The following is a 71,215-nucleotide window of genomic DNA, read 5'->3' as shown; positions in this document are numbered from 1 at the left end:
ATCCTGAAGCACTATGGGTCTTTGGAATGCTGTATCCTTGAGCACTGTGACTCTTTGGAATGCTGTATCCTGGAGCACTATGGGTCTTTGAAATGCTGTATCATGAAGTTCTGTGGGTCCTTGGAATGCTGTATCTTGGAGCACAATGGTTCATCAGAATGCTGTATCCTGGATCGCTGTGGATCTTTGGAATGCTGTATCCTGGTGCACTGTGGCTCTTTGGAAGGCTTTATCCTGGAGCGTTTGGGTCTTTGGATTGCTGTATCCTGGAATGCTGTGGCTCTTTGGAATGCTGTATCCTGGAGCGCTGTAGGTCTTTGGAATGTTGTATTTTGAAGCGCTGTGGCTCTTTGGAATGCTGTGTCCTGGAGCGCTATTTGTCTTTGGAATGTTCTATCCTGGAACACTGACGCTGTTTGCAATGCTGTATCCTGGAGCGCTATGGGCCTTTGGAATGCTGTATCCTGGAGCGCTGTCGGGCTTTGGAATATTGTATCCTAGAGCGCTGTGGCTGTTAGCAATCCTTTATCCTGGGGCACTATGGGTCTTTGGAATGCTGTATCCTGGAACGCTGTGGCTGTTTGGAATGCTGTATCCTGGACTGCTATGGGCCTTTGGAATGCTTTATCCTGGAGCACTGTAGGTCTTTGGAATGTTGCATCCTGGAGCGCTGTGGCTCTTAGGAATGCTATATTCTGGAGTGCTATGGGTCTTTGGAATGCTGTATGCTGGAGCGTTGTGACTCTTTGGAATGCTGTTTCCTGGAGCAGTATGGGTCGTTGGAATGCAGTGTCCTGATGCGCTGTGGGTCATTGGAATGCTGTATCCCTGAGCACAATGGGTCATTGGAACGCTATATCTTGGAATGCTCTGGCTCCTTGGAATGCTGTATCCTGGCCTGCTATGGGTCATTGGAATGCTGTATCCTGAAGCGCTGTGGGTCATTGGGATGCTGTATCCTGCAGCACAATGGGTCGTTGGAATGCTGTATCGTGGAGCTCTCTGGCTCTTTGGAATGCTGTATCCTGGACCACATTGGGTCTTTGGAATGCTGTATCCTTGAACGCTGTGTCTCTTTGGAATGCTGTATCCTGGAGTGCTATGGGTCTTTGGAATGCTGTATCCTGGAGTGCTGTGGCTATTTGGAATACTGAATCCAGGAGCACTATGGGTCATTGGAATGCTGTATCCTGGAGCGCTGTGGCTCTTTGGAATGCAGTATTCTGGAGTGCTATCCGTCTTTGGAATGCTGTCTCCTGGAGTGCTGTGGCTCTTTGGAATGCTATATCCTGGAGCACTAATGGTCATTGGAATGCTGTATCCTGAAGCGCTGTGGGTCATTGGAATGCTGTGTCCGGGTGCACAATGTGTCATTGGAATGCTGTATCCTGGAGCGCAGTGGCTCTTTGGAATGTTGTATTCTGGAGAGCTGTGGCTCTTTGGAATGCTGTATCCTGGATCGTTGCAGCTCTATGGAATGATGTATATTGGAGCGCTATGTGTCTTTGGAATGTTGTATCATGGAGAACTGTGGCTCTTTGGAATGCTTTATCCTGGACTGCTGTGGGTCTTTGGAATGCTGTATCCTGGAACGCTGTGGCTCTTCGGAATGCTGTATCCTGGAGCGCTATGGTTCTTTGGAATGGTCTATACTGGTGTACTATGGGCCTTTGAAATGCTGTATCCTGGAGCGCTATGCGTCTTTGGGAATGCTGTATCCTAGAGCGCTATGGGACTTTGGAATGCTGTACCCTGGAGTGCTATGGGTCTTTGGAATGCTGTATCATTGAGTGCTAAGGGTCTTTGGAATGCTATATCTTCGAGCTCTGAGGCTCATGGAATGCTGTGTCCTGGAGCACTATGGGTCTTTAGAATGCTGTATCCTGGAACGCTGTGGCTCTTTGGAATGCTATATCCTGGAACACTATAGTTCTTTGGAATGCTGTATCCTGGAGCGCTCTGTGTCTTTGGAATGCTGTATCCTGAGGCGCTGTGGCTATTTGGAATGGTGTATCCTGATGCGCTATGGGGCTTTGGAATGCTGTGTCCTGAAGCACTATGGTTCTTTGGAATTCTGTATCCTGGAGCACTGTGACTCTTTGGAATGCTGTATCCTGGAGCACTATAGGTCTTTGAAATGCTGTATCCTGAAGAGCAGTGGGTCATTGGAATTTTGTATACTGGAGCACAATGGTTAATCAGAATGCTATATCCTGGAGCACTGTGGCTCTTTGGAATGCTGTATCCTGGTCTGCTGTGGCTCTTTGGAAAGCTGTATCCTGGAGCGCTTTGGGTCTTTGGAATGCTGTATCCTGGAACGCTGTGGCTCTTTGGAATGCTGTATCCGGCAGTGCTATGGGTCCTTGTAATGCTGTATCCTGGAGCACTGTAGGTCTTTGGAATGTTGTATCTTGAAGCCTTGTTGCTCTTTGGAATGCTGTATCCTGGATCGCTATGGGCCTTTGGAATGCTGTATCCTGGTGCGCTGTTGGTCTTTGGAATATTGTATCCTAGAGCGGTGTGGCTTTTAGGAATGCTGCATCCTGGGGCGCTATGGGTCTTTGGAATGCTGTACCCTGGAGTGCTATGGGTCTTTGGAATGCTGTATCATGGAGTGCTGGAGGTCTTTGGAATGCTATATCTTGGAGCTCTGTGGCTCATGGAATGCTGTGTCCTGGAGCACTATGGGTCTTTAGAATGCTGTATCCTGGAACGCTGTGGCTCTTTGGAATGCTGTATCCTGGAACACTATAGATCGTTGGAATGCTGTATCCTGGAGCGCTATGGGTCTTTGGAATGCTGTATCCTGGGGCGCTGTGGCTATTTGGAATGGTGTATCCTGGAGCGCTATGGGGCTTTGGAATGCTGTGTTCTGAAGCACCATGGGTCATTGGAATGCTGTATCCTGGAGCACTGTGACTCTTTGGAAAGCTGTATCCTGGAGCGCTTTGGGTCTTTGGAATGCTGTATCCTGGAATGCTGTGGCCCTTTGGAATGCTGTATCCTGCAGTGCTATGGGTCCTTGGAGTGCTGCATCCTGGAGCGCTGTAGGTCTTTGGAATGTTGTATCTTGAAGCGCTGTGGCTCTTTGGAATGCTGTATCCTTGATCGCTATGGGTCATTAGAATGCTGTATCCGAGAGCACGATGGGTCGTTGGAATGCTGTATCCTGGAGCGCCGAGGCTCTTTGGAATGCTGTATCCTGGAGTGCTGTGTCTCTTTGGAATGCTGTAGCCCCGAGCGCTATGGGTCTTTGGAATGCTGTGTCCTGGAGCAGTATGGGTCTTTGGAATGCTGTGTCCTGGAACGCTATGGTTCTTTGGAATGCTGAATCCTGGAGCGCTATTGGTCTTTGGAATGCTGTATCCTGGTGAGCAGTGGCTCTATGGAATGCTGTATCCTGGAGCACTATGGGTCTTTGAAATGCTGTATCCTAAAGCGATGTGGGTCATTGGAATGCTGTATCCTGGCGCACAATGGTTCATCAGAATGCTGTATCCTGGAGCACTGTGGCTCTTTGGAAAGCTGTATCCTGGAGCGCTATGGGTCTTTGGAATGCTGTATCCTGGAGGACTATGGTTCTTTGGAATGCTGTATCATGGAGCGCTGTGTGTCATTGGAATTCTGTATCCTAGAGTGCAATGTGTCATTGGAATGCTGCATACTGGAGCACTGTGGGTCTGTGGAATGCTGAATCCTGGAGCACTATGGGTCTTTGGAATGCTGCTTTCTGGAACACTGTGGCTCTTTGGAATGCTGTATTTGGGAGTGCTATGGGTCCTTGGAATGCTGTATCCAGGAGCGCTGTAGTTCTTTGGAATGTTGTATCCTGGAGCGTTGTCGCACTTTGGAATGCTGTTTAATGGAGTACTGTGGCTCGTTGGAAAGCTGTATCCTGGAGTGCTATAGGTCTTTGGAATACTGTATCCTGGAATGTTGTTGCTCTTTGGAAATCTGTATCCTGGAGTACTATAGGTCTTTGGAATGCTGTATCCTGGAGCGCTGTGGCTCTTTGGAATGCTGTATCCTGGACTGCTATGGTTCTTTGGAATGCTGCATCCTGGAGCGCTGTGGCTCTTTGGAATGCTGTATCTTGGAGCACTATGGGTCCTTTGCAATGCTGTATCCTGGATTGCTATGTGTCTTTGGAATGCTGCATCCTGGAGCGCTGTGGATCTTTGGAATGCTGTATCCGTGAGTGCTATGGGTCTTTGGAATGCTGTGTCCTGGAGCACTATGCGTCTTTGGAATGCTGTATCCTAGAACTCTGTGGCTCTTGGAATGCTGTATCCTGGAGCACTATGGGTCGTTGGAATGCTGTATCCTGGAGCACTGTGGCTCTTTTGAATGTGGTATCCTGGAGCGATGTGGGTCATTGGAATGCTGTATCCTGGAGCCCCATGGGTCATTGGAATCCTGTATCCGGAAGCGCTGTGGGTCATTGGAATGCTGTATCCTGCAGCACAATGGGTCGTTGGAATGCTGTATCCTGGAGCACTGTGGCTCTTTGGAATGCCATATCCTGGATCGCTGCTGCTCTGTAACCTGGAGCGCTATGGGTCATTGATTTACTGTATCCTGGAGCATTGTGGCGCTTTGGAATGCTGTATCCTGGAGCGCTATGGGACTTTGGAATGGTGTATCCTGGAGGGCTATGGATCTTTGGAATGCTGAATCCTGGAGTTTTGTGGCTCTTTGGAATGCTGTATCCTGGAGCACTGTGGCTCTTTGGAATGCTCTATCTTGGAGCGCTATGGGTCTTTTGGAATGCTGTATCCTGGAACGCTATAGGTCTTGGAATGCTGTACCCTGGAGTGCTATGGGTCTTTGGAATGCTGTATACTGGAGTGCTGTGAGTCTTTGGAATGCTATATACTGGAGTGCTGTGGGTCTTTGCAATGCTGTGTCCTGGAGCACTATGGGTCTTTGGAATGCTGTATCCTGGAGCGCTGTGGGTATTTGGAATGCTGAATCCTAGAGTGCTATGGTTCTTTGGAATGCTATATCCTGGAGGGCTATCGGTCTTGGGAATGTTGTATCCTGGAGCTCTATGGTTCTTTGGAATGCTGTATTCTGGAGCGCTATGGGTCTTTGGAGTGCTGTATCCTGGACCGCTTTGGGTCTTCAGAATGCTGTACCCTGGAGCGCTATGGGTCTTTGGAAAGCTGTATCCTGGAGTGCTATGGGTCTTTCGAATGCAGTATCCAGGAGCGCTGTGGTGCTTTGGATTGCTGCGTCCTGGTGCACTATTGGTCTTTGGAATGCTGTATCCTGGAACACTGTGGCTCTATGGAATGCTGTCCCCTGGAGCACTATGGGTCTTTGGAATGCTGTATCCAGGAACGCAATGGTTCTTTGGAATGCTGTATCCTGGAGCGCTATGGTTCTTTGGAATGCTGTATCCTGGAGCGCAGTGGCTCTTTGGAATGCTGTATCCTGGAGCACTGTGGGTCTTTGGAATGCTGTGTCATGGAGCGCTGTGTGTCATTGGAATGCTGTATCCTGGAGCACAATGTTTCATTGGAATGCTGTATACTGGAGCGCTGTGGGCCTGTGGAATGCTGAATCCTGAAGTGCTATGGGTCTTTGGAAAGCTGACTCCAGGAGCGCTATGGGTCTTTGGAATGCTGTATCCTGGACCGCTTTGGGACTTCAGAATGCTGTATCCTGGAGCGCTAAGGGTCTTTGGAATGCTGTATCCTGGAGTGCTATGGGTCTTTGGAATGCAGTATCCAGGAGCGCTGTGGTGCTTTGGATTGCTGCGTCCTGGCGCACTATGGGTCTTTGGAATGCTGTATCCTGGAACGCTGTGTCTCTTTGGAATGCTGTCGCCTGGAGTGCTATGGGTCTTTGGAATGCTGTATCCTGGAACGCTATTGTTCTTTGGAATGCTGTATCCTGGAGCACTGTGGCTCTTTGGAATGCGGTATCCTGGAGCGATGTGGGTCTTTGGAATGCTGTATACTGGAGTGCTGTGAGTCTTTGGAATGCTGTATCCTGGAGTGCAGTGGCTCTTTGGAATGCTGTATCCTGGAGCACTATGGGTCTTTGGAATGCTGTATCATGGAGCGCTGTGTGTCATTGGAATGCTGTATCCTGGAGCACAATGTTTAATTGGAATGCTGTATACTAGAGCGCTGTGGGTCTGTGGAATGCTGAATCCTGGAGTGCTATGTTTCTTTGGAAAGCAGTCTCCTGGAGCGCTATGGGTCTTTGGAATGCTGTATCCTGGAGCGCTATGGGTCTTTGGAATGCTGTATCCTGGAGCGCTATGTGTCTTTGGAGTGCAGTATCCTGGAGTGCTACTGGTTTTTGGAGTACTGTATCCTGGACCGCTTTGGGACTTCGGAATGCTGTATTTTGGAGCTCTAAGGGTCTTTGGAATGCGGTATCCTGGAGCAATGTGGGTCATTGGAATGCTGTATCCTGGAGGGCCATGGGTCTTTGGAATTCTGTATCCTGGAGCACTGTGGCGCTTTGGAATGCTCTATCCTGGAGCGCTATGGGTCATTGGAATCCTGTATCCTGAAGCGCTGTGGGTCATTGGAATGCTGTATCCTGCAGGACAATGGGTCGTTGGAATGCTGTATCCTGGATCACTGTTGCTCTTTGGAATATTGTAACCTGGAGCGCTCTGGGTCATTGATTTACTGTGTCCTGGAGCATTGTGGCGCTTTGGAATGCTGTATCCTGGAGCGCTATGGGACTTTGGAATTGTTTATCCTGGAGGGCTATGGGTCTTTGGAATGCTGAATCCTGGAGATTTGTGGCTCTTTGGAATGCTGTAACCTGGAGCACTGTGGCTCTTTGGAATGCTCTACCTTGGAGCACTATGGGTCTTTTGGAATGCTGTATCCTAGAGCGCTATAGGTCTTGGAATGCTGTACCCTGGAGTGCTATGGGTCTTTGGAATGCTGGTTACTGGAGTGCTGTGAGTCTTTGCAGTGCTGTGTCCTGGAGCACTATGGGTCTTTGGAATTCTGTTTCCTCGAAGCTATGGGTCTTTGGAATGCTGTATCCTGGAGCACTGTGGCTCTTTGGAATGCTGTATCCTGGAGTGCTCTGGGTCTTTGCAATGCTGTGTCCTGGAGCACTATGGGTCTTTGGAATTCTGTTTTCTGGAAGCTATGGGTCTTTGGAATGCTGTATCCTGGAGCACTGTGGCTCTTTGGAATGCTGTATCCTGGAGCGCTATGGGGCTTTGGAATGCTGTATCCTGGATCGCTATTGTTCTTTGGAATGCTGTATCCTGGACCACTGTGGCTTTTTGGAATGCGGTATCCTGGAGCGATGTGGGTCTTTGGAATGCTGTATACTGGAGTGCTGTGAGTCTTTGGAATGCTGTATCCTGGAGTGCAGTGGCTCTTTGGAATGCTGTATCCTGGAGCACGATGGGTCTTTGGAATGCTGTATCATGGAGCACTGTGTGTCATTGGAATGCTGTATCCTGGAGCACAATGTTTAATTGGAATGCTGAATACTAGAGCGCTGTGGGTCTGTGGAATGCTGAATCCTGGAGTGCTATGTGTCTTTGGAAAGCTGTCTCCTGGAGCGCTATGGGTCTTTGGAATGCTGTATCCTGGAGCGCTATGGGTCTTTGGAATGCTGTATCCTGGAGCGCTATGTGTCTTTGGAGTGCAGTATCCTGGAGTGCTACGGGTTTTTGGAGTACTGTATCCTGGACCGCTTTGGGACTTCGGAATGCTGTATTTTGGAGCTCTAAGGGTCTTTGGAATGCTGTATCCTGGAGCGCTATGGGTCTTTGGAATGCAGTATCCAGGAGCGCTGTGGTGCTTTGGATTGCTGAATCCTGGGGAACTATGGGTCTTTGGAATGCTGTATCCTGGAATGCTGTGGCTCTTTGGAATGCTGTCCCCTGGAGTGCTATGGGTCTTTGGAATGCTGTATCCTGGAACGCTATTGTTCTTTGGAATGCTGTAAACTGGAGCACTGTGGCTCTTTGGAATGCGGTATCCTGGAGCGATGTGGGTCATTGGAATGCTGTATCCTGGAGCGCCATGGGTCTTTGGAATTCTGTATCCTGGAGCACTGTGGCGCTTTGGAATGCTCTATCCTGGAGCACTATGGGTCATTGGAATCCTGTATCCTGATGTGCTGTGGGTCATTGGAATGCTGTATCCTGCAGCACAATGGGTCGTTGGAATGCTGTATCCTGGAGCGCTATGGGTCTATGGAATGCTGTATCCTGGAGCGCTATGGGTCTTTGGAATGCTGTATCCTGGAGCGCTATGTGTCTTTGGAGTGCAGTATCCTGGAGTGCTACGGGTTTTTGGAATGCTGTATCCTGGAATGCTGTGGCTCTTTGGAATGCTGTCCCCTGGAGTGCTATGGGTCTTTGGAATGCTGTATCCTGGAACGCTATGGTTCTTTGGAATGCTGTATCCTGGAGCACTGTGGCTCTTTGGAATGCGGTATCCTGGAGCGATGTGGTTCATTGGAATGCTGTATCCTGGAGCGCCATGGGTCTTTGGAATTCTGTATCCTGGAGCACTGTGGCGCTTTGGAATTCTCTATACTGGAGCGCTATGGGTCATTGGAATCCTGTATCCTGAAGCGCTGTGGGTCATTGGAATGCTGTATCCTGCAGCACAATGGGTCGTTGGAATGCTGTATCCTGGAGCCCTGTGGCTCTTTGGAATGCCGTATCCTGGAGCGCTATGGGACTTTGGGATTGTGTATCCTGGAGGGCTATGGGTCTTTGGAATGCTGTATCCTGGAGCACTGTGGCTCTTTGGAATGCTGTATCCTGGAGCGCTATGGGGCTTTGGAATGCTGTATCCTGGAGCACTATGGCTCTTTGAAATGCTGTACCCTGGAGCACTGTGGCTCTTTGGAACGCTGAATCCTGGAGTGCAGTGGGTCTTTGGAATGCTGTATCCTGGAGGGCTATCGGTGTTGGGAATGTTGTATCTTGGAGCTCTTTTGGTCTTTTGAAAGCTGTTTCCTGGAGCGCTATGGGTCTTTGGAATGCTGTATCCTGGAGCGCTATGGGTCTTTGGAATGCTGTATACTGGACCGCTATGGGTCTTGGAGTGCAGTATCCTGATGTGCTACGTGTCTTTGGAGTGCTGTATCCTGGAGCGCCAAGGGTCTTTGGAATACTGTATCCTGGAACGCTATGGTTCTTTGGAATGCTGTATCCTGGAGCGCTATGGTTCTTTGGAATGCTGTATCCTGGAGTGCAGTGGCTCTTTGGAATGCTCTATCCTGGAGCACTATGGGTCTTTGGAATGCTGTGTCATGGAGCGCTGTGTGTCATTGGAATGCTGTACCTTGGAGCACAATGTGTCATTGGAATGCTTTATACTGGAGCGTTGTGGGTCTGTGGAATGCTGAATCCTTGAGCGCTATGGGTCTTTGGAATGCTGTATCCTGGAGAGCTATGGGTCTTGGGAATGCTGTATTATGGAGCGCTATAGGTCTTGGAATGCTCTACCCTGGAGTGCTATGGGTCTTTGGAATGCTGTATCCTGGAGGGCTATCGGTGTTGGGAATGTTGTATCCAGGAGCTCTATGGGTCTTTGGAAAGCTGTCTCCTGGAGCGCTTTGGTTCTTTGGAGTGCAGTATCCTGGAGTGCTACGGGTCTTTGGTGTGCTGTATCCTGGACCGCTTTGGGTCTTCGGAATGCTGTATCCTGGAGCGCTAAGTGACTTTGGAATGCTGTATCCTGGAGTGCTATGGGTCTTTGGAATGCGGTATCCAGGAGCGCTGTGGTGCTTTGGATTGCTGCGTCCTGGCGCACTATGGGTCTTTGGAATGCTGTATCCTGGAGCGCTGTGGCTCTTTGGAATGCTGTATCCTGGACCGCTTTGGGTCTTTGGAATGCTGTATCCTGGAGTGCTATGGGTCTTTGGAATGCTGTGTCCTGGAATGCTGTGGCTCTTTGGAATGCTGTCCCCTGGAGCTCTATGGGTCTTTGGAATGCTGTATCCTGGAGCGCTAAGGGTCTTTGGCCTGCTGTATCCTGGAGTGCTATGGGTCTTTGGAATGCTGTGTCCTGGAATGCTGTGGCTCTTTGGAATGCTGTCCCCTGGAGCTCTATGGGTCTTTGGAATGCTGTATCCTGGAGCGCAGTGGCTCTTTGGAATGCTGTATCCTGGAGCAGTATGGGTCTTTGGAATGCTGTATCATGGAGCGTTGTGTGTCTTTGGAATGCTGTATCCTGGTTCACAATGTGTCATTGGAATGCTGTATACTGGAGTGCTGTGGGTCATTGGAATGCTGTATCCTGTAGCGCTGTGGGTCTTTGGAGTGCTTTATCCTGGAGCGCTATGGGCCTTTAGAATGCTGTAGCCTGGAACAATATGGGTCTTTGGAATGCTGCATCCTTGAACGCTTTGGGTCTTCGGAATGCTGTATACTGGTGTGCTGTGGGTCTTCGGAATGCTGTATTCTGGAACGCTGTGGCTCTTTGGAATGCTGTATCCTGGAGTGCTATTGGTCCTTGGAATGCTGTATCTGGGAGCACTATGGTTCTTTGGAATGCTGTATCCTGGAGCGCAGTGGCTCTTTGGAATGCTCTATCCTGGAGCACTATGGGTCTTTCGAATGCTGTGTCATGGAGCGCTGTGTGACATTGGAATGCTGTATCTTGGAGCACAATGTGTCATTGTAATGCTTTATAATGGAGCGCTGTGGGTCTGTGGAATACTGAATCCTGGAGCGCTATAGGTCTTGGAATGCTCTACCCTGGAGTGCTTTGGGTCTTTGGAATGCTGTATCCTGGAGTGCTTTGAGTCTTTGGAATGCTGTATCCTGGAGTGCTGTGGGTCTTTGGAATGCTGTGTCCTGGAGCACTATGGGTCTTTGGAATTCTGATTCCTGGAAGCAATGGTCTTTGGAATGCTATCCTGGAGCACTGTGGCTCTTTGGAATGCTGAATCCTGGGGCGCAATGGGTCTTTGGAATGCTGTATCCTGGAGCTCTATGGCTCTTTGTAATGCTGTATCCTGGAGCGCTGTGGGACTTTGGAACGCTGAATCCTGGAGTGCTATGGGTTTTTGGAATGCTGTATCCTGGAGGGCTATCGGTCTTGGGAATACTGTATCCTGGAGCGCTATGGGTCTTTGGAAAGCTGTCTCCTGGAGCGCTATGGGTCTTTGGAATGCTGTATCCTGGAGCGCTATGGGTCTTTGGAGTGCAGTATCCTGGAGTGCTACGGGTCTTCGGAATGCTGTATCCTGGACTGCTTTGGGTCTTTTGAATGCTGTATCCTGGAGCGCTATGGTTCTTTGGAATGCTGTATCCATGGTGCGCTATGGGTCTTTGGAATGATGTATCCTGGAGCGCTATGGGCCTTTGGAATGCTCTATCCTTTAGAGCAATGGGTCTTGGGAATGCTGTATCCTGGAGAGCAATGGGTCTTTGGAATGCTGTATCCTGGAGCGCTATGGGTTGTTGGAATGCTGTATCCTGGTGCACTATGGGTATTTGGAATGCTGTATCCTGGAGCGCTATAGCTCTTTGGAATGCTGTATGCTGAAACGCTGTGGTTCATTGGAAAGCTGTATCTTGGAGCGCTGTGGGTCTTTGGAGTGCTTAATCCTGGAGCGCTATGGGCCTTTGGAATGCTGCAGCCTGGAGCACTATGGGTCTTTGGAATGCTGCATCCTGGAGCTCTATGGGTCTTCGGAATGCTGCATCCTTGTGTGCTATGGGTCTTCGTAATGCTGTATCCTGGAGCGCTAAGGGTCTATGGAAAGCTGTATCCTGGAGCACCATGGGTCTTTGGAATGCTGTATCGTGCAGCGCCGTGTTTCTTTAGAATGCTGCATAATTGAGCACTATGGGTCTTTGGAATGCTGTATCCTGGAACGCTGTCGCTCTTTGGAATGCTGTATCCTGGAGTGCTATGGGTCCTTGGAATGCTGTATGCTGGAGCACTGTAGGTCTTTGGAAAGTTGTATCCTGGAGCCCTGTGGCACTTTGCGTTGCTTTATAATGGAGTACGGTGGCTCCTTGGAATGCTGTATCCTGGAGTACTATGGGTCTTTGGAATGCTTTATCCTGGAGCGCTGTGGCTCTTTGGAATGCTGTATCCTGGAGTGCTATGGTTCTCTGGAATGCTGTGTCCTGGAGTACTATGGGTCTTTGGAATGCTGTATCCTGGAGCGCTGTGGCTCTTTGGAATGCTGTATCCTGGACCGCTTTGGGTCTTTGGAATGCTGTATCCTGGAGCGCTAAGGGTCTTTGGCCTGCTGTATCCTGGAGTGCTATGGGTCTTTGGAATGCTGTATCCTAGAATGCTGTGGCTCTTTGGAATGCTGTCCCCTGGAGTGCTATGGGTCTTTGGAATGCTGTACCCTGGAGCGCAGTGGCTCTTTGGAATGCTGTATCCTGGAGCAGTATGGGTCTTTGGAATGCTGTATCCTGGAGTGCTGTGGGTCATTGGAATGCTGTATCCTGGAGCGCTGTGGGTCTTTGGAGTGCTTTATCCTGGAGCGCTATGGGCCATTGAAATGCTGTAGCCTGGAGCAATATGGGTCTTTGGAATGCTGCATCCTTGAACGCTATGGGTCTTCGGAATGCTGTATACTGGTGTGCTGTGGGTCTTCGGAATGCTGTATTCTGGAACGCTGTGGCTCTTTGGAATGCTGTATCCTGGAGTGCTATTGGTCCTTGGAATGCTGTATCCGGGAGCACTATGGTTCTTTGAAATGCTGTATCCTGGAGCCCAGTGGCTCTTTGGAATGCTGTATCCTGGAGCACTATTGGTCTTTGAAATGCTGTATCCCGGAGCGCTATGGGTCTTTGGAGTGCTGTATCCTGGAGTGCTACGGGTCTTCGGAATGCTGTATCCTGGACTGCTTTGGGTCTTTGGAATGCTGTATCCTGGAGCGCTATGGGTCTTTGGAATGCTGTATCCATGGTGCGCTATGGGTCTTTGGAATGCTGTATCGTGGAGCGCTATGGGCCTTTGGAATGCTGTATCCTTTAGAGCTATGGGTCTTTGGAATGCTGTATCCTGGAGCACTATGGGTCTTTGAAATGCTGTATCCTGGAGCGCTATGGGTCTTTGGAGTGCAGTATCCTGGAGTGCTACGGGTCTTCGGAATGCTGTATCCTGGACTGCTTTGGGTCTTTGGAATGCTGTATCCTGGAGCGCTATGGGTCTTTGGAATGCTGTATCCATGGTGCGCTATGGGTCTTTGGAATGCTGTATCGTGGAGTGCTATGGGCCTTTGGAATGCTGTATCCTTTAGAGCTATGGGTCTTGGGAATGCTGTATCCTGGAGAGCAATGGGTCTTTGGAATGCTGTATCCTGGTGCGCTATGGGTATTTGGAATGCTGTATCCTTGAGTGCTATAGCTCTTTGGAATGCTGTATGCTGTAGCGCTATGGTTCATTGGAATGCTGTATCCTGGAGCACCATGGGTCTTTGGAATGCTGTATCGTGGAGCGCCGTGTTTTTTTAGAATGCTGCAGCCTGGAGCACTATGGGTCTTGCAAAGCTGTATTCTGGAACACTGTGGCTCTTTGGAATGCTGTATCCTGGAGTGCTATTGGTCCTTGAAATGCTGTTTCCGGGAGCACTATGGTTCTTTGGAATGCTGTATCCTGGAGCAGTATGGGTCTTTCGAATGCTGCGTCATGGAGCGCTGTGTGACATTGGAATGCTGTTTCTTGGAGCACAATGTGTCATTGGAATGCTTTATACTGGAGCGCTGTGGGTCTGTGGAATGCTTAATCCTGGAGCGCTATAGGTCTTGGAATGCTCTACCCTGGAGTGCTATGGGTCTTTGGAATGCTGTATCCTGGAGTGCTGTGAGTCTTTGGAATGCTGTATCGTGGAGTGCTGTGGGTCTTTGGAATGCTGTTTCCTGGAGCACTATGGGTCTTTGGAATTCTGATTCCTGGAAGCAATGGTCTTTGGAATGCTGTATCCTGGGGCGCAATGGGTCTTTGGAATGCTGTATCCTGGAGCTCTATGGCTCTTTGTAATGCTGTATCCTGGAGCGCTGTGGGACTTTGGAACGCTGAATCCTGGAGTGCTATGGGTCTTTGGAATGCTGTATCCTGGAGCGATATGGGTCTTTGGAATGCTGTATCCCGGAGCGCTATGGGTCTTTGGAGTGCAGTATCCTGGAGTGCTATGGGTCTTCGGAATGCTGTATCCTGGACTGCTTTGGGTCTTTGGAATGCTGTATCCTGGAGCGCTATCGGTCTTTGGAATGCTGTATCCATGGTGCGCTATGGGTCTTTGGAATGCTGTATCGTGGAGTGCTATGGGCCTTTGGAATGCTGTATCCTTTAGAGCTATGGGTCTTGGGAATGCTGTATCCTGGAGAGCAATGGGTCTTTGGAATGCTGTATCCTGGAGCGCTATGGGTCGTTGGAATGCTGTATCCTGGTGCGCTATGGGTATTTGGAATGCTGTATCCTGGAGTGCTATAGCTCTTTGGAATGCTGTATGCTGTAGCGCTATGGTTCATTGGAATGCTGTATCCTGGAGCGCCATGGGTCTTTTTAATGCTGTATCGTGGAGCGCCGTGTTTTTTTAGAATGCTGCATCCTGGAGCACTATGCGTCTTGCAAAGCTGTATTCTGGAACGCTGTGGCTCTTTGGAATGCTGTATCCTGGAGTGCTATTGGTCCTTGAAATGCTGTATCCGGGAGCACGAATGTTCTTTGGAATGCTGTATCCTGGAGCAGTATGGGTCTTTCGAATGTTGCGTCATGGAGCGCTGTGTGATATTGGAATGCTGTTTCTTGGAGCACAATGTGTCATTGGAATGCTTTATACTGGAGCGCTGTGGGTCTGTGGAATGCTTAATCCTGGAGCGCTATAGGTCTTGGAATGCTCTACCCTGGAGTGCTATGGGTCTTTGGAATGCTGTATCCTGGAGTGCTGTGAGTCTTTGGAATGCTGTATCGTGGAGTGCTGTGGGTCTTTGGAATGCTGTTTCCTGGAGCACTATGGGTCTTTGGAATTCTGATTCCTGGAAGCAATGGTCTTTGGAATGCTGTATCCTGGAGCACTGTGGCTCTTTGGAATGCTGTATCCTGGGGCGCAATGGGTCTTTGGAATGCTGTATCCTGGAGCTCTATGGCTCTTTGTAATGCTGTATCCTGGAGCGCTGTGGGACTTTGGAATGCTGAATCCTGGAGTGCTATGGGTCTTTGGAATGCTGTATCCTGGAGGGCTATCGGTCTTGGGAATACTGCATCCTGGAGCACTATGGGTCTTTGAAAAGCTGTCTCCTGGAGCGCTATGGGTCTTTGGAATGCTGTATCCTGGAGCGCTATGGGTCTTTGGAGTGCAGTATCCTGGAGTGCTAGGGGTCTACGGAATGCTGTATCCTGGACTGCTTTGGGTCTTTGGAATGCTGTATCCTGGAGCGCTATGGGTCTTTGGAATGCTATATCCATGGTGCGCTATGGGTCTTTGTTTTGCTGTATCCTGGAGCGCTATGGCCTTTGGAATGCTGTATCCTTGAGAGCTATGGTTCATTGGAATGCTGTATCCTGGAGCACTGTGGGTCTTTGGAGTGCTTTATCCTGGAGCGCTATGGGCCTTTGGCATGCTGTAGCCTGGAGCACTTGGGGTCTTTGGAATGCTGCATCCTGGAGCGCTATGGGTCTTCGGAATCCTGCATCCTGGTGTGCTATGCTCTTCGGAATGCTGTGGTGCTTTGGGTTGCTTTATAATGGAGTACGGTGGCTCGTTGGAATGCTGTATCCTGGAATGCTATGGGTCTTTGGAATGCTGTATCCTGGAACATAGTTGCTCTTTGGAATGCTGTATCCTGGAGTACTATGGGTCTTTGGAATGCTTTATCCTGGAGCGCTGTGGCTCTTTGGAATGCTGTATCCTGGAGTGCTATGGTTCTCTGGAATGCTGTATCCTGGAGTGCTATGGGTCTTTGGAATGCTGTATCCTGGTGTGCTATGGGTCTTTGGAATGCTGTATCCTGGAGCGCTGTGGCTCTTTGGAATGCTGTATCCTGTACCGCTTTGGGTCTTTGGAATGCTGTATCCTGGAGCGCTAAGGGTCTTTGGCGTGCTTTATCCTGGAGTGCTATGGTTCTTTGGAATGCTGTATCCTGGAGCGCAGTGGCTCTTTGGAATGCTGTAACCTGGAGCACTATGGGTCTTTGGAATGCTGTATCATGGAGCGCTGTGTGCCTTTGGAATGCTGTATCCTGGTCCACAATGTGTCATTGGAATGCTGTATACTGGAGCGCTGTGGGTCATTGGAATGCTGTATCCTGGAGCGCTGTGGGTCTTTGGAGTGCTTTATCCTGGAGCGCTATGGGCCTTTGGAATGCTGTATCCTGGAGCACTATGGGTCTTTGGAATGCTGCATCCTTCAACGCTATGGGTCTTCGGAATGCTGTATCCTGGTGTGATATGGGTCTTCGGAATGCTGTATTCTGGAACGCTGTGGCTCTTTGGAATGCTGTATCCTGGAGTGCTATGGGTCCTTGGAATGCTGTATCCTGGAGCACTATGGGTCTTTCGAATGCTGTGTCCTGGAGCGCTGTGTGTCATTGGAATGCTGTATCTTGGAGCACAATGTGTCATTGGCATGCTTTATACTGGAGCACTGTGGGTCTGTGGAATGCTGTATCCTGGAGAGCTATGGGTCTTGGGAATGCTGTATCCTGCAGCGCTATAGGTCCTGGAATGCTCTACCCTGGAGTGCTATGGGTCTTTGGAAAGCTGTATCCTGGAGGGCTATCGGTCTTGGGAATGTTGTATCCTGGAGCTCTATGGGTCTTTGGAAAGCTGTGTCATGGAGCGCTGTGTGTCATTGGAATGCTTTATACTGGAGCGCTGTGGGTCTGTGGAATGCTGAATCCTGGAGCGCTGTGGGTCTTTGGAATGCTGTATCCTGGAGCGCTAAGTGTCTTTGGAATGCTGTATCCTGGAGTGCTATGGGTCTTTGGAATGCAGTATCCAGGAGAGCTGTAGTGCTTTGGATTGCTGCGTTCTTGCGCACTATGGGTCTTTGGAATGCTAATCCTGGAATGCTGTGGTTCTTTGGAATGCTGTCCCCTGGAGCGCTATGGGTCTTTGGAATGCTGTATCCTGGAACGCTATGGTTCTTTGGAATGCTGTATCCTGGAGCGCTATGGTTCTTTGGAATGCTGTATCTTGGAGCGCAGTGGCTCTTTGGAATGCTGTATCCTGGAGCACTATGGGTCTTTGGAATGCTGTGTCATGGAGTGCTGTGTGTCTTTGGAATGCTGTATCCTGGAGCACAATGTGTCATTGGAATGCTGTATACTGGAGCGCTGTGGGTCTGTGGAATGCTGAATCCTGGAGCGCTATGGGTCTTTGGAATGCTGTATCCTGGAGCACTGTGGCTCTTTGGAATGCTGTATCCTGGGGTGCAATGGGTCTTTGGAATGCTTTATCCTGGAGCACTGTGGCTCCTTGTAATGCTGTTTCCTGGAGCGCTGTGGGACTTTGGAATGCTGAATCCTGGAGTGCTATGGGTCTTTGGAATGCTGTATCCGGGAGGGCTATCGGTCTTGGAAATACTGTATCCTGGAGCACTATGGGTCTTTGGAAAGCTGTCTCCTGGAGCGCTATGGGTCTTTGGAATGCTGTATCCTGGAGCGCTATGGGTCTTTGGAATGCTGTATCCGGGAGTGCTATGGGTATTCGGAATGCTGTATCCTGGACTGCTTTGGGTCTTTGGAATGCTGTATCCTGGAACGCTATGGTTCTTTGGAATGCTGTATCCTGGAGCGCTATGGTTCTTTGGAATGCTGTATCCTGGAGCGCAGTGGCTCTTTGGAATGCTGTATCCTGGAGCACTATGGGTCTTTGGAATGCTGTGTCATGGAGTGCTGTGTGTCTTTGGAATGCTGTATCCTGGAGCACAATGTGTCATTGGAATACTGTATACTGGAGCGCTGTGGGTCTGTGGAATGCTGAATCCTGGAGTGCTACGGGTCTTGGGAATGCTGTATCCTGGAGCGGTTTAGGTCTTGGAAAGCTCTACCCTGGAGTGCTTTGGGTCTTTGGAATGCTGTATCCTGGAGTGCTGTGAGTCTTTGGAATGCTGTATCCTGGAGAGCTGTGGGTCTTTGGAATGCTGTGTCCTGGAGCAGTATGGGTCTTTGGAATTCTGATTCCTGGAAGATATGGGTCTTTGGAATGCTGTATCCTGGAGCACTGTGGCTCTTTGGAATGCTGTATCCTGGGGTGCAATGGGTCTTTGGAATGCTTTATCCTGGAGCACTGTGGCTTCTTGTAATGCTGTTTCCTGGAGCGCTGTGGGACTTTGGAATGCTGAATCCTGGAGTGCTATGGATCTTTGGAATGCTGTATCCTGGAGGGCTATCGGTCTTGGAAATACTGTATCCTGGAGCACTATGGGTCTTTGGAAAGCTGTCTCCTGGAGCGCTATGGGTCTTTGGAATGCTGTATCCTGGAGCGCTATGGGTCTTTGGAATGCTGTATCCTGGAGTGCTATGGGTCTTTGGAGTGCAGTATCCGGGAGTGCTATGGGTATTCGGAATGCTGTATCCTGGACTGCTTTGGGTCTTTGGAATGCTGTATCCTGGACCGCTTTGGGTCTTTGGAATGCTGTATCAATGGTGCGCTATGGGTCTTTGGAATGCTGTATCCTGGAGCGCTATCGCCTTTGGAATGCTGTATCCTTGAGAGCTATGGGTCTTGGGAATGCTATATCCTGAAGAGCAATGGGTCTTTGGAATGCTGTATCCTGGAGCGCTATGGGTCTTTGGAATGCTGTATCCTGGTGCGCTATGGGTATTTGGAATGCTGTATCCTGGAGCACTATAGGTCTTTGGAATGCTGTATGCTGAAGGGCTATGGTTCATTGGAATGCTGTATCCTGGAGCGCTGTGGGTCTTTGGAGTACTTTATCCTGGAGCGCTGTGGGCCTTTGGAATGCTGTAGCCTGGAGCACTATGGGTCTTTGGAATGCTGCATCCTGGAGCGCCATGGGTCTTCGGAATGCTACATCCTGGTGTGCTACGCGTCTTCGGAATGCTGTATCCTGGAGCGCGAATGTTCTTTGGAATGCTGTATCCTGGAGCAGTATGGGTCTTTCGAATGCTGCGTCATGGAGCGCTGTGTGATATTGGAATGCTGTTTCTTGGAGCACAATGTGTCATTGGAATGCTTTATACTGGAGCGCTGTGGGTCTGTGGAATGCTTAATCCTGGAGCGCTATAGGTCTTGGAATGCTCTACCCTGGAGTGCTATAGGTCTTTGGAATGCTGTATCCTGGAGTGCTGTGAGTCTTTGGAATGCTGTATCGTGGAGTGCTGTGGGTCTTTGGAATGCTGTTTCCTGGAGCACTATCGGTCTTTGGAATTCTGATTCCTGGAAGCAATGGTCTTTGGAATGCTGTATCCTGGAGCACTGTGGCTCTTTGGAATGCTGTATCCTGGGGCGCAATGGGTCTTTGGAATGCTGTATCCTGGAGCTCTATGGCTCTTTGTAATGCTGTATCCTGGAGCGCTGTGGGACTTTGGAACGCTGAATCCTGGAGTGCTATGGGTCTTTGGAATGCTGTATCCTGGAGGGCTATCGGTCTTGGGAATACTGCATCCTGGAGCACTATGGGTCTTTGAAAAGCTGTCTCCTGGAGCGCTATGGGTCTTTGGAATGCTGTATCCTGGAGCGCTATGGGTCTTTGGAGTGCAGTATCCTGGAGTGCTAGGGGTCTACGGAATGCTGTATCCTGGACTGCTTTGGGTCTTTGGAATGCTGTATCCTGGAGCGCTATGGGTCTTTGGAATGCTATATCCATGGTGCGCTATGGGTCTTTGTTTTGCTGTATCCTGGAGCGCTATGGCCTTTGGAATGCTGTATCCTTGAGAGCTATGGTTCATTGGAATGCTGTATCCTGGAGCACTGTGGGTCTTTGGAGTGCTTTATCCTGGAGCGCTATGGGCCTTTGGCATGCTGTAGCCTGGAGCACTTGGGGTCTTTGGAATGCTGCATCCTGGAGCGCTATGGGTCTTCGGAATCCTGCATCCTGGTGTGCTATGGCTCTTCGGAATGCTGTGGTGCTTTGGGTTGCTTTATAATGGAGTACGGTGGCTCGTTGGAATGCTGTATCCTGGAATGCTATGGGTCTTTGGAATGCTGTATCCTGGAACGTAGTTGCTCTTTGGAATGCTGTATCCTGGAGTACTATGGGTCTTTGGAATGCTTTATCCTGGAGCGCTGTGGCTCTTTGGAATGCTGTATCCTGGAGTGCTATGGTTCTCTGGAATGCTGTATCCTGGAGTGCTATGGGTCTTTGGAATGCTGTATCCTGGTGTGCTATGGGTCTTTGGAATGCTGTATCCTGTACCGCTTTGGGTCTTTGGAATGCTGTATCCTGGAGCGCTAAGGGTCTTTGGCGTGCTTTATCCTGGAGTGCTATGGTTCTTTGGAATGCTGTATCCTGGAGCGCAGTGGCTCTTTGGAATGCTGTAACCTGGAGCACTATGGGTCTTTGGAATGCTGTATCATGGAGCGCTGTGTGCCTTTGGAATGCTGTATCCTGGTCCACAATGTGTCATTGGAATGCTGTATACTGGAGCGCTGTGGGTCATTGGAATGCTGTATCCTGGAGCGCGGTGGGTCTTTGGAGTGCTTTATCCTGGAGCGCTATGGGCCTTTGGAATGCTGTATCCTGGAGCACTATGGGTCTTTGGAATGCTGCATCCTTCAACGCTATGGGTCTTCGGAATGCTGTATCCTGGTGTGATATGGGTCTTCGGAATGCTGTATTCTGGAACGCTGTGGCTCTTTGGAATGCTGTATCCTGGAGTGCTATGGGTCCTTGGAATGCTGTATCCTGGAGCACTATGGGTCTTTCGAATGCTGTGTCATGGAGCGCTGTGTGTCATTGGAATGCTGTATCTTGGAGCACAATGTGTCATTGGCATGCTTTATACTGGAGCACTGTGGGTCTGTGGAATGCTGTATCCTGGAGAGCTATGGGTCTTGGGAATGCTGTATCCTGCAGCGCTATAGGTCTTGGAATGCTCTACCCTGGAGTGCTATGGGTCTTTGGAATGCTGTATCCTGGACGGCTATCGGTCTTGGGAATGTTGTATCCTGGAGCTCTATGGGTCTTTGGAAAGCTGTGTCATGGAGCGCTGTGTGTCATTGGAATGCTTTATACTGGAGCGCTGTGGGTCTGTGGAATGCTGAATCCTGGAGCGCTGTGGGTCTTTGGAATGCTGTATCCTGGAGCGTTAAGTGTCTTTGGAATGCTGTATCCTGGAGTGCTATGGGTCTTTGGAATGCAGTATCCAGGAGAGCTGTAGTGCTTTGGATTGCTGCGTTCTTGCGCACTATGGGTCTTTGGAATGCTAATCCTGGAATGCTGTGGCTCTTTGGAATGCTGTCCCCTGGAGCGCTATGGGTCTTTGGAATGCTGTATCATGGAGCGCTGTGTGCCTTTGGAATGCTGTATCCTGGTCCACAATGTGTCATTGGAATGCTGTATACTGGAGCGCTGTGGGTCATTGGAATGCTGTATCCTGGAGCGCTGTGGGTCTTTGGAGTGCTTTATCCTGGAGCGCTATGGGCCTTTGGAATGCTGTATCCTGGAGCACTATGGGTCTTTGGAATGCTGCATCCTTCAAAGCTATGGGTCTTCGGAATGCTGTATCCTGGTGTGATATGGGTCTTCGGAATGCTGTATTCTGGAACGCTGTGGCTCTTTGGAATGCTGTATCCTGGAGTGCTATGGGTCCTTGGAATGCTGTATCCTGGAGCACTATGAGTCTTTCGAATGCTGTGTCATGGAGCGCTGTGTGTCATTGGAATGCTGTATCTTGGAGCACAATGTGTCATTGGCATGCTTTATACTGGAGCACTGTGGGTCTGTGGAATGCTGTATCCTGGAGAGCTATGGGTCTTGGGAATGCTGTATCCTGCAGCGCTATAGGTCTTGGAATGCTCTACCCTGGAGTGCTATGGGTCTTTGGAATGCTGTATCCTGGAGGGCTATCGGTCTTGGGAATGTTGTATCCTGGAGCTCTATGGGTCTTTGGAAAGCTGTGTCATGGAGCGCTGTGTGTCATTGGAATGCTTTATACTGGAGCGCTGTGGGTCTGTGGAATGCTGAATCCTGGAGCGCTGTGGGTCTTTGGAATGCTGTATCCTGGAGCGCTAAGTGTCTTTGGAATGCTGTATCCTGGAGTGCTATGGGTCTTTGGAATGCAGTATCCAGGAGAGCTGTAGTGCTTTGGATTGCTGCGTTCTTGCGCACTATGGGTCTTTGGAATGCTAATCCTGGAATTCTGTGGCTCTTTGGAATGCTGTCCCCTGGAGCGCTATGGGTCTTTGGAATGCTGTATCCTGGAACGCTATGGTTCTTTGGAATGCTGTATCCTGGAGCGCTATGGTTCTTTGGAATGCTGTATCTTGGAGCGCAGTGGCTCTTTGGAATGCTGTATCCTGGAGCACTATGGGTCTTTGGAATGCTGTGTCATGGAGTGCTGTGTGTCTTTGGAATGCTGTATCCTGGAGCACAATGTGTCATTGGAATGCTGTATACTGGAGCGCTGTGGGTCTGTGGAATGCTGAATCCTGGAGCGCTATGGGTCTTTGGAATGCTGTATCCTGGAGCACTGTGGCTCTTTGGAATGCTGTATCCTGGGGTGCAATGGGTCTTTGGAATGCTTTATCCTGGAGCACTGTGGCTCCTTGTAATGCTGTTTCCTGGAGCGCTGTGGGACTTTGGAATGCTGAATCCTGGAGTGCTACGGGTCTTGGGAATGCTGTATCCTGGAGCGGTTTAGGTCTTGGAAAGCTCTACCCTGGAGTGCTATGGGTCTTTGGAATGCTGTATCCTGGAGTGCTGTGAGTCTTTGCAATGCTGTATCCTGGAGAGCTGTGGGTCTTTGGAATGCTGTGTCCTGGAGCAGTATGGGACTTTGGAATTCTGATTCCTGGAAGATATGGGTCTTTGGAATGCTGTATCCTGGAGCACTGTGGCTCTTTGGAATGCTGTATCCTGGGGTGCAATGGGTCTTTCGAATGCTTTATCCTGGAGCACTGTGGCTTCTTGTAATGCTGTTTCCTGGAGCGCTGTGGGACTTTGGAATGCTGAATCCTGGAGTGCTATGGGTCTTTGGAATGCTGTATCCTGGAGCACTGTGGCTCTTTGGAATGCTGTATCCTGGGGTGCAATGGGTCTTTGGAATGCTTTATCCTGGAGCTCTGTGGCTTCTTGTAATGCTGTTTCCTGGAGCGCTGTGGGACTTTGGAATGCTGAATCCTGGAGTGCTATGGGTCTTTGGAATGCTGTATCCTGGAGGGCTATCGGTCTTGGAAATACTGTATCCTGGAGCACTATGGGTCTTTGGAAAGCTGTCTCCTGGAGCGCTATGGGTCTTTGGAATGCTGTATCCTGGAGCGCTATGGGTCTTTGGAATGCTGTATCCTGGAGTGCTATGGGTCTTTGGAGTGCAGTATCCGGGAGTGCTATGGGTATTCGGAATGCTGTATCCTGGACTGCTTTGGGTCTTTGGAATGCTGTATCCTGGACCGCTTTGGGTCTTTGGAATGCTGTATCAATGGTGCGCTATGGGTCTTTGGAATGCTGTATCCTGGAGCGCTATCGCCTTTGGAATGCTGTATCCTTGAGAGCTATGGGTCTTGGGAATGCTATATCCTGAAGAGCAATGGGTCTTTGGAATGCTGTATCCTGGTGCGCTATGGGTATTTGGAATGCTGTATCCTGGAGCGCTATAGGTCTTTGGAATGCTGTATCCTGGAGTGCTATGGGTCTTTGGAGTGCAGTATCCGGGAGTGCTATGGGTATTCGGAATGCTGTATCCTGGACTGCTTTGGGTCTTTGGAATGCTGTATCCTGGACCGCTTTGGGTCTTTGGAATGCTGTATCAATGGTGCGCTATGGGTCTTTGGAATGCTGTATCCTGGAGCGCTATCGCCTTTGGAATGCTGTATCCTTGAGAGCTATGGGTCTTGGGAATGCTATATCCTGAAGAGCAATGGGTCTTTGGAATGCTGTATCCTGGAGCGCTATGGGTCTTTGGAATGCTGTATCCTGGTGCGCTATGGGTATTTGGAATGCTGTATCCTGGAGCGCTATAGGTCTTTGGAATGCTGTATGCTGAAGGGCTATGGGTCTTTGGAGTGCAGTATCCGGGAGTGCTATGGGTATTCGGAATGCTGTATCCTGGACTGCTTTGGGTCTTTGGAATGCTGTATCCTGGACCGCTTTGGGTCTTTGGAATGCTGTATCAATGGTGCGCTATGGGTCTTTGGAATGCTGTATCCTGGAGCGCTATCGCCTTTGGAATGCTGTATCCTTGAGAGCTATGGGTCTTGGGAATGCTATATCCTGAAGAGCAATGGGTCTTTGGAATGCTGTATCCTGGTGCGCTATGGGTATTTGGAATGCTGTATCCTGGAGCGCTATAGGTCTTTGGAATGCTGTATCCTGGAGTGCTATGGGTCTTTGGAGTGCAGTATCCGGGAGTGCTATGGGTATTCGGAATGCTGTATCCTGGACTGCTTTGGGTCTTTGGAATGCTGTATCCTGGACCGCTTTGGGTCTTTAGAATGCTGTATCAATGGTGCGCTATGGGTCTTTGGAATGCTGTATCCTGGAGCGCTATCGCCTTTGGAATGCTGTATCCTTGAGAGCTATGGGTCTTGGGAATGCTATATCCTGAAGAGCAATGGGTCTTTGGAATGCTGTATCCTGGAGCGCTATGGGTCTTTGGAATGCTGTATCCTGGTGCGCTATGGGTATTTGGAATGCTGTATCCTGGAGCGCTATAGGTCTTTGGAATGCTGTATGCTGAAGGGCTATGGTTCATTGGAATGCTGTATCCTGGAGCGCTGTGGGTCTTTGGAGTACTTTATCCTGGAGCGCTGTGGGTCTTTGGAATGCTGCATCCTGGAGCGCCATGGGTCTTCGGAATGCTACATCCTGGTGTGCTACGCGTCTTCGGAATGCTGTATCCTGGAGCGCGAATGTTCTTTGGAATGCTGTATCCTGGAGCAGTATGGGTCTTTCGAATGCTGCGTCATGGAGCGCTGTGTGATATTGGAATGCTGTTTCTTGGAGCACAATGTGTCATTGGAATGCTTTATACTGGAGCGCTGTGGGTCTGTGGAATGCTTAATCCTGGAGCGCTATAGGTCTTGGAATGCTCTACCCTGGAGTGCTATGGGTCTTTGGAATGCTGTATCCTGGAGTGCTGTGAGTCTTTGGAATGCTGTATCGTGGAGTGCTGTGGGTCTTTGGAATGCTGTTTCCTGGAGCACTATGGGTCTTTGGAATTCTGATTCCTGGAAGCAATGGTCTTTGGAATGCTGTATCCTGGAGCACTGTGGCTCTTTGGAATGCTGTATCCTGGGGCGCAATGGGTCTTTGGAATGCTGTATCCTGGAGCTCTATGGCTCTTTGTAATGCTGTATCCTGGAGCGCTGTGGGACTTTGGAACGCTGAATCCTGGAGTGCTATGGGTCTTTGGAATGCTGTATCCTGGAGGGCTATCGGTCTTGGGAATACTGCATCCTGGAGCACTATGGGTCTTTGAAAAGCTGTCTCCTGGAGCGCTATGGGTCTTTGGAATGCTGTATCCTGGAGCGCTATGGGTCTTTGCAGTGCAGTATCCTGGAGTGCTAGGGGTCTACGGAATGCTGTATCCTGGACTGCTTTGGGTCTTTGGAATGCTGTATCCTGGAGCGCTATGGGTCTTTGGAATGCTATATCCATGGTGCGCTATGGGTCTTTGTTTTGCTGTATCCTGGAGCGCTATGGCCTTTGGAATGCTGTATCCTTGAGAGCTATGGTTCATTGGAATGCTGTATCCTGGAGCACTGTGGGTCTTTGGAGTGCTTTATCCTGGAGCGCTATGGGCCTTTGGCATGCTGTAGCCTGGAGCACTTGGGGTCTTTGGAATGCTGCATCCTGGAGCGCTATGGGTCTTCGGAATCCTGCATCCTGGTGTGCTATGGCTCTTCGGAATGCTGTGGTGCTTTGGGTTGCTTTATAATGGAGTACGGTGGCTCGTTGGAATGCTGTATCCTGGAATGCTATGGGTCTTTGGAATGCTGTATCCTGGAACGTAGTTGCTCTTTGGAATGCTGTATCCTGGAGTACTATGGGTCTTTGGAATGCATTATCCTGGAGCGCTGTGGCTCTTTGGAATGCTGTATCCTGGAGTGCTATGGTTCTCTGGAATGTTGTATCCTGGAGTGCTATGGGTCTTTGCAATGCTGTATCCTGGTGTGCTATGGGTCTTTGGAATGCTGTATCCTGGAGCGCTGTGGCTCTTTGGAATGCTGTATCCTGTACCGCTTTGGGTCTTTGGAATGCTGTATCCTGGAGCGCTAAGGGTCTTCGGCGTGCTTTATCCTGGAGTGCTATGGTTCTTTGGAATGCTGTATCCTGGAGCGCAGTGGCTCTTTGGAATGCTGTAACCTGGAGCACTATGGGTCTTTGGAATGCTGTATCATGGAGCGCTGTGTGCCTTTGGAATGCTGTATCCTGGTCCACAATGTGTCATTGGAATGCTGTATACTGGAGCGCTGTGGGTCATTGGAATGCTGTATCCTGGAGCGCTGTGGGTCTTTGGAGTGCTTTATCCTGGAGCGCTATGGGCCTTTGGAATGCTGTATCCTGGAGCACTACGGGTCTTTGGAATGCTGCATCCTTCAACGCTATGGGTCTTCGGAATGCTGTATCCTGGTGTGATATGGGTCTTCGGAATGCTGTATTCTGGAACGCTGTGGCTCTTTGGAATGCTGTATCCTGGAGTGCTATGGGTCCTTGGAATGCTGTATCCTGGAGCACTATGGGTCTTTCGAATGCTGTGTCATGGAGCGCTGTGTGTCATTGGAATGCTGTATCTTGGAGCACAATGTGTCATTGGCATGCTTTATACTGGAGCACTGTGGGTCTGTGGAATGCTGTATCCTGGAGAGCTATGGGTCTTGGGAATGCTGTATCCTGCAGCGCTATAGGTCTTGGAATGCTCTACCCTGGAGTGCTATGGGTCTTTGGAATGCTGTATCCTGGAGGGCTATCGGTCTTGGGAATGTTGTATCCTGGAGCTCTATGGGTCTTTGGAAAGCTGTGTCATGGAGCACTGTGTGTCATTGGAATGCTTTATACTGGAGCGCTGTGGGTCTGTGGAATGCTGAATCCTGGAGCGCTGTGGGTCTTTGGAATGCTGTATCCTGGAGCGCTAAGTGTCTTTGGAATGCTGTATCCTGGAGTGCTATGGGTCTTTGGAACGCAGTATCCAGGAGAGCTGTAGTGCTTTGGATTGCTGCGTTCTTGCGCACTATGGGTCTTTGGAATGCTAATCCTGGAATGCTGTGGCTCTTTGGAATGCTGTCCCCTGGAGCGCTATGGGTCTTTGGAATGCTGTATCCTGGAACGCTATGGTTCTTTGGAATGCTGTATCCTGGAGCTCTATGGTTACTTGGAATGCTGTATCTTGGAGCGCAGTGGCTCTTTGGAATGCTGTATCCTGGAGCACTATGGGTCTTTGGAATGCTGTGTCATGGAGTGCTGTGTGTCTTTGGAATGCTGTATCCTGGAGCACAATGTGTCATTGGAATGCTGTATACTGGAGCGCTGTGGGTCTGTGGAATGCTGAATCCTGGAGCACTATGGGTCTTTGGAATGCTGTATCCTGGAGCACTGTGGCTCTTTGGAATGCTGTATCCTGGGGTGCAATGGGTCTTTGGAATGCTTTATCCTGGAGCACTGTGGCTCCTTGTAATGCTGTTTCCTGGAGCGCTGTGGGACTTTGGAATGCTGAATCCTGGAGTGCTATGGGTCTTTGGAATGCTGTATCCGGGAGGGCTATCGGTCTTGGAAATACTGTATCCTGGAGCACTATGGGTCTTTGGAAAGCTGTCTCCTGGAGCGCTATGGGTCTTTGGAATGCTGTATCCTGGAGCGCTATGGGTCTTTGGAATGCTGTATCCGGGAGTGCTATGGGTATTCGGAATGCTGTATCCTGGACTGCTTTGGGTCTTTGGAATGCTGTATCCTGGAACGCTATGGTTCTTTGGAATGCTGTATCCTGGAGCGCTATGGTTCTTTGGAATGCTGTATCCTGGAGCGCAGTGGCTCTTTGGAATGCTGTATCCTGGAGCACTATGGGTCTTTGGAATGCTGTGTCATGGAGTGCTGTGTGTCTTTGGAATGCTGTATCCTGGAGCACAATGTGTCATTGGAATACACTATACTGGAGCGCTGTGGGTCTGTGGAATGCTGAATCCTGGAGTGCTACGGGTCTTGGGAATGCTGTATCCTGGAGCGGTTTAGGTCTTGGAAAGCTCTACCCTGGAGTGCTATGGGTCTTTGGAATGCTGTATCCTGGAGTGCTGTGAGTCTTTGGAATGCTGTATCCTGGAGAGCTGTGGGTCTTTGGAATGCTGTGTCCTGGAGCAGTATGGGTCTTTGGAATTCTGATTCCTGGAAGATATGGGTCTTTGGAATGCTGTATCCTGGAGCACTGTGGCTCTTTGGAATGCTGTATCCTGGGGTGCAATGGGTCTTTGGAATGCTTTATCCTGGAGCACTGTGGCTTCTTGTAATGCTGTTTCCTGGAGCGCTGTGGGACTTTGGAATGCTGAATCCTGGAGTGCTATGGGTCTTTGGAATGCTGTATCCTGGAGGGCTATCGGTCTTGGAAATACTGTATCCTGGAGCACTATGGGTCTTTGGAAAGCTGTCTCCTGGAGCGCTATGGGTCTTTGGAATGCTGTATCCTGGAGCGCTATGGGTCTTTGGAATGCTGTATCCTGGAGTGCTATGGGTCTTTGGAGTGCAGTATCCGGGAGTGCTATGGGTATTCGGAATGCTGTATCCTGGACTGCTTTGGGTCTTTGGAATGCTGTATCCTGGACCGCTTTGGGTCTTTGGAATGCTGTATCAATGGTGCGCTATGGGTCTTTGGAATGCTGTATCCTGGAGCGCTATCGCCTTTGGAATGCTGAATCCTTGAGAGCTATGGGTCTTGGGAATGCTATATCCTGAAGAGCAATGGGTCTTTGGAATGCTGTATCCTGGAGCGCTATGGGTCTTTGGAATGCTGTATCCTGGTGCGCTATGGGTATTTGGAATGCTGTATCCTGGAGCGCTATAGGTCTTTGGAATGCTGTATGCTGAAGGGCTATGGTTCATTGGAATGCTGTATCCTGGAGCGCTGTGGGTCTTTGGAGTACTTTATCCTGGAGCGCTGTGGGCCTTTGGAATGCTGTAGCCTGGAGCACTATGGGTCTTTGGAATGCTGCATCCTGGAGCGCCATGGGTCTTCGGAATGCTACATCCTGGTGTGCTACGCGTCTTCGGAATGCTGTATCCTGGAGCGCTAAGGGTCTTTGGAAAGCTGTATCCTGGAGCGCCATGGGTCTTCGGAATGCTGTATCGTGGAGTGCCGTGTTTCTTTGGAATGCTGCATCCTGGAGCACTATGGCTCTTTGGAATGCTGTATCCTGCAGTGCTATGGATCCTTGGAATGCTGTATCCTGGAGCACTGTAGATCTTTGGAAAGTTGTATCCTGGAGCTCTGTGGCGCTTTGGGTTGCTTTATAATAGAGTATGATGGCTTGTTGGAATGCTGTATCCTGGAGTGCTATGGGTCTTTGGAATGCTGTATCATGGAAAGATGTTGCTCTTTGGAATGCTGTATGCTGGAGTACTATGAGTCTTCGGAATGCTGTATCCTGGAGCACTGTGTCTCTTTGGCATGCTGTATCCTGGACAGCTTTGGGTCTTCGGAATGCTGTATCCTGAAGTGCTATGGGTCTTTGGAATGCTGTATCCTGAAGCGCTATGGGTATTTGGAGTGCAGTATCCTGGAGTGCTACGGGTCTTCGGAATGCTGTATCCTGGACTGCTTTGGGTCTTTGGAATGCTGTATCCTGGAGCGCTATGGGTCTTTGGAATGCTATATCCATGGTGTGCTATGGGTCTTTGTTTTGCTGTATCCTGGAGCGCTATGGCCTTTGGAATGCTGTATACTTTAGAGCAACGGGTCTTCGGAATGCTGTATCCTGGACTGCTTTGGGTCTTTGTAATGCTGTATCCTGGAGCGCTATGGGTCGTTGGAATGCTGTATCCTGGTGCGCTATGGGTATTTGGAATGCTGTATCCTGGAGCTCTATAGCTCTTTGGAATGCTGTATGCTGAAACGCTATGGTTCATTGGAATGCTGTATCCTGGAGTGCTCTGGGTCTTTGGAGTACTTTATCCTGGAGCGCTATGGGCCTTTGGAATGCTGTAGCCTGGAGCACTATGGGTCTTTGGAATGCTGCATTTTGGAGCGCTATGGGTCTTCGGAATGCTGCATCCTGGTGTGCTATGGGTCTTCGTAATGCTGTATCCTGGAGCGCTAAGGGTCTTTGGAAAGCTGTATCCTGGAGCGCCATAGGTCTTTGGAATGCTGTATCGTGGAGTCCGTGTTTCTTTAGAATGCTGCATCCTGGAGCACTATGGGTCTTTGGAATGCTGTATCCTGGAACGCTGTGGCTCTTTGGAATGCTGTATCCTGGAGTGTTATGGGTCCTTGGAATGCTGTATCCTGGAGCACTGTAGGTCTTTGGAAAGTTGTATCCTGGAGCGCTGTGGCGCTTTGGGTTGCTTTATAATGGAGTACGGTGGCTCGTTGGAATGCTGTATCCTGGAGTGCTATGGGTCTTTGGAATTCTGTATCCTGGAACGTTGTTGCACTTTGGAATGCTGTATCCTGGAGTACTATGGGTCTTTGGAATGCTTTATCCTGGAGCGGTGTGGATCTTTGGAATGCTGTATCCTGGAGTGCTATGGGTATTTGGAATGCTGTATCCTGGAAAGTTGTTGCTCTTTGGAATGCTGTATCCTGGAGTACGATGGGTCTTTGGAATGCTGTATCCTTGGGCGCTGTGGCTCTTTGGAATGCTGTATCCTGGACCGCTTTGTGTCTTTGGAATGCTGTATATTGGAGCGCTATGGGTCTTTGGAATGCTGTATCCTGGAGTGCTATGGGTCTTTGGAGTGCAGTATCCGGGAGTTCTATGGGTATTCGGAATGCTGTATCCTGGACTGCTTTGGGTCTTTGGAATGCTGTATCCTGGACCGCTTTGGGTCTTTGGAATGCTGTATCAATGGTGCGCTATGGGTCTTTGGAATGCTGTATCCTGGAGCGCTATCGCCTTTGGAATGCTGTATCCTTGAGAGCTATGGGTCTTGGGAATGCTATATCCTGAAGAGCAATGGGTCTTTGGAATGCTGTATCCTGGAGCGCTATGGGTCTTTGGAATGCTGTATCCTGGTGCGCTATGGGTATTTGGAATGCTGTATCCTGGAGCGCTATAGGTCTTTGGAATGCTGTATGCTGAAGGGCTATGGTTCATTGGAATGCTGTATCCTGGAGCGCTGTGGGTCTTTGGAGTACTTTATCCTGGAGCGCTGTGGGCCTTTGGAATGCTGTAGCCTGGAGCACTATGGGTCTTTGGAATGCTGCATCCTGGAGCGCCATGGGTCTTCGGAATGCTACATCCTGGTGTGCTACGCGTCTTCGGAATGCTGTATCCTGGAGCGCTAAGGGTCTTTGGAAAGCTGTATCCTGGAGCGCCATGGGTCTTCGGAATGCTGTATCGTGGAGTGCCGTGTGTCTTTGGAATGCTGCATCCTGGAGCACTATGGCTCTTTGGAATGCTGTATCCTGCAGTGCTATGGATCCTTGGAATGCTGTATCCTGGAGCACTGTAGATCTTTGGAAAGTTGTATCCTGGAGCTCTGTGGCGCTTTGGGTTGCTTTATAATAGAGTATGATGGCTTGTTGGAATGCTGTATCCTGGAGTGCTATGGGTCTTTGGAATGCTGTATCATGGAAAGATGTTGCTCTTTGGAATGCTGTATGCTGGAGTACTATGAGTCTTCGGAATGCTGTATCCTGGAGCACTGTGTCTCTTTGGCATGCTGTATCCTGGACCGCTTTGGGTCTTCGGAATGCTGTATTCTGGAGTGCTATGGGTCTTTGGAATGCTGTATCCTGAAGCGCTATGGGTATTTGGAGTGCAGTATCCTGGAGTGCTACGGGTCTTCGGAATGCTGTATCCTGGACTGCTTTGGGTCTTTGGAATGCTGTATCCTGGAGCGCTATGGGTCTTTGGAATGCTATATCCATGGTGCGCTATGGGTCTTTGTTTTGCTGTATCCTGGAGCGCTATGGCCTTTGGAATGCTGTATACTTTAGAGCAACGGGTCTTCGGAATGCTGTATCCTGGACTGCTTTGGGTCTTTGTAATGCTGTATCCTGGAGCGCTATGGGTCATTGGATGCTGTATCCTGGTGCGCTATGGGTATTTGGAATGCTGTATCCTGGAGCTCTATAGCTCTTTGGAATGCTGTATGCTGAAACGCTATGGTTCATTGGAATGCTGTATCCTGGTGTGCTCTGGGCCTTTGGAATGCTGTAGCCTGGAGCACTATGGGTCTTTGGAATGCTGCATTTTGGAGCGCTATGGGTCTTCGGAATGCTGCATCCTGGTGTGCTATGGGTCTTCGTAATGCTGTATCCTGGAGCGCTAAGGGTCTTTGGAAAGCTGTATCCTGGAGCGCCATAGGTCTTTGGAATGCTGTATCCTGGAACGCTGTGGCTCTTTGGAATGCTGTATCCTGCAGTGCTATGGGTCCTTGGAATGCTGTATCCTGGAGCACTGTAGGTCTTTGGAAAGTTGTATCCTGGAGCGCTGTGGCGCTTTGGGTTGCTTTATAATGGAGTACGGTGGCTCGTTGGAATGCTGTATCCTGGAGTGCTATGGGTCTTTGGAATTCTGTATCCTGTAACGTTGTTGCACTTTGGAATGCTGTATCCTGGAGTACTATGGGTCTTTGGAATGCTTTATCCTGGAGCGGTGTGGATCTTTGGAATGCTGTATCCTGGAGTGCTATGGGTATTTGGAATGCTGTATCCTGGAAAGTTGTTGCTCTTTGGAATGCTGTATCCTGGAGTACGATGGGTCTTTGGAATGCTGTATCCTTGGGCGCTGTGGCTCTTTGGAATGCTGTATCCTGGACCGCTTTGTGTCTTTGGAATGCTGTATATTGGAGCGCTATGGGTCTTTGGAATGCTGTGTCCTGGAGCGCTATGGGTCTTTGGAGTGCAGTATCCTGGAGTGCTACGGGTCTTCAGAATGCTGTATCCTGGACTGCTTTGGGTCTTTGGAATGCTGTATCCTGGAGCTCTATGGGTCTTTGGAATGCTGTATCCTGGAGCGCTATGGGCCTTTGGAATGCTGTATCCTTTATAGCTATGGGTCTTTGGAATTCTGTATCCTGGAGAGCAATGGGTCTTTGGAATGCTGTATTCTGGAGCGCTATGGGTCATTGGAATGCTGCATCCTGGTGCGCTATGGGTATTTGGAATGCTGTATTCTGGAGTGCTGTGGCTCTTCGGAATTCTGTATCCTTGAGCACTGTGGCGCTTTGGAATGCTGTATCCTGGAGCGCTATGGGTCATTGGAATCCTGTATCCTGAAGCGCTGTGGGTCATTGGAATGCTGTATCCTGCAACACAATGGATCGTTGGAATGCTGTATCCTGGAGCACTGTGGCTCTTTGGAATGCTGTATCCTGGATCGCTGTTGCTCTTTGCAATACTGTAACCTGGAGCGCTATGGGTCATTGATTTACTGTATCCTCACGCACTGTGGCTCTTTGGAATGCTCTATCTTGGAGCGCTATGGGTCTTTTGGAATGCTGTATCCTGGAGCGCTATAGGTCTTGGAATGCTTTACCCTGTTGTGCTATGTGTCTTTGGAATGCTGTATCCTGGAGCCCTGTGGCTCTTTGGAATGCTGTATCCTGGAGTGCTGTGGGTCTTTGGAATGCTGTATGCTGGAGCACTATGGCTCTTTGGAATGCTGTATCCTGGAGCGCTTTTGGTCTTTGGATTTCTGAATCCTGGAGTGCTATGGGTCTTTGGAATGCTGTATCCTGGAGCGCTATGGGTCTTTGGAATGCTGTGTCCTGGAGCACTATGGGTCTTTGGAGTGCAGTATCCTGAAGAGCTATGGGTCATTGGAATGCAGTATCCTGGAAAGCTATCGGACCTTGGAATGCTGTATCATGGAGCACTATGGGCCTTTGGAATGCTGAAGCCTGGAGCGCTATGTGTCTTTGGAATGCTGTATCCTGAAGTGCTATGGGTCTTCGGAATGCTGTATCCTGGACCGCTGTTGGTCTTCGGAATGCTGTAACCTGGAGCGCTAAGGGTCTTTGGAATGCGTTATCCTGGAGTGCTTTGGGTCTTTGGAATGCTGTATCCAGGTGTGCTGTGGTTCTTTGGATTGCTGCGTCCTCGCACACTATGGATCTTTGGAATGTTGTATCCTGGAATGCTGTGGCTTTTTGGAATACTGTACCCTGGATCGCTATGGGTCTTTGGAATGCTGTATCCTGGACCACTATGTGTCGGTCGAATGCTGTATCCTGGAGCGCTGTGGCTTTTTGGAATGCTGTATCCTGGACTGCTATAGGCCATTGGAATGCTGTATCCTAAACCGCTGTGGGTCATTGGAATCCTGTATCCTGGAGCACAACGGGTCGTTGGAATGCTATAACCTGGGGCGCTGTGGCTCTTTGGAATGCTGTATCCTGGAGCACTATGGGTCTTTGGAATGCTGTATCATGGAGCGCCGCGCCTCTTTGGAATGCTGTATCCTCGAGTGCTGTGGGTCTTTGGTATGCTCTATCCTTGAGTGCTGTGGCTCTTTGGAATGCTGTGTCCTGGAGCACTGTGGGTCTTTGGAATGCAGTATCCTGGAGCGCTATGGGTCTTTGGAATGTTGTATCCTGGAGTGCTGCAGCTCTTTGGAATGCTGTGTCCTGGAGCACTGTGGCTCTTTGGAATGCTGTATCCTGGAAAACTAAGGGTCTTTGGAATGCTGTATCCTGGAGTCCTATGGATCATTGGAATGCAGTATCCAGGAGCGCTGTGGTTCTTTGGATTGTTGCATCCTGGCACACTATGGGTCTTTGGAATGCTGTCCCCTGGAGTGCTATGGGTCTTTGGAATGCTGTATCTTGGAACACTATGGTTCCTTGGAATGCTGTATCCTGGAGCGCTATGGGTCTTTGGAATGCTGTATTCTGGAGCGCAGTGGGTCTTTGGAATGCTGTATCCTGGAGCACTATGGGTCTTTGGAATGCTGTATCATGGAGCGCTGTGTGTCATTGGAATGCTGTATACTGGAACACAACGTGTCATTGGAATGCTGTATACTGGAGCGCTGTGGGTCTGTGGAATGCTGAATCCTGGAGCACTATGGGTCTTTGGAATGCTGTATCCTGGAGAGCTATGGGTCTTGGGAATGCTGTATCCTGGAGAGCAATGGGTCTTTCCAATGCTGTATCCTGGAGCGCTAAGGGCCTTTGGAATGCTGTATCCTGGAGCAATGTAGGTCTTTGGAATATTGTATCCTAGAGTGCTGTGGCTGTTAGGAATGCTGTATCCGGGGGCGCTATGGGACTTTGGAATGCTGTATCCTGGAACGCTGTGGCTGTTTGGAATGCTGTATCCTGGACTGCTATGTGTCTTTGGAATGCTTTATCCTGGAGTGATGTAGGTCTTTGGAATGTTGTATCCTGGAGCGCTGTGGGTCTTAGGAATGCTGTATTCTGGAGCGCTATGGGTCTTTGGAATGCTGTATCCTGGAACGCTGCGGCTCTTTGGAATGCTGTATCCTGGAGTGCTATGGGTCCTTGGAATTCTGTATCCTGGAGCACTGTAGGTCTTTGGAAAGTTGTATCCTGGAGCGCTGTGGCGCTTTGGGTTGCTTTATAATGGAGTACGGTGGCTCGTTGGAATGCTGTATCCTGGAGTGCTATGGGTCTTTGGAATTCTGTATCCTGGAACGTTGTTGCTCTTTGGAATGCTGTATCCTGGAGTACTATGGGTCTTTGGAATGCTTTATCCTGGAGTGGTGTGGATCTTTGGAATGCTGTATCCTGGAGTGCTATGGGTATTTGGAATACTGTATCCTGGAGTACTATGGGACTTTGGAATGCTGTATCCTTGAGCGCTGTGGCTCTTAGGAATGCTGTATCCTGGACCGCTTTGTGTCTTTGGAATGCTGTATATTGAAGCGCTATGGGTCTTTGGAATGCTGTGTCCTGGAGCGCTATGGGTCTTTGGAGTGCAGTATCCTGGAGTACTACGGGTCTTCGGAATGCTGTATCCTGGACTGCTTTGGGTCTTTGGAACGTTGTATCCTGGACCGCTATGTGTCGGTCGAATGCTGTATCCTGTAGCGCTGTGGCTTTTTGGAATGCTGTATCCTGAACTGCTATAGGCCATTGGAATGCTGTATCCTAAACCGCTGTGGGTCATTGGAATCCTGTATCCTGGAGCACAATGCGTCGTTGGAATGCTATAACCTGGGGTGCTGTGGCTCTTTGCAATGCTGTATCCTGGAGCACTATGGGTCTTTGGAATGCTGTATCATGGAGCGCTGCGCCTCTTTGGAATGCTGTATCCTCGAGTGCTGTGGGTCTTTGGTATGCTCTATCCTTGAGTGCTGTGGCTCTTTGGAATGCTGTGTCCTGGAGCACTGTGGGTCTTTGGAATGCAGTATCCTGGAGCGCTATGGGTCTTTGGAATGTTGTATCCTGGAGTGCTGTAGCTCTTTGGAATGCTGTGTCCTGGAGCACTGTGGCTCTTTGAAATGCTGTATCCTGGAGCACTAAGGGTCTTTGGAATGCTGTATCCTGGAGTCCTATGGATCATTTGAATGCAGTATCCAGGAGCGCTGTGGTTCTTTGGATTGTTGCATCCTGGCGCGCTATGGTCTTTGGAATGCTGTCCCCTGGAGTGCTATGGGTCTTTGGAATGCTGTATCTTGGAACGCTATGGTTCTTTGGAATGCTGTATCCTGGAGCGCTATTGGTCTTTGGAATGCTGTATTCTGGAGCGCAGTGGCTCTTTGGAATGCTGTATCCTGGAGCACTATGGGTCTTTGGAATGCTGTATCCTGGAGCGCTAAGGGCCTTTGGAATGCTGTATCCTGGAACGCTATGGGACTTTGGAATGCTGTATCCTGGAACGCTGTGGCTGTTTGGAATGCTGTATCCTGGACAGCTATGTGTCTTTGGAATGCTTTATCCTGGAGCGATGTAGGTCTTTGGAATGTTGTATCGTGGAGCGCTGTGGCTCTTAGGAATGCTGTATTCTTGAGCGCTATGGGTCTTTGGAATGCTCTATCCTGGAACAGCATGGGTTGTTGGAATGCGGTATCCTGATGCACAGTGGGTAATTGGAATGCTGTATCCTGGAGCACAATCGTCGTTGGAATGCTATATCATGGAGTGCTCTGGCTCTATGGAATGCTGTATCCTGGAGCGCTCTGGCTCTTTGCAATGCTGTGTCCTGGACCACTGTGGGTCTTTGGAATGCTGTATCCTGGAACGCTGCGTCTCTTTTGAATACTGTATCCTGGAGCGCTGTGCGTCTTTGGAATTCTGTATCCTTTAGCGCTATTGGTCTTTGGAATGCTGTATCCTGGAGCGCTATGGGTCATTGGAATGCTGTATCCTGGAGCGCCGTGGCTCTTTGGAATGCTGTATACTGAAGCATTATGGGTCTTTGGAATGCTGTATCCTGGAGCGCTGTGGGTCATTGGAATGCTGTATCCTGGAGCACAATGGTTCATCAGAATGCTGTATCCTGGAGTGCTATGGGTCCTTGGAATGCTGTATCCTGGAGCACTGTATCTCTTTGGATTGTTGTATCTGGGAGCACTGCGGCTCTTTGGAATGCTGTGTACTGGAGCGCTATGGGTCTTTGGAATGTTGCAAACTGGAAAACTGAGGCTGTTTGGAAAGCAGTATCCTGGACCGCTATGTGCCTTTGGAATGCTGTATACTGGAGCGCTGTAGGTCTTTGGAATATTGTATCCTAGAGCGCTATGGCTCTTAGGAATGCTGTATCCTGGGGTGCTATGGGTCTTTGGAATGCTGTATCCTGGAGCGCTGTGGCTCTTTGGAATGCTGTATCCCTTAGCGCAATTGGACTTTGGAATGCTGTATCCTGGAGCGCTATGGGTCATGGGAATGCTGTATCCTGGAGCGCCGTGGCTCTTTGGAATGCTGTATGCTGAAGCATTATGGGTCTTTGGAATGCTGTATCCTGGAGCGCTGTGGGTCATTGGAATGCTGTTTCTTGGAGCACAATGGTTCATCAGAATGCTGTATCCTGGAGTGCTATGGGTCCTTGGAATGCTGTATCCTGGAGCACTGTATCTCTTTGGATTGTTCTATCTGGGAGCACTGCGGCTCTTTGGAATGCTGTGTACTGGAGCGCTATGGGTCTTTGGAATGTTGCAAACTGGAAAACTGAGGCTGTTTGGAAAGCAGTATCCTGGACCGCTATGGGCCTTTAGAATGCTGTATACTGGAGCACTGTAGGTCTTTGGAATATTGTATCCTAGAGCGCTATGGCTCTTAGGAATGCTGTATCCTGGGGTGCTATGGGTCTTTGGAATGCTGTATCCTGGAGCGCTGTGGCTCTTTGGAATGCTGTATCCTGGAGCGCTATGGGTCATTGGAATGCTGTATACTGAAGCGCTCTGGGTCATTGGAAAGCTGTATCCTGGAGCACTATGGGTCTTTGGAATGATGTATCCTGGAGCGCTGTGGCTCTTTGGAATGCTGTATCCTGGAGAGCTATGGGTCTTTGGAATGCTGTATCCAGGACCGCTGTGGCTCTTTGGAAAGCTGTAGCCTCGAGCGCTATGGGTATTTGGAATGCTGTGTACTGGAGCAGATGGGTCTTTAGAATCTTGTATGCTGGGGCGCTGTGGCTCTTTTGAAGTCTGTATCCTTGAGCGTTGTGGGTCTTTGGAATGCTGTACCCTGGAACACTATGGGTTTTTGGAATGCTGTATCCTGGAGCGCTATGGGTGTTTGGAATGCTGTATCCTGGAGCACAGTGGGTCAATGGAATGCTGTATCCTGGAGCGCTGTGGCTCTTTGGAATGCTGCGTCCTGGAGCACCATGGAACTTCGGAAAGCTGTATCCTGGAACGCTGTGGCTCTTTGGAATGTGGTATCCTGGCGTGGTATGGGTCCTTGGAAAGCTGTATCCTGACGCACTGTAGGTCTTAGGAATGTTGTACCCTGGTGCACTGTGGCTCTTTGGAATGCTGTGTCCTGGAGCAGTATTGGTCTTTGGAATGCTGTATCCTGGAACGCTGTGGCTCTTTGGAATGCTGTATCCTGGAGTTCTATGGGTCTTTGGAATGCTGTATCCTGGTGCGCTGTTGCTATTTGGAATACTGTATCCTGGAGAACTATGCGTCTTTGGAATGCTGTATCCTGGAGCGCTGTGGCTGTTTGGAATGCTGTATTTTGGGCGCTATCGGTCTTTGGAATGCTGTATACTGGATTGCTGTGGCTCTTTGGAATGCTGTATTCTGTAGCTTTATGCGTCTTTGGAATGCTGTATCCTGGAGTGCTGTGGCTCTTTGGAAGGCTGCATCCTGGAGCACCATGGAACTTTGGATTACTGTATCCTGGTGCACTGTGGCTCTTTGGAATGCTGTGTCCTTCAGCACTATGGGTCTTTGGAATGCTGTATCCTGGAACGCTGTCGATGTTTGGAATGCTGTGAACCCGAGTGCTATGGGTCTTTGGAATGCTTTATCCTGGAGCGCTGTAGGTTTTTGGAATGTTGTATCCTGGAGCGCTGTGGCTCTTAGCAATGCTGATTTCTGGAGCGCTATGTGTCTTTGCAATGCTGTATTCTGGAGCGCTGTGGCTCTTTGGAATGCTGTATCCTGGAGCAGTATGCCTCGTTGGAATGTAGTATCCTAATTTACTGTGGGTCATTGGAATGCTGTATCCTGGAGCACTCTGGCTCTTTGGAATGCTGTGTACTGTACCACTGTGGATGTTTGGAATGCTGTATCTTGGAATGCTGTGTCTCTTTGGAATGCTGTATCCTGGAGCGCTATGGGTCTTTGGAATGCTGCATTCTGGAGCGCTGTGGCTATTTGGAATACTGTATCCCGGTGCACTATGGGTCGTTGTAATGCTGTATCATGGAGTGCTGTGGCTCTTTGGAATGCTGTATTCTGGAGCACTATCGGTCTTTGGAAAGCTCTCTCCTGGAGTGCTGTGGCTCTTTGGAATGCTGTATCCTGGAGCGCTATTGGTCATTGGAATGCTGTATCCTGAAGTGCTGTGGGTCATTGGAATGCTGTATCCGGGAGCACAATGGTTCGTTAAAATGCTGTAACACGGAGCACAGTGGCTTTTTGGAATGTTGTACACTGTAGCGCTGTGGCTCTTTGGAATGCTGTATCCTGGACTGCTGTGATTCTTTGGAATGCTGTATCATGGAACGCTGTGGCTCTTCGGAATGCTAAGTCCTGGAACGCAGTTGGTCTTTAAAATTCTGTATCCTGGAACGCTGTGGCACTTTGGAATGCTGTATCCTGCAGCGCTGTGGCTCTTTGGAATGCTGTATCCTGGAGCGCTATGCGTCTTTTGGAATGCTGTATCCTGGAGGGCTATGGATCTTTGGAATGCTTTACCCTGGAATGCTGTGGGTCTTTGGATTGCTGTATCATGGAGTGCTGGGTGTCAACGGAATGCTGTATCTTGGAGCTCTGTGGCTCGTGGAATGCTGTGTCCTGGAGCACTGTGGGTCTTTAGAATGCTGTATCCTGGAACGCTGTGGCTCTATGGAATGCTGTATCCTGGAGCGCAATGGGTCTTTGGAATGCTGTGTCCTGGAGCGCTATGGGTCATTGGAATGCGATATCCTGGAGCGCTATGGCTCTTTGGAATACTGTATCCTGGAGCGCTGTGGGTCTTTGGAATGCTGTATCCTGGAGCGCTATGGGTCTTTGGAATGCTGTATCCTGGAACGCTGTCGCTGTTTGGAATGCTGTATCCTGGAGTGCTATGGGTCTTTGGAATGCTTTATCCTGGAGCGCTGTAGGTTTTTGGAATGTTGTTTCCTGGAGCGCTGTGGCTCTTAGCAATGCTGTTTTCTGGAGCGCTATGTGTCTTTGGAATGCTGTATGCTGGAGCGCTGTGGCTCTTTGGAATGCTGTATCCTGGAGCAGTATGCCTCGTTGGAATGTGGTATCCTAATTTACTGTGGGTCATTGGAATGCTGTATCCAGGAGCACAATGGGTCTTTGGAACGCTATAACGTGGAGCGCTGTGGCTCTTTGGAATGCTGTATCCTGGAGCGCTCTGGCTCTTTGGAATGCTGTGTACTGTACGACTGTGGATGTTTGGAATGCTTTATCCTGGAATGCTGTGTCTCTTTGGAATGCTGTATCCTGGAGCGCTATGGGTCTTTGGAATGCTGCATTCTGGAGCGCTGTGGCTATTTGGAATACTGTATCCTGGTGCACTATGGGTCGTTGTAATGCTGTATCATGGAGTGCTGTGGCTCTTTGGAATGCTGTATTCTGGAGCACTATCGGTCTTTGGAAAGCTCTCTCCTGGAGTGCTGTGGCTCTTTGGAATGCTGTATCCTGGAGCGCTATTGGTCATTGGAATGCTGTATCCTGAATTGCTGTGGGTCATTGGAATGCTGTATCTTGGAGCACAATGGTTCGTTGGAATGCTGTAACACGGAGCGCAGTGGCTTTTTGGAATGTTGTATACTGGAGCGCTGTGGCTCTTTGGAATGCTGTATCCTGGACTGCTGTGGTTCTTTGGAATGCTGTATCATGGAACGCTGAGGCTCTTTGGAATGCTAAGTCCTGGAACGCAGTTGGTCTTTAAAATTCTGTATCCTGGAACGCTGTGGCACTTTGGAATGCTGTATCCTGCAGCGCTGTGGCTCTTTGGAATGCTGTATCCTGGAGCGCTATGCGTCTTTTGGAATGCAGTATCCTGGAGGGCTATGGGTCTTTGGAATGCTTTACCCTGGAATGCTGTGGGTCTTTGGATTGCTGTATCATGGAGTGCTGGGTGTCGTCGGAATGCTGTATCTTGGAGCTCTGTGGCTCGTGGAATGCTGTGTCCTGGAGCACTGTGGGTCTTTAGAATGCTGTATCCTGGAACGCTGTGGCTCTATGGAATGCTGTATCCTGGAGTTCTATGGGTCTTTGGAATGCTATACCCTGGAGCGCTGTGGCTATTTGGAATACTGTATCCTGGAGAACTATGTGTCTTTGGAATGCTGTATCCTGGAGCACTATGGGTCTTTGGAACCATGTATCCTGGAGCGCTGTGGCTCTTTGGAATGCTGTATCCTGGAGAGCTATGGGTCTTTGGAATGCTGTATCCAGGACCGCTGTGGCTCTTTGGAAAGCTGTAGCCTCGAGCGCTATGGGTATTTGGAATGCTGTGTACTGGAGCAGATGAGTCTTTAGAATCTTGTATGCTGGGGCGCTGTGGCTCTTTTGAAGTCTGTATCCTTGAGCGTTGTGGGTCTTTGGAATGCTGTACCCTGGAACACTATGGGTTTTTGGAATGCTGTATCCTGGAGCGCTATGGGTGTTTGGAATGCTGTATCCTGGAGCGCAGTGGGTCAATGGAATGCTGTATCCTGGAGCGCTGTGGCTCTTTGGAATGCTGCGTCCTGGAGCACCATGGAACTTCGGAAAGCTGTATCCTGGAACTCTGTGGCTCTTTGGAATGTGGTATCCTGGCGTGCTATGGGTCCTTGGAAAGCTGTATCCTGAAGCACTGTAGGTCTTAGGAATGTTGTATCCTGGTGCACTGTGGCTCTTTGGAATGCTGTATCCTGGAGCAGTATTGGTCTTTGGAATGCTGTATCCTGGAACGCTGTGGCTCTTTGGAATGCTGTATCCTGGAGTTCTATGGGTCTTTGGAATGCTGTATCCTGGAGCGCAGTGGCTATTTGGAATACTGTATCCTGGAAAACTATGTGTCTTTGGAATGCTGTATCCTGGAGCGCTGTGGCTATTTGGAATGCTGTATTTTGGACGCTATCGGTCTTTGGAATGCTGTATACTGGAGTGCTGTGGCTCTTTGGAATGCTGTATTCTGTAGCTTTATGCGTCTTTGGAATGCTGTATCCTGGAGTGCTGTGGCTCTTTGGAAGGCTGCATCCTGGAGCACCATGGAACTTTGGATTACTGTATCCTGGTGCACTGTGGCTCTTTGGAATGCTGTGTCCTTCAGCACTATGGGTCTTTGGAATGCTGTATCCTGGAACGCTGTCGCTGTTTGGAATGCTGTATCCTCGAGTGCTATGGGTCTTTGGAATGCTTTATCCTGGAGCGCTGTAGGTTTTTGGAATGTTGTATCCTGGAGCGCTGTGGCTCTTAGCAATGCTGTTTTCTGGAGCGCTATGTGTCTTTGGAATGCTGTATGCTGCAGCGCTGTGGCTCTTTGGAATGCTGTATCCTGGAGCAGTATGCCTCGTTGGAATGTAGTATCCTAATTTACTGTGGGTCATTGGAATGCTGTATCCTGGAGCGCTCTGGCTCTTTGGACTGCTGTGTACTGTACCACTGTGGATGTTTGGAATGCTGTATCTTGGAATGCTGTGTCTCTTTGGAATGCTGTATCCTGGAGCGCTATGGGTCTTTGGAATGCTGCATTCTGGAGCCCTGTGGCTATTTGGAATACTGTATCCTGGTGCACTATGGGTCATTGTAATGCTGTATCATGGAGTGCTGTGGCTCTTTGGAATGCTGTATTCTGGAGCGCTATCGGTCTTTGGAAAGCTCTCTCCTGGAGTGCTGTGGCTCTTTGGAATGCTGTATCCTGGAGCGCTATTGGTCTTTGGAATGCTATATCCTGGAGCGCTGTGGCTCTTTGGAATACTGTATCCTGGAGAACTATGTGTCTTTGGAATGCTGTATCCTGGAGCACTATGGGTCTTTGGAACGATGTATCCTGGAGCGCTGTGGCTCTTTGGAATGCTGTATCCTGGAGAGCTATGGGTCTTTGGAATGCTGTATCCAGGACCGCTGTGGCTCTTTGGAAAGCTGTAGCCTCGAGCGCTATGGGTATTTGGAATGCTGTGTACTGGAGCAGATGGGTCTTTAGAATCTTGTATGCTGGGGCGCTGTGGCTCTTTTGAAGTCTGTATCCTTGAGCGTTGTGGGTCTTTGGAATGCTGTACCCTGGAACACTATGGGTTTTTGGAATGCTGTATCCTGGAGCGCTATGGGTGTTTGGAATGCTGTATCCTGGAGCTCAGTGGGTCAATGGAATGCTGTATGCTGGAGCGCTGTGGCTCTTTGGAATGCTGCGTCCTGGAGCACCATGGAACTTCGGAAAGCTGTATCCTGGAACTCTGTGGCTCTTTGGAATGTGGTATCCTGGCGTGCTATGGGTCCTTGGAAAGCTGTATCCTGAAGCACTGTAGGTCTTAGGAATGTTGTATCCTGGTGCACTGTGGCTCTTTGGAATGCTGTATCCTGGAGCAGTATTGGTCTTTGGAATGCTGTATCCTGGAACGCTGTCGCTGTTTGGAATGCTGTATCCTCGAGTGCTATGGGTCTTTGGAATGCTTTATCCTGGAGCGCTGTAGGTTTTTGGAATGTTGTATCCAGGAGCGCTCTGGCTCTTAGCAATTCTGTTTTCTGGAGCGCTATGTGTCTTTGGAATGCTGTATGCTGCAGCGCTGTGGCTCTTTGGAATGCTGTATCCTGGAGCAGTATGCCTCGTTGGAATGTAGTATCCTAAATTACTGTGGGTCATTGGAATGCTGTATCCTGGAGCGCTCTGGCTCTTTGGAATGCTGTGTACTGTACCACTGTGGATGTTTGGAATGCTGTATCTTGGAATGCTGTGTCTCTTTGGAATGCTATATCCTGGAGCGCTATGGGTCTTTGGAATGCTGCATTCTGGAGCCCTGTGGCTATTTGGAATACTGTATCGTGGTGCACTATGGGTCGTTGTAATGCTGTATCATGGAGGGCTGTGGCTCTTTGGAATGCTGTATTCTGGAGCGCTATCGGTCTTTGGAAAGCTCTCTCCTGGAGTGCTGTGGCTCTTTGGAATGCTGTATCCTGGAGCGCTATTGGTCATTGGAATGCTGTATCCTGAAGTGCTGTGGGTCATTGGAATGCTGTATCCGGGAGCACAATGGTTCGATGGAATGCTGTAACACGGAGCACAGTGGCTTTTTGGAATGTTGTACACTGGAGCGCTGTGGCTCTTTGGAATGCTGTATCCTGGACTGCTGTGATTCTTTGGAATGCTGTATCATGGAACGCTGTGGCTCTTCGGAATGCTAAGTCCTGGAACGCAGTTGGTCTTTAAAATTCTGTATCCTGGAACGCTGTGGCACTTTGGAATGCTGTATCCTGCAGCGCTGTGGCTCTTTGGAATGCTGTATCCTGGAGCACTATGCGTCTTTTGGAATGCTGTATCCTGGAGGGCTATGGGTCTTTGGAATGCTTTACCCTGGAATGCTGTGGGTCTTTGGATTGCTGTATCATGGAGTGCTGGGTGTCGTCGAAATGCTGTATCTAGGAGCTCTGTGGCTCATGGAATGCTGTGTCCTGGATTACTGTGGGTCTTTAGAATGCTGTGTCCTGGAGCGCTATGGGTCATTGGAATGCTGTATCCTGGAACGCTATGGCTCTTTGGAATACTGTATCCTGGAGCGCTGTGGGTCTTTGGAATGCTGAATCCTGGAGCTCTATGGGTCTTTGAAATGCTGTATCCTGAAATGCTGTGGGTCATTGGAATGCTGTATCTTGGAGCACAATGGTTGATCAGAATGCTCTACCCTGGATCGCTGTGGCTCTTTGGAATGCTGTATCCTGGTGCGCTGTGGCTCTTTGGAAAGCTGTATCCTGGATCGTTTGGGTCTTTGGATTGCTGTATCCTGGAACGCTGTAGCTCTTTTTAATGCTGTATCCTGGAGTGCTATGGGTCCTTGGAATGCTCTATCCTGGAGCGCTGTAGGTCTTTGGAATGCTGTATCTTGAAGCACTGTGGATCTTTGGAATGCTGTGTCCTGGAGTGATATTTGTCTTTGGAATATTCTCTCCTGGAACACTGAGGCTGTTTGCAATGCTTTATCCTGGAGCGCTATGGGCCTTTGGAATGCTGTATCCTGGAGCGATGTAGGTCTTTGGAATATTGTATCCTAGAGCGCTGTGGCTGTTAGGAACGCTGTATCCTGGGGCACTATGGGTCTTTGGAATGCTGTATCCTGGAACGCTGTGGCTGTTTGGAATGCTGCATCCTGGACTGCTCTGGGTCTTTGGAATGCTTTATACTGGAGCGCTATAGGTCTTTGGAATGTTGTATCCTGGAGCGCAGTGGCTCTTAGGAATGCTGTTTTCTGGAGCGCTATGGGTCTTCGGAATGCTGTATGCTGGAGCGCTGTGGCTCTTTGGAATGCTGTATCCTGGAGCACTCTGGCTCTTTGGGAAGCTGTGTCCTGGACAACTGTGGGTCTTTGGAATGCTGTATCCTGGAATGCTGTGTCTCTTTGGAATGCTGTATCCTGGAGCGCTATGGGTCTTTGGAATGCTGTATCCTGGAGTGCTGTAGGTTTTTGGAATGTTGTATCCTGGAGCGCTGTGGCTCTTAGCAATTCTGTTTTCTGGAGCGCTATGTGTCTTTGGAATGCTGTATGCTGCAGCGCTGTGGCTCTTTGGAATGCTGTATCCTGGAGCAGTATGCCTCGTTGGAATGTAGTATCCTAATTTACTGTGGGTCATTGGAATGCTGTATCCTGGAGCGCTCTGGCTCTTTGGAATGCTGTGTACTGTACCACTGTGGATGTTTGGAATGCTGTATCTTGGAATGCTGTGTCTCTTTGGAATGCTATATCCTGGAGCGCTATGGGTCTTTGGAATGCTGCATTCTGGAGCCCTGTGGCTATTTGGAATACTGTATCGTGGTGCACTATGGGTCGTTGTAATGCTGTATCATGGAGTGCTTTGGCTCTTTGGAATGCTGTATTCTGGAGCGCTATCGGTCTTTGGAAAGCTCTCTCCTGGAGTGCTGTGGCTCTTTGGAATGCTGTATCCTGGAGCGCTATTGGTCATTGGAATGCTGTATCCTGAAGTGCTGTGGGTCATTGGAATGCTGTATCCGGGAGCACAATGGTTCGTTGGAATGCTGTAACACGGAGCACAGTGGCTTTTTGGAATGTTGTACACTGGAGCGCTGTGGCTCTTTGGAATGCTGTATCCTGGACTGCTGTGATTCTTTGGAATGCTGTATCATGGAACGCTGTGGCTCTTCGGAATGCTAAGTCCTGGAACGCAGTTGGTCTTTAAAATTCTGTATCCTGGAACGCTGTGGCACTTTGGAATGCTGTATCCTGCAGCGCTGTGGCTCTTTGGAATGCTGTATCCTGGAGCACTATGCGTCTTTTGGAATGCTGTATCCTGGAGGGCTATGGGTCTTTGGAATGCTTTACCCTGGAATGCTGTGGGTCTTTGGATTGCTGTATCATGGAGTGCTGGGTGTCGTCGAAATGCTGTATCTTGGAGCTCTGTGGCTCATGGAATGCTGTGTCCTGGAGCACTGTGGGTCTTTAGAATGCTGTATCCTGGAGCGCGATGGGTCTTTGGAATGCTGTGTCCTGGAGCGCTATGGGTCATTGGAATGCTGTATCCTGGAGCGCTATGGCTCTTTGGAATACTGTATCCTGGAGCGCTGTGGGTCTTTGGAATGCTGAATCCTGGAGCACTATGGGTCTTTGAAATGCTGTATCCTGAAGTGCTGTGGGTCATTGGAATGCTGTATCTTGGAGCACAATGGTTGATCAGAATGCTCTACCCTGGATCGCTGTGGCTCTTTGGAATGCTGTATCCTGGTGCGCTGTGGCTCTTTGGAAAGCTGTATCCTGGATCGTTTGGGTCTTTGGATTGCTGTATCCTGGAATGCTGTGGCTCTTTTTAATGCTGTATCCTGGAGTGCTATGGGTCCTTGGAATGCTCTATCCTGGAGCGCTGTAGGTCTTTGGAATGCTGTATCTTGAAGCACTGTGGATCTTTGGAATGCTGTGTCCTGGAGTGATATTTGTCTTTGGAATATTCTCTCCTGGAACACTGAGGCTGTTTGCAATGCTTTATCCTGGAGCGCTATGGGCCTTTGGAATGCTGTATCCTGGAGCGATGTAGGTCTTTGGAATATTGTATCCTAGAGCGCTGTGGCTGTTAGGAACGCTGTATCCTGGGGCACTATGGGTCTTTGGAATGCTGTATCCTGGAACGCTGTGGCTGTTTGGAATGCTGCATCCTGGACTGCTCTGGGTCATTGGAATGCTTTATACTGGAGCGCTATAGGTCTTTGGAATGTTGTATCCTGGAGCGCAGTGGCTCTTAGGAATGCTGTTTTCTGGAGCGCTATGGGTCTTCGGAATGCTGTATGCTGGAGCGCTGTGGCTCTTTGGAATGCTGTATCCTGGAGCACTCTGGCTCTTTGGGAAGCTGTGTCCTGGACAACTGTGGGTCTTTGGAATGCTGTATCCTGGAATGCTGTGTCTCTTTGGAATGCTGTATCCTGGAGCGCTATGGGTCTTTGGAATGCTGTATCCTGGAGTGCTGTGGCTACTTGGAATACTGAATCCTGGAGCACTATGGGTCATTGGAATGCTGTATCCTGAAGTGCTGTGGGTCATTGGAATGCTGTATCCGGGAGCACAATGGTTCGTTAAAATGCTGTAACACGGAGCACAGTGGCTTTTTGGAATGTTGTACACTGGAGCGCTGTGGCTCTTTGGAATGCTGTATCCTGGACTGCTGTGATTCTTTGGAATGCTGTATCATGGAACGCTGTGGCTCTTCGGAATGCTAAGTCCTGGAACGCAGTTGGTCTTTAAAATTCTGTATCCTGGAACGCTGTGGCACTTTGGAATGCTGTATCCTGCAGCGCTGTGGGTCTTTGGAATGCTGTATCCTGGAGCGCTATGCGTCTTTTGGAATGCTGTATCCTGGAGGGCTATGGATCTTTGGAATGTTTTACCCTGGAATGCTGTGGGTCTTTGGATTGCTGTATCATGGAGTGCTGGGTGTCAACGGAATGCTGTATCTTGGAGCTCTGTGGCTCGTGGAATGCTGTGTCCTGGAGCACTGTGGGTCTTTAGAATGCTGTATCCTGGAACGCTGTGGCTCTATGGAATGCTGTATCCTGGAGCGCAATGGGTCTTTGGAATGCTGTGTCCTGGAGCGCTATGGGTCATTGGAATGCGATATCCTGGAGCGCTATGGGTCTTTGGAATACTGTATCCTGGAGCGCTGTGGGTCTTTGGAATGCTGTATCCTGGAGCGCTATGGGTCTTTGGAATGCTGTATCCTGGAACGCTGTCGCTGTTTGAAATGCTGTATCCTGGAGTGCTATGGGTCTTTGGAATGCTTTATCCTGGAGCGCTGTAGGTTTTTGGAATGTTGTATCCTGGAGCGCTGTGGCTCTTAGCAATGCTGTTTTCTGGAGCGCTATGTGTCTTTGGAATGCTGTATGCTGGAGCGCTGTGGCTCTTTGGAATGCTGTATCCAGGAGCACAATGGGTCTTTGGAACGCTATAACGTGGAGCGCTGTGGCTCTTTGGACTGCTGTATCCTGGAGCGCTCTGGCTCTTTGGAATGCTGTGTACTGTACGGCTGTGGATGTTTGGAATGCTTTATCCTGGAATGCTGTGTCTCTTTGGAATGCTGTATCCTGGAGCGCTATGGGTCTTTGGAATGCTGCATTCTGGAGCGCTGTGGCTATTTGGAATACTGTATCCTGGTGCACTATGGGTCGTTGTAATGCTGTATCATGGAGTGCTGTGGCTCTTTGGAATGCTGTATTCTGGAGCGCTATCGGTCTTTGGAAAGCTCTCTCCTGGAGTGCTGTGGCTCTTTGGAATGCTGTATCCTGGAGCGCTGTGGCTATTTGGAATACTGTATCCTGGAGAACTATGTGTCTTTGGAATGCTGTATCCTGGAGCACTATGGGTCTTTGGAACCATGTATCCTGGAGCGCTGTGGCTCTTTGGAATGCTGTATCCTGGAGAGCTATGGGTCTTTGGAATGCTGTATCCAGGACCGCTGTGGCTCTTTGGAAAGCTGTAGCCTCGAGCGCTATGGGTATTTGGAATGCTGTGTACTGGAGCAGATGGGTCTTTAGAATCTTGTATGCTGGGGCGCTGTGGCTCTTTTGAAGTCTGTATCCTTGAGCGTTGTGGGTCTTTGGAATGCTGTACCCTGGAACACTATGGGTTTTTGGAATGCTGTATCCTGGAGCGCTATGGGTGTTGGGAATGCTGTATCCTGGAGCGCAGTGGGTCAATGGAATGCTGTATGCTGGAGCGCTGTGGCTCTTTGGAATGCTGCGTCCTGGAGCACCATGGAACTTCGGAAAGCTGTATCCTGGAACTCTGTGGCTCTTTGGAATGTGGTATCCTGGCGTGCTATGGGTCCTTGGAAAGCTGTATCCTGAAGCATTGTAGGTCTTAGGAATGTTGTATCCTGGTGCACTGTGGCTCTTTGGAATGCTGTATCCTGGAGCAGTATAGGTCTTTGGAATGCTGTATCCTGGAACGCTGTCGCTGTTTGGAATGCTGTATCCTCGAGTGCTATGGGTCTTTGGAATGCTTTATCCTGGAGCGCTGTAGGTTTTTGGAATTTGTATCCTGGAGCGCTGTGGCTCTTAGCAATTCTGTTTTCTGGAGCGCTATGTGTCTTTGGAATGCTGTATGCTGCAGCGCTGTGGCTCTTTGGAATGCTGTATCCTGGAGCAGTATGCCTCGTTGGAATGTAGTATCCTAAATTACTGTGGGTCATTGGAATGCTGTATCCTGGAGCGCTCTGGCTCTTTGGAATGTTGTGTACTGTACCACTGTGGATGTTTGGAATGCTGTATCTTGGAATGCTGTGTCTCTTTGGAATGCTATATCCTGGAGCGCTATGGGTCTTTGGAATGCTGCATTCTGGAGCCCTGTGGCTATTTGGAATACTGTATCGTGGTGCACTATGGGTCGTTGTAATGCTGTATCATGGAGTGCTGTGGCTCTTTGGAATGCTGTATTCTGGAGCGCTATCGGTCTTTGGAAAGCTCTCTCCTGGAGTGCTGTGGCTCTTTGGAATGCTGTATCCTGGAGCGCTATTGGTCATTGGAATGCTGTATCCTGAAGTGCTGTGGGTCATTGGAATGCTGTATCCGGGAGCACAATGGTTCGTTGGAATGCTGTAACACGGAGCACCGTGGCTTTTTGGAATGTTGTACACTGGAGCGCTGTGGCTCTTTGGAATGCTGTATCCTGGACTGCTGTGATTCTTTGGAATGCTGTATCATGGAACGCTGTGGCTCTTCGGAATGCTAAGTCCTGGAACGCAGTTGGTCTTTAAAATTCTGTATCCTGGAACGCTGTGGCACTTTGGAATGCTGTATCCTGGAGGGCTATGGGTCTTTGGAATGCTTTACCCTGGAATGCTGTGGGTCTTTGGATTGCTGTATCATGGAGTGCTGGGTGTCGTCGAAATGCTGTATCTTGGAGCTCTGTGGCTCATGGATTGCTGTATCCTGGAACGCTGTGGCTCTTTTTAATGCTGTATCCTGGAGTGCTATGGGTCCTTGGAATGCTCTATCCTGGAGCGCTGTAGGTCTTTGGAATGCTGTATCTTGAAGCACTGTGGATCTTTGGAATGCTGTGTCCTGGAGTGATATTTGTCTTTGGAATATTCTCTCCTGGAACACTGAGGCTGTTTGCAATGCTTTATCCTGGAGCGCTATGGGCCTTTGGAATGCTGTATCCTGGAGCGATGTAGGTCTTTGGAATATTGTATCCTGGAGCGCAGTGGCTCTTAGGAATGCTGTTTTCTGGAGCGCTATGGGTCTTCGGAATGCTGTATGCTGGAGCACTGTGGCTCTTTGGAATGCTGTATCCTGGAGCGCTCTGGCTCTTTGGAAAGCTGTGTCCTGGACAAATGTGGGTCTTTGGAATGCTGTATCCTGGAATGCTGTGTCTCTTTGGAATGCTGTATCCTGGAGCGCTATGGGTCTTTGGAATGCTGTATCCTGGAGTGCTGTGGCTATTTGGAATACTGAATCCTGGAGCACTATGGGTCATTGGAATTCTGTATCCTGGAGCACTGTGGCTCTTTGGAATGCAGCATTCTGGAGTGCTATCGGTCTTTGGAATGCTGTCTCCTGGAGTGCAGTGGCTCTTTGGAATGCTGTATCCTGGAGCGCTATTGGTCATTGGAATGCTGTATCCTGAAGAGCTGTTGGTCATTGGAATGCTGTATCCGGGAGCACAATGGTTCATCAGAATGCTGTATCCTGGAGCGCTGTGGCTCTTTGGATTGCTGTATCCTGGTGCACTGTGGCTCTTTGGAATGCTGTATCCTGGAGTGCTATGGGTCCTTGGAATGCTGTATCCAGGTGCATTCTAGGTCTTTGGAAAGTTGTATCTTGAAGCGCTGCGGCATTTTGGAATGCTGTGTCCTGGATTGCTATGGGCCTTTGGAATGCTTTATCCTGGAGCGCTGTAGGTCTTTGGAATATTGTATCCTAGAGCGGTGTGGCTCTTAGGAATGCTGCATCCTGGGGCGCTATGGGTCTTTGGAATGCTTTATCCTGAAGCACTATGGGTCTTTGGAATGCTGTATCCTGGAGCACTGTGACTCTTTGGAATGCTGTATCCTGGAGCACTATGGGTCTTTGAAATGCTGTATCCTGAAGTGCTGTGGGTCATTGGAATGCTGTATCTTGGAGCACAATGGTTCATCAGAATGCTGTATCCTGGAGCGCTGTGGCTCTTTGGATTGCTGTATCCTGGTGCACTGTGGCTCTTTGGAATGCTGTATCCTGGAGTACTATGGGTCCTTGGAATGCTGTATCCAGGAGCATTCTAGGTCTTTGGAAAGTTGTATCTTGAAGCGCTGCGGCATTTTGGAATGCTGTGTCCTGGATTGCTATGGGCCTTTGGAATGCTTTATCCTGGAGCGCTGTAGGTCTTTGGAATATTGTATCCTAGAGCGGTGTGGCTCTTAGGAATGCTGCATCCTGGGGCGCTATGGGTCTTTGGAATGCTGTATCCTGGTGCGCTGTGGCTCTTTGGAAAGCTGTATCCTGGAGTGCTATGGGTCCTTGGAATGCTCTATCCTGGAGCGCTGTAGGTCTTTGGAATGCTGTATCTTGAAGCACTGTGGATCTTTGGAATGCGGTGTCATGAAGTGATATTTGTCTTTGGAATGTTCTATCCTGGAACACTGAGGCTGTTTGCAATGCTTTATCCGGGAGCGCTATGGGTCTTTGGAATGCTGTATCCTGGAGCGCTATGGGTCTTTGGAATGCTTTATCCTGAAGCACTATGGGTCTTTGGAATGCTGTATCCTGGAACGCTGTGGCTCTATGGAATGCTGTATCCTGGAGCGCTATGCGTCTTTTGGAATGCTGTATCCTGGAGGGCTATGGGTCTTTGGAATGCTTTACCCTGGAATGCTGTGGGTCTTTGGATTGCTGTATCATGGAGTGCTGGGTGTCGTCGGAATGCTGTAATTGGAGCTCTGTGGCTCGTGGAATGCTGTGTCCTGGAGCACTGTGGGTCTTTAGAATGCTGTATCCTGGAACGCTGTGGCTCTATCGAATGCTGTATCCAGGAGCACGATGGGTCTTTGGAATACTGTATCCTGGAGCGCTGTGGGTCTTTGGAATGCTGAATCCTGGAGCGCTATGGGTCTTTGGAATGCTTTGTCCTGAAGCACTATGGGTCTTTGGAATGCTGTATCCTGGAGCACTGTGACTCTTTGGAATGCTGTATCCTGGAGCAATATGGGTCTTTGAAATGCTGTATCCTGAAGTGCTGTGGGTCATTGGAATGCTGTATCTTGGAGCACAATGGTTCATCAGAATGCTCTATCCTGGATCGCTGTGGCTCTTTTGAATGCTGTATCCTGGTGCGCTGTGGCTCTTTGGAAATCTGTATCCTGGATCGTTTGGGTCTTTGTATAGCTGTATCCTGGAACGCTGTGGCTCTTTTTAATGCTGTATCCTGGAGTGCTATGGGTCCTTGGAATGCTCTATCCTGGAGCGCTGTAGGTCTTTGGAATGCTGTATCTTGAAGCACTGTGGATCTTTGGAATGCGGTGTCCTGGAGTGATATTTGTCTTTGGAATGTTCTATCCAGGAACACTGAGGCTGTTTGCAATGCTTTATCCTGGAGCGCTATGGGTCTTTGGAATGCTGTATCCTGGAGCGCTATGGGTCTTTGGAATGCTTTATCCTGAAGCACTATGGGTCTTTGGAATGCTGTATCCTGGAGCACTGTGACTCTTTGGAATGCTGTATCCTGGAGCGCTATTGGTCATTGGAATGCTGTATCTTGAAGTGCTGTGGGTCATTGGAATGCTGTATCCGGGAGCACAATGGTTCGTTGGAATGCTGTAACACGGAGCGCAGTGGCTTTTTGGAATGTTGTATACTGGAGCGCTGTGGCTCTTTGGAATGCTGTATCCTGGACTGCTGTGGTTCTTTGGAATGCTGTATCATGGAACGCTGTGGCTCTTGGGAATGCTAAGTCCTGGAACGCAGTTGGTCTTTAAAATTCTGTATCCTGGAATGCTGTGGCACTTTGGAATGCTGTATCCTGCAGCGCTGTGGCTCTTTGGAATGCTGTATCCTGGAGCGCTATGCGTCTTTTGGAATGCTGTATCCTGGAGGGCTATGGGTCTTTGGAATGCTTTACCCTGGAATGCTGTGGGTCTTTGGATTGCTGTATCATGGAGTGCTGGGTGTCGTCGGAATGCTGTATCTTGGAGCTCTGTGGCTCGTGGAATGATGTGTCCTGGAGCACTGTGGGTCTTTAGAATGCTGTATCCTGGAACGCTGTGGCTCTATGGAATGCTGTATCCTGGAGCACGATGGGTCTTTGGAATGCTGTGTCCTGGAGCGCTATGGGTCATTGGAATGCTGTATCCTGGAGCGCTATGGCTCTTTGGAATACTGTATCCTGGAGCGCTATGGGTCTTTGGAATGCTTTATCCTGAAGCACTATGGGTCTTTGGAATGCTGTATCCTGGAGCACTGTGACTCTTTGGAATGCTGTATCCTGGAGCGCTATTGGTCATTGGAATGCTGTATCCTGAAGTGCTGTGGGTCATTGGAATGCTGTATCCGGGAGCACAATGGTTCGTTGGAATGCTGTAACACGGAGCGCAGTGGCTTTTTGGAATGTTGTATACTTCAGCGCTGTGGCTCTTTGGAATGCTGTATCCTGGACTGCTGTGGTTCTTTGGAATGCTGTATCATGGAACGCTGTGGCTCTTCGGAATGCTAAGTCCTGAAACTCAGTTGGTCTTTAAAATTCTGTATCCTGGAATGATGTGGCACTTTGGAATGCTGTATCCTCCAGCACTGTGGCTCTTTGGAATGCTGTATCCTGGAGCGCTATGCGTCTTTTGGAATGCTGTATCCTGGAGGGCTATGGGTCTTTGGAATGCTTTACCCTGGAATGCTGTGGGTCTTTGGATTGCTGTATCATGGAGTGCTGGGTGTCATCGGAATGCTGTATCTTGGAGCTCTGTGGCTCGTGGAATGCTGTGTCCTGGAGCACTGTGGGTCTTTAGAATGCTGTATCCAGGAACGCTGTGGCTCTATGGAATGCTGTATCCTGGAGGACGATGGGTCTTTGGAATGCTGTGTCCTGAAGCACTATGGGTCTTTGAAATGTTGTATCCTGAAGTGCTGTGGGTCATTGGAATGCTGTATCTTGGAGCACAATGGTTCAACAGAATGCTCTATCCTGGATCGCTGTGGCTCTTTGGAATGCTGTATCCTGGTGCGCTGTGGCTCTTTGGAAAGCTGTATCCTGGATCGTTTGGGTCTTTGGATTGCTGTATCCTGGAACGCTGTGGCTCTTTTTAATGCTGTATCCTGGAGTGCTATGGGTCCTTGGAATGCTCTATCCTGGAGCGCTGTAGGTCTTTGGAATGCTGTATCTTGAAGCACTGTGGATCTTTGGAATGCGGTGTCCTGGAGTGATATTTGTCTTTGGAATGTTCTATCCAGGAACACTGAGGCTGTTTGCAATGCTTTATCCTGGAGCGCTATGGGTCTTTGGAATGCTGTATCCTGGAGCGCTATGGGTCTTTGGAATGCTTTATCCTGAAGCACTATGGGTCTTTGGAATGCTGTATCCTGGAACGCTGTGGCTCTATGGAATGCTGTATCCTGGAGCGCTATGCGTCTTTTGGAATGCTGTATCCTGGAGGGCTATGGGTCTTTGGAATGCTTTACCCTGGAATGCTGTGGGTCTTTGGATTGCTGTATCATGGAGTGCTGGGTGTCGTCGGAATGCTGTAATTGGAGCTCTGTGGCTCGTGGAATGCTGTGTCCTGGAGCACTGTGGGTCTTTAGAATGCTGTATCCTGGAACGCTGTGGCTCTATCGAATGCTGTATCCAGGAGCGCGATGGGTCTTTGGAATACTGTATCCTGGAGCGCTGTGGGTCTTTGGAATGCTGAATCCTGGAGCGCTATGGGTCTTTAGAATGCTTTATCCTGAAGCACTATGGGTCTTTGGAATGCTGTATCCTGGAGCACTGTGACTCTTTGGAATGCTGTATCCTGGAGCAATATGGGTCTTTGAAATGCTGTATCCTGAAGTGCTGTGGGTCATTGGAATGCTGTATCTTGGAGCACAATGGTTCATCAGAATGCTCTATCCTGGATCGCTGTGGCTCTTTTGAATGCTGTATCCTGGTGCGCTGTGGCTCTTTGGAAATCTGTATCCTGGATCGTTTGGGTCTTTGGATTGCTGTATCCTGGAACGCTGTGGCTCTTTTTAATGCTTTATCCTGGAGTGCTATGGGTCCTTGGAATGCTCTATCCTGGAGCGCTGTAGGTCTTTGGAATGCTGTATCTTGAAGCACTGTGGATCTTTGGAATGCGGTGTCCTGGAGTGATATTTGTCTTTGGAATGTTCTATCCTGCAACACTGAGGCTGTTTGCAATGCTTTATCCTGGAGCGCTATGGGTCTTTGGAATGCTGTATCCTGGAGCGCTATGGGTCTTTGGAATGCTTTATCCTGAAGCACTATGGGTCTTTGGAATGCTGTATCCTGGAGCACTGTGACTCTTTGGAATGCTGTATCCTGGAGCGCTATTGGTCATTGGAATGCTGTATCCTGAAGTGCTGTGGGTCATTGGAATGCTGTATCCGGGAGCACAATGGTTCGTTGGAATGCTGTAACACGGAGCGCAGTGGCTTTTTGGAATGTTGTATACTGGAGCGCTGTGGCTCTTTGGAATGCTGTATCCTGGACTGCTGTGGTTCTTTGGAATGCTGTATCATGGAACGCTGTGGCTCTTGGGAATGCTAAGTCCTGGAACGCAGTTGGTCTTTAAAATTCTGTATCCTGGAATGCTGTGGCACTTTGGAATGCTGTATCCTGCAGCGCTGTGGCTCTTTGGAATGCTGTATCCTGGAGCGCTATGCGTCTTTTGGAATGCTGTATCCTGGAGGGCTATGGGTCTTTGGAATGCTTTACCCTGGAATGCTCTGGGTCTTTGGATTGCTGTATCATGGAGTGCTGGGTGTCGTCGGAATGCTGTAATTGGAGCTCTGTGGCCCGTGGAATGCTGTGTCCTGGAGCACTGTGGGTCTTTAGAATGCTGTATCCTGGAACGCTGTGGCTCTATGGAATGCTGTAAACTGGAGCGCGATGGGTCTTTGGAATGCTGTGTCCTGGAGCGCTATGGGTCATTGGAATGCTGTATCCTGGAGCGCTATGGCTCTTTGGAATACTGTATCCTGGAGCGTTGTGGGTCTTTGGAATGCTGAATCCAGCAGCGCTAAGGGTCTTTGGAATGATTTATCCTAAAGCACTATGGGTCTTTGGAATGCTCTATCCTGGAGCACTGTGACTCTTTGGAATGCTGTATCCTGGAGCACTGTGACTCTTTGGAATGCTGTATCCTGGAGCACTATGGGTCTTTGAAATGTTGTATCCTGAAGTGCTGTGAGTCATTGGAATGCTGTATCTTGGAGCACAATGGTTCATCAGAATGCTCTATCCTGGATCGCTGTGGCTCTTTGGAATGCTGTATCCTGGTGCGCTGAGGCTCTTTGGAAAGCTGTATCCTGGATCGTTTGGGTCTTTGGATTGCTGTATCCTGGAACGCTGTGGCTCTTTTTACTGCTGTATCCTGGAGTGCTATGGGTCCTTGGAATGCTCTATCCTGGAGCGTTGTAGGTCTTTGGAATGCTGTATCTTGAAGCACTGTGGATCTTTGGAATGCGGTGTCCTGGAGTGATATTTGTCTTTGGAATGTTCTATCCTGGAACACTGAGGCTGTTTGCAATGCTTTATCCTGGAGTGCTATGGGTCTTTGGAATGCTGTATCCTGGAGCGCTATGGGTCTTTGGAATGCTTTATCCTGAAGCACTATGGGTCTTTGGAATGCTGTATCCTGGAACGCTGTGGCTCTATGGAATGCTGTATCCTGGAGCGCTATGCGTCTTTTGGAATGCTGTATCCTGGAGGGCTATGGGTCTTTGGAATGCTTTACCCTGGAATGCTGTGGGTCTTTGGATTGCTGTATCATGGAGTGCTGGGTGTCGTCGGAATGCTCTAATTGGAGCTCTGTTGCTCATGGAATGCTGTGTCCTGGAGCACTGTGGGTCTTTAGAATGCTGTATCCTGGAACGCTTTGGCTCTATCGAATGCTGTATCCAGGAGCGCGATGGGTCTTTGGAATACTGTATCCTGGAGCGCTGTGGGTCTTTGGAATGCTGAATCCTGGAGCGCTATGGGTCTTTAGAATGCTTTATCCTGAAGCACTATGGGTCTTTGGAATGCTGTATCCTGGAGCACTGTGACTCTTTGGATTGCTGTATCCTGGAGCACTATGGGTCTTTGAAATGCTGTATCCTGAAGTGCTGTGGTTCATTGGAATGCTGTATCTTGGAGCACAATGGTTCATCAGAATGCTCTATCCTGGATCGCTGTGGCTCTTTTGAATGCTGTATCCTGGTGCGCTGTGGCTCTTTGGAAAGCTGTATCCTGGATCGTTTGGGTCTTTGGATTGCTGTATCCTGGAACGCTGTGGCTCTTTTTAATGCTGTATCCTGGAGTGCTATGGGTCCTTGGAATGCTCTATCCTGGAGCGCTGTAGGTCTTTGGAATGCTGTATCTTGAAGCACTGTGGATCTTTGGAATGCGGTGTCCTGGAGTGATATTTGTCTTTGGAATGTTCTATCCTGGAACACTGAGGCTGTTTGCAATGCTTTATCCTGGAGCGCTATGGGTCTTTGGAATGCTGTATCCTGGAGCGCTATGGGTCTTTGGAATGCTTTATCCTGAAGCACTATGGGTCTTTGGAATGCTGTATCCTGGAGCACTGTGACTCTTTGGAATGCTGTATCCTGGAGCGCTATTGGTCATTGGAATGCTGTATCCTGAAGTGCTGTGGGTCATTGGAATGCTGTATCCGGGAGCACAATGGTTCGTTGGAATGCTGTAACACGGAGCGCAGTGGCTTTTTGGAATGTTGTATACTGGAGCGCTGTGGCTCTTTGGAATGCTGTATCCTGGACTGCTGTGGTTCTTTGGAATGCTGTATCATGGAACGCTGTGGCTCTTGGGAATGCTAAGTCCTGGAACGCAGTTGGTCTTTAAAATTCTGTATCCTGGAATGCTGTGGCACTTTGGAATGCTGTATCCTGCAGCGCTGTGGCTCTTTGGAATGCTGTATCCTGGAGCGCTATGCGTCTTTTGGAATGCTGTATCCTGGAGGGCTATGGGTCTTTGGAATGCTTTACCCTGGAATGCTGTGGGTCTTTGGATTGCTGTATCATGTAGTGCTGGGTGTCGTCGGAATGCTGTAATTGGAGCTCTGTGGCTCGTGGAATGCTGTGTCCTGGAGCACTGTGGGTCTTTAGAATGCTGTATCCTGGAACGCTGTGGCTCTATGGAATGCTGTATCCTGGAGCGCGATGGGTCTTTGGAATGCTGTGTCCTGGAGCGCTATGGGAAATTGGAATGCTGTATCCTGGAGCGCTATGGCTCTTTGGAATACTGTATCCTGGAGCGCTGTGGGTCTTTGGAATGCTGAATCCTGGAGCGCTATGGGTCTTTGGAATGCTTTATCCTGAAGCACTATGGGTCTTTTGAATGCTGTATCCTGGAGCACTGTGACTCTTTGGAATGCTGTATCCTGGAGCACTATGGGTCTTTGAAATGTTGTATCCTGAAGTGCTATGGGTCATTGGAATGCTGTATCTTGGAGGGCTATGGGTCTTTGGAATGCTTTACCCTGGAATGCTGTGGGTCTTTGGATTGCTGTATCATGTAGTGCTGGGTGTCGTCGGAATGCTGTAATTGGAGCTCTGTGGCTCGTGGAATGCTGTGTCCTGGAGCACTGTGGGTCTTTAGAATGCTGTATCCTGGAACGCTGTGGCTCTATGGAATGCTGTATCCTGGAGCGCGATGGGTCTTTGGAATGCTGTGTCCTGGAGCGCTATGGGAAATTGGTATGCTGTATCCTGGAGCGCTATGGCTCTTTGGAATACTGTATCCTGGAGCGCTGTGGGTCTTTGGAATGCTGAATCCTGGAGCGCTATGGGTCTTTGGAATGCTTTATCCTGAAGCACTATGGGTCTTTTGAATGCTGTATCCTGGAGCACTGTGACTCTTTGGAATGCTGTATCCTGGAGCACTATGGGTCTTTGAAATGTTGTATCCTGAAGTGCTATGGGTCATTGGAATGCTGTATCTTGGAGCACAATGGTTCATCAGAATGCTCTATCCTGGATCGCTGTGGCTCTTTGGAATGCTGTATCCTGGTGCGCTGTGGCTCTTTGGAAAGCTGTATCCTGGATCGTTTGGGTCTTTGGATTGCTGTATCCTGGAACGCTGTGGCTCTTTTTAATGCTGTATCCTGGAGTGCTATGGGTCCTTGGAATGCTCTATCCTGGAGCGCTGTAGGTCTTTGGATTGCTGTATCTTGAAGCACTGTGGATCTTTGGAATGCGGTGTCCTGGAGTGATATTTGTCTTTGGAATGTTCTATCCTGGAACACTGAGGCTGTTTGCAATGCTTTATCCTGGAGCGCTATGGGTCTTTGGAATGCTGTATCCTGGAGCGCTATGGGTCTTTGGAATGCTTTATCCTGAAGCACTATGGGTCTTTGGAATGCTGTATCCTGGAACGCTGTGGCTCTATGGAATGCTGTATCCTGGAGCGCTATGCGTCTTTTGGAATGCTGTATCCTGGAGGGCTATGGGTCTTTGGAATGCTTTACCCTGGAATGCTGTGGGTCTTTGGATTGCTGTATCATGGAGTGCTGGGTGTCGTCGGAATGCTGTAATTGGAGCTCTGTGGCTCGTGGAATGCTGTGTCCTGGAGCACTGTGGGTCTTTAGAATGCTGTATCCTGGAACGCTGTGGCTCTATCGAATGCTGTATCCAGGAGCGCGATGGGTCTTTGGAATACTGTATCCTGGAGCGCTGTGGGTCTTTGGAATGCTGAATCCTGGAGCGCTATGGGTCTTTGGAATGCTTTATCCTGAAGCACTATGGGTCTTTGGAATGCTGTATCCTGGAGCACTGTGACTCTTTGGAATGCTGTATCTTGGAGCACGATGGGTCTTTGAAATGCTGTATCCTGAAGTGCTGTGGGTCATTGGAATGCTGTATCTTGGAGCACAATGGTACATCAGAATGCTCTATCCTGGATCGCTGTGGCTCTTTTGAATGCTGTATCCTGGTGCGCTGTGGCTCTTTGGAAATCTGTATCCTGGATCGTTTGGGTCTTTGAATTGCTGTATCCTGGAATGCTGTGGCTCTTTTTAATGCTGTATCCTGGAGTGCTATGGGTCCTTGGAATGCTCTATCCTGGAGCGCTGTAGGTCTTTGGAATGCTGTATCTTGAAGCACTGTGGATCTTTGGAATGCGGTGTCCTGGAGTGATATTTGTCTTTGGAATGTTCTATCCTGGAACACTGAGGCTGTTTGCAATGCTTTATCCTGGAGCGCTATGGGTCTTTGGAATGCTGTATCCTGGAGCGCTATGGGTCTTTGGAATGCTTTATCCTGAAGCACTATGGGTCTTTGGAATGCTGTATCCTGGAGCACTGTGACTCTTTGGAATGCTGTATCCTGGAGCGCTATTGTTAATTGGAATGCTGTATCCTGAAGTGCTGTGGGTCATTGGAATGCTGTATCCGGGAGCACAATGGTTCGTTGGAATGCTGTAATACAGAGCGCAGTGGCTTTTTGGAATGTTGTATACTGGAGCGCTGTGGCTCTTTGGAATGCTGTATCCTGGACTGCTGTGGTTCTTTGGAATGCTGTATCATGGAACGCTGTGGCTCTTGGGAATGCTAAGTCCTGGAACGCAGTTGGTCTTTAAAATTCTGTATCCTGGAACGCTGTGGCACTTTGGAATGCTGTATCCTGCAGCGCTGTGGCTCTTTGGAATGCTGTATCCTGGAGCGCTATGCGTCTTTTGGAATGCTGTATCCTGGAGGGCTTTGTGTCTTTGGAATGCTTTACCCTGGAATGCTGTGGGTCTTTGGATTGCTGTATCATGGAGTGCTGGGTGTCGTCGGAATGCTGTAATTGGAGCTCTGTGGCTCTATGGAATGCTGTATCCTGGAGCGCGATGGGTCTTTGGAATGCTGTGTCCTGGAGCGCTATGGGTCATTGGAATGCTGTATCCTGGAGCGCTATGGCTCTTTGGAATACTGTATCCTGGAGCGCTGTGGGTCTTTGGAATGCTGAATCCTGGAGCGCTATGGGTCTTTGGAATGCTTTATCCTGAAGCACTATGGGTCTTTGGAATGCTGTATCCTGGAGCACTGTGACTCTTTGGAATGCTGGTTCCTGGAGCACTATGGGTCTTTGAAATGCTGTATCCTGAAGTGCTGTGGGTCATTGGAATGCTGTATCTTGGAGCACAATGGTTGATCAGAATGCTCTACCCTGGATCGCTGTGGCTCTTTGGAATGCTGTATCCTGGTGCGCTGTGGCTCTTTGGAAAGCTGTATCCTGGATCGTTTGGGTCTTTGGATTGCTGTATCCTGGAACGCTGTGGCTCTTTTTAATGCTGTATCCTGGAGTGCTATGGGTCCTTGGAATGCTCTATCCTGGAGCGCTGTAGGTCTTTGGAATGCTGTATCTTGAAGCACTGTGGATCTTTGGAATGCTGTGTCCTGGAGTGATATTTGTCTTTGGAATATTCTCTCCTGGAACACTGAGGCTGTTTGCAATGCTTTATCCTGGAGCGCTATGGGCCTTTGGAATGCTGTATCCTGGAGCGATGTAGGTCTTTGGAATATTGTATCCTAGAGCGCTGTGGCTGTTAGGAACGCTGTATCCTGGGGCACTATGGGTCTTTGGAATGCTGTATCCTGGAACGCTGTGGCTGTTTGGAATGCTGCATCCTGGACTGCTCTGGGTCTTTGGAATGCTTTATACTGGAGCGCTATAGGTCTTTGGAATGTTGTATCCTGGAGCGCAGTGGCTCTTAGGAATGCTGTTTTCTGGAGCGCTATGGGTCTTCGGAATGCTGTATGCTGGAGCACTGTGGCTCTTTGGAATGCTGTATCCTGGAGCGCTCTGGCTCTTTGGAAAGCTGTGTCCTGGACAAATGTGGGTCTTTGGAATGCTGTATCCTGGAATGCTGTGTCTCTTTGGAATGCTGTATCCTGGAGCGCTATGGGTCTTTGGAATGCTGTATCCTGGAGTGCTGTGGCTATTTGGAATACTGAATCCTGGAGCACTATGGGTCATTGGAATTCTGTATCCTGGAGCACTGTGGCTCTTTGGAATGCAGCATTCTGGAGTGCTATCGGTCTTTGGAATGCTGTCTCCTGGAGTGCAGTGGCTCTTTGGAATGCTGTATCCTGGAGCGCTATTGGTCATTGGAATGCTGTATCCTGAAGAGCTGTTGGTCATTGGAATGCTGTATCCGGGAGCACAATGGTTCATCAGAATGCTGTATCCTGGAGCGCTGTGGCTCTTTGGATTGCTGTATCCTGGTGCACTGTGGCTCTTTGGAATGCTGTATCCTGGAGTGCTATGGGTCCTTGGAATGCTGTATCCAGGAGCATTCTAGGTCTTTGGAAAGTTGTATCTTGAAGCGCTGCGGCATTTTGGAATGCTGTGTCCTGGATTGCTATGGGCCTTTGGAATGCTTTATCCTGGAGCGCTGTAGGTCTTTGGAATATTGTATCCGAGAGCGGTGTGGCTCTTAGGAATGCTGCATCCTGGGGCGCTATGGGTCTTTGGAATGCTTTATCCTGAAGCACTATGGGTCTTTGGAATGCTGTATCCTGGAGCACTGTGACTCTTTGGAATGCTGTATCCTGGAGCACTATGGGTCTTTGAAATGCTGTATCCTGAAGTGCTGTGGGTCATTGGAATGCTGTATCTTGGAGCACAATGGTTCATCAGAATGCTGTATCCTGGAGCGCTGTGGCTCTTTGGATTGCTGTATCCTGGTGCACTGTGGCTCTTTGGAATGCTGTATCCTGGAGTACTATGGGTCCTTGGAATGCTGTATCCAGGAGCATTCTAGGTCTTTGGAAAGTTGTATCTTGAAGCGCTGCGGCATTTTGGAATGCTGTGTCCTGGATTGCTATGGGCCTTTGGAATGCTTTATCCTGGAGCGCTGTAGGTCTTTGGAATATTGTATCCTAGAGCGGTGTGGCTCTTAGGAATGCTGCATCCTGGGGCGCTATGGGTCTTTGGAATGCTGTATCCTGGTGCGCTGTGGCTCTTTGGAAAGCTGTATCCTTGATCGTTTGGGTCTTTGGATTGCTGTATCCTGGAACGCTGTGGCTCTTTTTAATGCTGTATCCTGGAGTGCTATGGGTCCTTGGAATGCTCTATCCTGGAGCGCTGTAGGTCTTTGGAATGCTGTATCTTGAAGCACTGTGGATCTTTGGAATGCGGTGTCCTGGAGTGATATTTGTCTTTGGAATGTTCTATCCTGGAACACTGAGGCTGTTTGCAATGCTTTATCCTGGAGCGCTATGGGTCTTTGGAATGCTGTATCCTGGAGCGCTATGGGTCTTTGGAATGCTTTATCCTGAAGCACTATGGGTCTTTGGAATGCTGTATCCTGGAACGCTGTGGCTCTATGGAATGCTGTATCCTGGAGCGCTATGCGTCTTTTGGAATGCTGTATCCTGGAACGCTGTGGCTCTATCGAATGCTGTATCCAGGAGCGCGATGGGTCTTTGGAATACTGTATCCTGGAGCGCTGTGGGTCTTTGGAATGCTGAATCCTGGAGCGCTATGGGTCTTTGGAATGCTTTATCCTGAAGCACTATGGGTCTTTGGAATGCTGTATCCTGGAGCACTGTGACTCTTTGGAATGCTGGTTCCTGGAGCACTATGGGTCTTTGAAATGCTGTATCCTGAAGTGCTGTGGGTCATTGGAATGCTGTATCTTGGAGCACAATGGTACATCAGAATGCTCTATCCTGGATCGCTGTGGCTCTTTTGAATGCTGTATCCTGGTGCGCTGTGGCTCTTTGGAAATCTGTATCCTGGATCGTTTGGGTCTTTGGATTGCTGTATCCTGGAATACTGTGGCTCTTTTTAATGCTGTATCCTGGAGTGCTATGGGTCCTTGGAATGCTCTATCCTGGAGCGCTGTAGGTCTTTGGAATGCTGTATCTTGAAGCACTGTGGATCTTTGGAATGCGGTGTCCTGGAGTGATATTTGTCTTTGGAATGTTCTATCCTGCAACACTGAGGCTGTTTGCAATGCTTTATCCTGGAGCGCTATGGGTCTTTGGAATGCTGTATCCTGGAGCGCTATGGGTCTTTGGAATGCTTTATCCTGAAGCACTATGGGTCTTTGGAATGCTGTATCCTGGAGCACTGTGACTCTTTGGAATGCTGTATCCTGGAGGGCTTTGGGTCTTTGGAATGCTTTACCCTGGAATGCTGTGGGTCTTTGGATTGCTGTATCATGGAGTGCTGGGTGTCGTCGGAATGCTGTAATTGGAGCTCTGTGGCTCGTGGAATGCTGTGTCCTGGAGCACTGTGGGTCTTTAAAATGCTGTATCCTGGAACGCTGTGGCTCTATGGAATGCTGTATCCTGGAGCGCGATGGGTCTTTGGAATGCTGTGTCCTGGAGCGCTATGGGTCATTGGAATGCTGTATCCTGGAGCGCTATGGCTCTTTGGAATACTGTATCCTGGAGCGCTGTGGGTCTTTGGAATGCTGAATCCTGGAGCGCTATGGGTCTTTGGAATGCTTTATCCTGAAGCACTATGGGTCTTTGGAATGCTGTATCCTGGAGCACTGTGACTCTTTGGAATGCTGGTTCCTGGAGCACTATGGGTCTTTGAAATGCTGTATCCTGAAGTGCTGTGGGTCATTGGAATGCTGTATCTTGGAGCACAATGGTTGATCAGAATGCTCTACCCTGGATCGCTGTGGCTCTTTGGAATGCTGTATCCTGGTGCGCTGTGGCTCTTTGGAAAGCTGTATCCTGGATCGTTTGGGTCTTTGGATTGCTGTATCCTGGAACGCTGTGGCTCTTTTTAATGCTGTATCCTGGAGTGCTATGGGTCCTTGGAATGCTCTATCCTGGAGCGCTGTAGGTCTTTGGAATGCTGTATCTTGAAGCACTGTGGATCTTTGGAATGCTGTGTCCTGGAGTGATATTTGTCTTTGGAATATTCTCTCCTGGAACACTGAGGCTGTTTGCAATGCTTTATCCTGGAGCGCTATGGGCCTTTGGAATGCTGTATCCTAAAGCGATGTAGGTCTTTGGAATATTGTATCCTAGAGCGCTGTGGCTGTTAGGAACGCTGTATCCTGGGGCACTATGGGTCTTTGGAATGCTGTATCCTAGAACGCTGTGGCTGTTTGGAATGCTGCATCCTGGACTGCTCTGGGTCTTTGGAATGCTTTATACTGGAGCGCTATAGGTCTTTGGAATGTTGTATCCTGGAGCGCAGTGGCTCTTAGGAATGCTGTTTTCTGGAGCGCTATGGGTCTTCGGAATGCTGTATGCTGGAGCACTGTGGCTCTTTGGAATGCTGTATCCTGGAGCGCTCTGGCTCTTTGGAAAGCTGTGTCCTGGACAAATGTGGGTCTTTGGAATGCTGTATCCTGGAATGCTGTGTCTCTTTGGAATGCTGTATCCTGGAGCGCTATGGGTCTTTGGAATGCTGTATCCTGGAGTGCTGTAACTATTTGGAATACTGAATCCTGGAGCACTATGGGTCATTGGAATTCTGTATCCTGGAGCACTGTGGCTCTTTGGAATGCAGCATTCTGGAGTGCTATCGGTCTTTGGAATGCTGTCTCCTGGAGTGCAGTGGCTCTTTGGAATGCTGTATCCTGGAGCGCTATTGGTCATTGGAATGCTGTATCCTGAAGAGCTGTTGGTCATTGGAATGCTGTATCTTGGAGCACAATGGTTCATCAGAATGCTGTATCCTGGAGCGCTGTGGCTCTTTGGATTGCTGTATCCTGGTGCACTGTGGCTCTTTGGAATGCTGTATCCTGGAGTGCTATGGGTCCTTGGAATGCTGCATCCAGGAGCATTCTAGGTCTTTGGAAAGTTGTATCTTGAAGCGCTGCGGCATTTTGGAATGCTGTGTCCTGGATTGCTATGGGCCTTTGGAATGCTTTATCCTGGAGCGCTGTAGGTCTTTGGAATATTGTATCCGAGAGCGGTGTGGCTCTTAGGAATGCTGCATCCTGGGGCGCTATGGGTCTTTGGAATGCTTTATCCTGAAGCACTATGGGTCTTTGGAATGCTGTATCCTGGAGCACTGTGACTCTTTGGAATGCTGTATCCTGGAGCACTATGGGTCTTTGAAATGCTGTATCCTGAAGTGCTGTGGGTCATTGGAATGCTGTATCTTGGAGCACAATGGTTCATCAGAATGCTGTATCCTGGAGCGCTGTGGCTCTTTGGATTGCTGTATCCTGGTGCACTGTGGCTCTTTGGAATGCTGTATCCTGGAGTACTATGGGTCCTTGGAATGCTGTATCCAGGAGCATTCTAGGTCTTTGGAAAGTTGTATCTTGAAGCGCTGCGGCATTTTGGAATGCTGTGTCCTGGATTGCTATGGGCCTTTGGAATGCTTTATCCTGGAGCGCTGTAGGTCTTTGGAATATTGTATCCTAGAGCGGTGTGGCTCTTAGGAATGCTGCATCCTGGGGCGCTATGGGTCTTTGGAATGCTGTATCCTGGTGCGCTGTGGCTCTTTGGAAAGCTGTATCCTGGATCGTTTGGGTCTTTGGATTGCTGTATCCTGGAACGCTGTGGCTCTTTTTAATGCTGTATCCTGGAGTGCTATGGGTCCTTGGAATGCTCTATCCTGGAGCGCTGTAGGTCTTTGGAATGCTGTATCTTGAAGCACTGTGGATCTTTGGAATGCGGTGTCATGGAGTGATATTTGTCTTTGGAATGTTCTATCCTGGAACACTGAGGCTGTTTGCAATGCTTTATCCGGGAGCGCTATGGGTCTTTGGAATGCTGTATCCTGGAGCGCTATGGGTCTTTGGAATGCTTTATCCTGAAGCACTATGGGTCTTTGGAATGCTGTATCCTGGAACGCTGTGGCTCTATGGAATGCTGTATCCTGGAGCGCTATGCGTCTTTTGGAATGCTGTATCCTGGAGGGCTATGGGTCTTTGGAATGCTTTACCCTGGAATGCTGTGGGTCTTTGGATTGCTGTATCATGGAGTGCTGGGTGTCGTCGGAATGCTGTAATTGGAGCTCTGTGGCTCGTGGAATGCTGTGTCCTGGAGCACTGTGGGTCTTTAGAATGCTGTATCCTGGAACGCTGTGGCTCTATCGAATGCTGTATCCAGGAGCACGATGGGTCTTTGGAATACTGTATCCTGGAGCGCTGTGGGTCTTTGGAATGCTGAATCATGGAGCGCTATGGGTCTTTGGAATGATTTGTCCTGAAGCACTATGGGTCTTTGGAATGCTGTATCCTGGAGCACTGTGACTCTTTGGAATGCTGTATCCTGGAGCACTATGGGTCTTTGAAATGCTGTATCCTGAAGTGCTGTGGGTCATTGGAATGCTGTATCTTGGAGCACAATGGTTCATCAGAATGCTCTATCCTGGATCGCTGTGGCTCTTTTGAATGCTGTATCCTGGTGCGCTGTGGCTCTTTGGAAATCTGTATCCTGGATCGTTTGGGTCTTTGGATAGCTGTATCCTGGAACGCTGTGGCTCTTTTTAATGCTGTATCCTGGAGTGCTATGGGTCCTTGGAATGCTCTATCCTGGAGCGCTGTAGGTCTTTGGAATGCTGTATCTTGAAGCACTGTGGATCTTTGGAATGCGGTGTCCTGGAGTGATATTTGTCTTTGGAATGTTCTATCCAGGAACACTGAGGCTGTTTGCAATGCTTTATCCTGGAGCGCTATGGGTCTTTGGAATGCTGTATCCTGGAGCGCTATGGGTCTTTGGAATGCTTTATCCTGAAGCACTATGGGTCTTTGGAATGCTGTATCCTGGAGCACTGTGACTCTTTGGAATGCTGTATCCTGGAGCGCTATTGGTAATTGGAATGCTGTATCCTGAAGTGCTGTGGGTCATTGGAATGCTGTATCCGGGAGCACAATGGTTCGTTGGAATGCTGTAACACGGAGCGCAGTGGCTTTTTGGAATGTTGTATACTGGAGCGCTGTGGCTCTTTGGAATGCTGTATCCTGGACTGCTGTGGTTCTTTGGAATGCTGTATCATGGAACGCTGTGGCTCTTGGGAATGCTAAGTCCTGGAACGCAGTTGGTCTTTAAAATTCTGTATCCTGGAACGCTGTGGCACTTTGGCATGCTGTATCCTGCAGCGCTGTGGCTCTTTGGAATGCTGTATCCTGGAGCGCTATGCGTCTTTTGGAATGCTGTATCCTGGAGGGCTTTGTGTCTTTGGAATGCTTTACCCTGGAATGCTGTGGGTCTTTGGATTGCTGTATCATGGAGTGCTGGGTGTCGTCGGAATGCTGTAATTGGAGCTCTGTGGCTCGTGGAATGCTGTGTCCTGGAGCACTGTGGGTCTTTAGAATGCTGTATCCTGGAACGCTGTGGCTCTATGGAATGCTGTATCCTGGAGCGCGATGGGTCTTTGGAATGCTGTGTCCTGGAGCGCTATGGGTCATTGGAATGCTGTATCCTGGAGCGCTATGGCTCTTTGGAATACTGTATCCTGGAGCGCTGTGGGTCTTTGGAATGCTGAATCCTGGAGCGCTATGGGTCTTTGGAATGCTTTATCCTGAAGCACTATGGGTCTTTGGAATGCTGTATCCTGGAGCACTGTGAAACTTTGGAATGCTGGTTCCTGGAGCACTATGGGTCTTTGAAATGCTGTATCCTGAAGTGCTGTGGGTCATTGGAATGCTGTATCTTGGAGCACAATGGTTGATCAGAATGCTCTACCCTGGATCGCTGTGGCTCTTTGGAATGCTGTATCCTGGTGCGCTGTGGCTCTTTGGAAAGCTGTATCCTGGATCGTTTGGGTCTTTGGATTGCTGTATCCTGGAACGCTGTGGCTCTTTTTAATGCTGTATCCTGGAGTGCTATGGGTCCTTGGAATGCTCTATCCTGGAGCGCTGTAGGTCTTTGGAATGCTGTATCTTGAAGCACTGTGGATCTTTGGAATGCTGTGTCCTGGAGTGATATTTGTCTTTGGAATATTCTCTCCTGGAACACTGAGGCTGTTTGCAATGCTTTATCCTGGAGCGCTATGGGCCTTTGGAATGCTGTATCCTGGAGCGATGTAGGTCTTTGGAATATTGTATCCTAGAGCGCTGTGGCTGTTAGGAACGCTGTATCCTGGGGCACTATGGGTCTTTGGAATGCTGTATCCTGGAACGCTGTGGCTGTTTGGAATGCTGCATCCTGGACTGCTCTGGGTCTTTGGAATGCTTTATACTGGAGCGCTATAGGTCTTTGGAATGTTGTATCCTGGAGCGCAGTGGCTCTTAGGAATGCTGTTTTCTGGAGCGCTATGGGTCTTCGGAATGCTGTATGCTGGAGCGCTGTGGCTCTTTGGAATGCTGTATCCTGGAGCACTCTGGCTCTTTGGGAAGCTGTGTCCTGGACAACTGTGGGTCTTTGGAATGCTGTATCCTGGAATGCTGTGTCTCTTTGGAATGCTGTATCCTGGAGCGCTATGGGTCTTTGGAATGCTGTATCCTGGAGTGCTGTGACTATTTGGAATACTGAATCCTGGAGCAGTATGGGTCATTGGAATTCTGTATCCTGGAGCACTGTGGCTCTTTGGAATGCAGTATTCTGGAGTGCTATCCGTCTTTGGAATGCTGTCTCCTGGATTGCAGTGGCTCTTTGGAATGCTGTATCCTGGAGCGCTATTGGTCATTGGAATGCTG

Source organism: Carcharodon carcharias, chromosome 14 (assembly GCF_017639515.1).
Source record: "Carcharodon carcharias isolate sCarCar2 chromosome 14, sCarCar2.pri, whole genome shotgun sequence".
Classification (NCBI taxonomy): domain Eukaryota; kingdom Metazoa; phylum Chordata; class Chondrichthyes; order Lamniformes; family Lamnidae; genus Carcharodon; species Carcharodon carcharias.
The sequence above is the reverse complement of the archived record's forward strand: the minus strand, read 5'-3'. Positions refer to the sequence as shown.